Source organism: Euleptes europaea, chromosome 6 (genome assembly GCF_029931775.1).
Source record: "Euleptes europaea isolate rEulEur1 chromosome 6, rEulEur1.hap1, whole genome shotgun sequence".
NCBI classification, from domain to species: domain Eukaryota; kingdom Metazoa; phylum Chordata; class Lepidosauria; order Squamata; family Sphaerodactylidae; genus Euleptes; species Euleptes europaea.
The window spans coordinates 5,924,154-5,995,546 of NC_079317.1; the positions used below are offsets into that span (position 1 = coordinate 5,924,154).

At 48.9% G+C, this 71,393-nt stretch overlaps 2 protein-coding genes across 2 annotated transcripts in view; both read right to left on the reverse strand.

Annotated features, from left to right (window-relative positions):
• Window positions 1–10,981, reverse strand: part of LOC130478902 (zinc finger protein ZFP2-like) — a 21,158-nt gene extending 10,177 nt beyond the window's left edge. The window contains exon 1 of the mRNA XM_056851146.1: window positions 10,975–10,981. Within this exon, the coding sequence (XP_056707124.1) occupies window positions 10,975–10,981 (7 nt within the window). The remainder of the gene's footprint in view (window positions 1–10,974) is intronic.
• An 8,108-nt stretch (window positions 10,982–19,089) lies between these two features.
• Window positions 19,090–52,781, reverse strand: FRMD6 (FERM domain containing 6). The gene is made up of 13 exons (XM_056851251.1): window positions 52,620–52,781; window positions 49,712–49,802; window positions 48,334–48,413; window positions 37,791–37,867; window positions 35,997–36,183; window positions 29,449–29,604; window positions 24,750–24,815; window positions 23,787–23,855; window positions 22,920–23,094; window positions 21,434–21,769; window positions 20,284–20,418; window positions 20,061–20,152; window positions 19,090–19,374 (listed from the first exon to the last, which is right to left on the reverse strand). Exons 1-13 carry the CDS (start codon window positions 52,716–52,718, stop codon window positions 19,090–19,092), a joined length of 1,848 nt encoding a protein of 615 aa, XP_056707229.1. The 5' UTR covers window positions 52,719–52,781.
• Window positions 52,782–71,393: the final 18,612 nt, after the last annotated feature.

Genomic DNA, 71,393 nt, shown 5'->3' on the forward strand with positions numbered 1-71,393 from the left:
AAGCTCTGCATCTCGCACCCTCCCTCCGTCCTGACGCATGCCAGCCAGGTGAGTTGCTGTAGAGGGCTCCAGGAGGGCTGTGGAAGCACGTGCCCGCCTTGGACTCGGCCGGCGCGGCACAAATGTATCTTCGCAAATCAGGAGCCCGGAAACGAAAAGATAAAGAACGAGAGGAACATGACAAAAGGGGGCAAAGAAAGCTCTTTCAAGTTGGGTTAAGGGGGTTAATTCGAAAAAATTCTCATTCAACCCACCTACAGAATTGGAACAAGGAAAAAAAAACCTCTTGAAAACCTCATCCCCAAACAAGGAGCAGTTGATTTGGGTAATAATGTACAGGATTTTGATAAAGGAGCACATGCCGAAAATGACAAAAATGAATGGAAAGAAACAAATATAGGCTCAGGTGGAAGTGAGTTTGGAAAATGAGACGAATACTGTAGGCCTTGACATTGGTTGCATCACAACTGAGTTTCCTTCTCAAAATGAAATAGAAAAGTATGTTACCAATGGTCACATCTCAGTGCCTAAAGCATTCCCAAAAGACACTGGCAATCAAAATTTTCCACAAAGCATATTGAAATTTCGAAGTGCCAATGCAGAACAGCCATGTAAGAGACTGGCTTGTCTGGAGCTAACAGAAACAAGCATTATGCCGTTTTCCACGTCGATTATTTTGGCCTAACGCTAGCAGCTCTGCGTGTAAATCTGCACTGGCATCAGCTGAAGGCTGGATGACTAGTGGGAAGCGGCGGAAACTATGCGACAGGATCCCAGAATGTGAAAAAAGCAATCACCACAGAGAAGGTGACCTATCTTGGCGAGAACCAGAAAGGCACCTGTTGCCTGGGACAGGAGTTACCACCATCTTAGAAGCGTCAATCCAAACAGCAGCTGTGAAGCGGTACAATATTTTAAAGCACATCATCAATGTTGTACTCTTCTTGGGAGAACGTGGTCTGGCTTTTAATGGTTTGTCCCATCGCATTGGTGATTCAAAGAATGGAAACTTTTTTAGGTCTCATGGAACTACTCTACAGGTGGGACCCTATCCTTCAGAAGAAGGAGAAGAGTCGGGTTTTATATGCTGACTTTCTCTACCACTTAAGGGAGAATCAAACCGGCTCACAATCCCCTTCCCTTCCCCTCCCCACAACAGACACCCTGCGAGGTAGGTGGGGCTGAGAGAGCTGTGACTGGCCCAAGATCACCCAGCTGGCTTCATGTGCAGGAGCGGGGAAACCAACCCGGTTCACCAGATTAGCCTCCGCTGCTCACGTGGAGGAGCGGGGAATCAAACCCGGTTCTCCAGATCAGACTCCACAGCTCTAAACCACCACTCTTAACCACTACACCGTGCTGGCTTCAGGAGCATGTGCCAAGTGTAGAAGGGTCACCGAAGCGGGGTGAGCGACTTCAAGTTCATTTTCTGACTTCTGACTCACAAAATAAATGTATTGCAGAATGCTTTAATCCTGTGAAACAACATATTTTGCTTGAGAGGCAGTCTGCAAAGAACTTGGCAGTAATAGTAGACGCCGCACCAGATTCCTCACATAGAGACCAAACAACATTTCTTTTGCGATTCATAATTTTAACAGAAACACAATATGCAGATTGTACCAACAAAAAGAGGGGACGATAGTTGCTCAGCTGATAACTGATACTTCACAAGAACATGCTATTCCTCTCAGTGGTTGTAGAGTGCAAATATGGCTGGAAGATAACAACGGCGCACAAGCAAAAAAATACAAGAACTGTGCTGAACAGCAATTTTTTCACCTTGCGGTTGTCACACACTTATGTGGAAATGCTGCTGCTGAATGCACACCTGAAGCAATAACCTTTTTTGGAACAATTCAAACTATCTACCACTTGTTTAGTTCCAGTCCCAAGCTGGAAACCCTTGAAAACCGCATAGTCTGTTCTCTTCATGGTATGTCTGAAATAAGATGGTCAGATTGTGTTGAAAGTGTAAAGCCTTTTGCATCTCACCTGCCTGGAATTAAATTAGCACTGCAAGCCCTCCTAGAAGTAAATTTGACATCTAAAACAAGAAATGAAGTCCAGGGAGTTTTATTCTGCGCCACATCTTTTGTCTGTGTTAATGTCAGCTGCGCGGTACAAAATATTAGCTCGCATAGATAATTGCAATAAAGTACTGTAATCCAAGCCAGAAATGCCACATTGGATGTCGAAGCAGAAAACACTGAAACGCTCCTCACGGATCTTACAAAACTTCGAAACAACTGGAAATGCATGTAGAATGAAGCCAAAATTGTTGCATCGACCCTTAAGATAGAAATAAAATTATCTCGTGGTTGCGATGGAGTTACGCACACGAGGACAAGGCTGCGTGATAACAGACCTGATGCGAACTTTCTGGAAATGAATGACACAGATGATTAACTGGAAGAAGCCTACTTCAGGAAATCTGTGTTTTGTGTTTTGGTAGACAGTGTTATAGCATGATTAACTGTAGAATACAATGCTGTGAATCAGGTGGCTGAAAAGCTCGATTTTTGTGTGGAAATATCTCACCATGTCTGAAAGTGGTTTGAAAGGAAAAGCTGTATTTTTTTTATCAAAGCAATATCCTGATTACCTTAATGATGAGGTTGTTGTGTTTTTTTTACAGAAATGCAGCATTTACCTTCACCATATAAGGCAAATTTTGGAATCGCACAGTTAAAACCACTGGATCTGTTGAACATATTAAAAGACTACAGACGTGGTGACCTGTTTCCAAATATTTGTGTCAGCTCGCGAATTCTTCTGACAATTCCAGCAACAGTAGTTTCTGCCGAGAGATCATTTAGCAACCTCAAGCTGATTTAAGAATTTTTTAAGGCCTATAATGTCTCAAGAACATCTCGTAGATTTGGCCAGACCTGAGTATTGAATCAAGCATTACCAGGACAATTAATTTTGATGCTATCATTAGAAAATTTTCACGAAAAACCCAGGAAAGCTTGTTTTTAAGGAATTTCAAAGCCTTTTTTAAACTTTTGATTTATAATTCTTTCATCTTATACACAGTACAGAATTGTACTATAAATAAAAGGATAGAATCATAGAGTTGGAAGGGACCACCAGGGTCATCTAGTCCAATCCCTTGCACAATGCAGGAAACTCACAACTACCTCCCCAGTGACCCCCCCCACTCCAGAAGATGGCCAAGATGCCCTCCCTCTCATCATCTGCTTAAGGTTATAGAATCAGCATTGCTGACATGTTCAAATGTAAAAAAAATCCTCCTGATCTGCACTGTAGCATATAACTGTTGGGATAGATGAACTTTGCGGTGTCACTTAACATCAGATCCAAAAGAGGTCTGACCAGAGAGTTAGATGGGTAGGGAGTACAGGGGGGCGGAAGGCCCATCTGATGTCTATCTCTCCCTCTTTCCTGTGCTTTGATGTTGTAGACTGATATTCTCAGGGAAACTTTCACTTTCCTCTCTCCTTTGCCTTCTTCCAAGCTAGACGCTAGAAGCCGTGCGCTCCTGCGCACAAGCTATCTCTCCCCCCCGCCCGCACAATGGGAAGGAAGGATGCTACCCTTTTATATCTGCAAAGTTAGTAAGTTAGAATAGCTCAGTGGACTTGTTCGTCCTTTCCTATCTGTGATGTATTTCACCAATAAATTAGTTATTAGTTTGATTAGAACGAAAGCCTGATTTTTCTTTTGTTGCTGATAGCACACGCACGTGTGATCATAGAATCATAGAATTGGAAGGGACCACCAGGGTCATCTAGTCCAACCCCCTGCACAATGCAGGAAATTAACAACTACCTCCCCCACACATCCCCAGTGACCTCAACCCTCCCCCCGCCATGCAGGATCCCACAATCAAAGCACTCCTGACAGATGGCCATCCAGCCTCTGCTTAAAGACTTCCAAAGACGGGGACTCCACCACCCCTCACCATCAGAAAGTTCTTCCTAATGTTTAGGTGGAATCGCTTTTCTATTAGTTTAAATCCATTACTCTGTGTCCTAGTCTCTGGAGCAACAGAGAACAAGCTAGTTCCCTCATTGACATGACATCCCTTCAAATATTTAAACATGGCTATCATGTCTCCCCTCAGCCTTCTCTTCTCCAAACTAAACAAACCCAACTCCCTAAGTGTCTCCTCATAGGGCATGGATTCCAGACCTTTGACCATTCTGGTCGCCCTCCTCCGGATACGCTCCAACTTGTCAACATCTTTCTTAAATTGTGGAGCCCAAAACTGGACACAGTATTCCAAGTGAGGTCTGACCAATGCAGAATACAATGGTAGTATTACTTCCCTTGATCTAGACACAATATCCCTATTGATGCAGCCCAGAATTGCGTTGGCCTTCTTAGCCGCCATATCACACTGTTGATTCATGTTCAGTTTGTGGTCCACTAAGACTCCCAGATCTCTTTCACATGTACTGTTGTCAATCCAACTATCTCCCATCCTGTACCTGTGCGTTATGTTGTTTCTGCCTAGGTGAAGTACCTTACACTTCTCCCTATTGAAATCCATTTTATTACTTATGGCCCAGCTCTCCAGTCTATCAAGGTCAATATGAACTCTGACCCTATCCTCCAGGGTATTAACTACCCTCCTAACTTGGTGTCATCTGCAAATTTGATTAGCATGCTCTCTATTCCATCATCCAAGTCATTTATAAAAATATTAAATAGTACCGGTCCCAGGACAGACCCCTGTGGTACTCCACTGGTCACTCCTCTCCAGGATGAAGTTGTGCCATTAATGAGCATCCTTTGGGTTGGTCAATCAATTACCAATCCACCGAACAGTAGCAGTGTCCAGCCCACATTTTACTAGCTTTGTTTCAAGAAGATCATAGGGGACTTTATCAAAGGCTTTACTGAAATCAAGGTACCCTATATCTACAGCATTCCCTTCATCTACCATACATGTCACTCTTTCAAAAAAAGACAATTCACAGTGGGTAGCCGTGGTAGTCTGTCTGCAGTAGTAGAAAAGAGCAAGAGTCCAGTAGCACCTTAAAGACTAACAAAAATATTTTCTGCAGGGTATGAGCTTTCGTGTATCTGAAGAAGTGAGCTGTGGCTCACGAAAGCTCATATCCTGCCAGAAAATATTTTTGTTAGTCTTTAAGGTGCTACTGGACTCTTGCTCTTTTCTATTTCAAAAAAAGATATGAGATTAGTTTGGCATGACCTGTTTTTGAGAAACCCATGTTGACTGTCAGTGATCACAGCATTTCTTTCTAAGTGCTTACAGACCGTCTGTTTAATTATCTGCTCTAGTATTTTACCTGGTATTGATGTCAGGCTGACTGGGCGATAATTGTTTGGGATTTCTCCCCCCCCCCTTTTAAAGATGGGGACCACATTTGCCCTCACTTCTCCTGTTCTCCATGAATTCTCAAAGATTGCCAGTGGTTCTGAAATCACTTCAGCCAGTTCTTTTAACACCCTTGGATGCAGTTCGTCCGGCCCCAGAGACTTGAATTCATTAAGAGTAGCCAGGTATTCCTGTACTATCTCAGTGCCTATACTATGCTGTAATTCCCCTATTGCATCCTCTGCTCCATTATTCCCAGGTTGAGCACTATTCCCCTTTTGGGAGAAGACTGATACAAAAAAGGAGTTATGTAATTCTGCCTTTTCTGCCTCCCCTGTTAATAACTCACCATCCTCTCCACGCAATGACCAGATTGTTACCTTGATCTTCCTTTTGTTATGGACATAACCAAAAAACCCTTTTTTGTTGTTTTTAACTTCCCAGGCTAGCCGGAGCTAATTTTGCACTTTAGCCTTCCTGACTTTCTCCCTACATGTGCTGGCTACTTGTTTGAATTCCTCTTTGTTGACTTCTCCCTTTTTCCATTTCTTGTACATGCCCTTCTTAAATCCTATCTCAACCAAAAGTTCTTTAGACATCCACCCTGGTTTCTTCAAACCTCTACCTTTTTTTCTCCTCGTGGGAATTGATTGAAATTGCACCTTCAATATCTCCCTTTTTAGAATTTCCCATTCTTCATGTACTCCCTTCTCATTCAATATTCTCACCCACGGGATCACACCCAGTAGTTCCCTAAATTTATTGAAATCAGCTATAAGTCTATAATACAAGTTTTATAGCTATAAGTCTATAATACATGTTTTATAGCTATAAGTCTATAATACATGTTTTACTATTTCTTGCTTCTCCTTTCTGCTGTATAACAAACTCCAGGAGAACATGGTCACTCCCACCCAAAGATCCCACTCCTTCTACCCCATAAACCGAGTCATCAGTATTGGTTAAGATCAGATCCAAAATGGCTGTTCCCCTTGTCGCTTCTTCCACTTTTTGAACTATGAAGTTGTCTGCAACGGAAGTGAGGAATTTGTCGGACCTAGTTGTTTTGGCAACAGATGTCAGGATAATTGAAATCTCCCATTACTACTACATCTTTCTTTTTTGAATGTTTGGACATCTGTTCCAGGAAAGCATCATCCAACTCTTCAGTCTGGCTTGGGGATCTATAATATACCCCCACAATGACATCACTATTTTTCTCTCCCTTAATTTTAATTGGAACCAGATGGTTTCAAGCTGGGTTCCAGTGTTTAAGTCCTGGATCTCCTCGCAGGTGTAATCATCCCTCCCCCTCCCCCCTTCCGAATTGGTCTATTTCTCTGAAAGAGGTTATACCCTTCAGTTAATACATTCCAACCATGAGACTCGTCCCACCAGGTTTCCGTAATGCCTATTATGTCATATTTGCTTTTTGCTATTAAAAGTTCTAGTTCATCTTGCTTATTTCCCATGCTCTGTGCATTAGTGTAGAGACACCTTAGACCACAGGTCCATGATAAAGGAGTAATTCTGCTGCGCACATTTGCCATTGCGCACTCTGCTACTTAACAGGAATATCAGCATCAAGATATTCCAACAATAACGACGTTCAAATGTGCATTCTTCTCTCTGACCCCTCTTTTTACTTTATCTTGTAGGAGGGAGTATAGAAGCATAAGGCCTCAAATGCAGAAAATCAATGAAGCACCCCATTCCACTCAACTTTTCTATTCCTTTTTTGACCTTATGCTTAAAACAATTGTGGAGTGGGGAAAAGATGGCTAATGGAGCAGGAAAGGAGCCCTGAAAATTTTTGTTGTACCGCCACATAAAATTCCTGGCACAGGTCTCCCCAATCTTAGACCAGCACTCTAACAACTACACTACTATGAATCTCCAAATGCATCTTGGAATTCACAGTAAATACTGGCTTCTCAGATACCCTGATCTGAAAATAGGGGAGTGTTTGTTTGGTTGAAGTAGGGACCAGGACAGCAGAATCATTTTCCATATTTGGGGAATCAGCTTTATCTTCCTTCCCCATGTACAAATGCGCAGAGCAGGTTTATTCCAAGCTTTTAATCCTAGTGCACAGGAAGCCAGCGCTAACACAAAGGTCACAATGCTGGGAGCACTTCCTAAATTTGTGGTATCTGGAAAAAAAATAATGTGAAAGAGGGAAGGGAAATAAAAATGATTAGGGAAATTAAGAGCAGAAGACTGACAGGAAGGAGTAGGGGAGAGGAAAAGGAGAAACAGAAAATATCTTTCTGATATAAATGATTGTTGAGATCAAAGACTCCCTTGTCCAACTGATCAGGCACTCCCCTCCCCGCCCCCCACCCCCGAGACAGGAATGCCAATTGACTTGCATGGGCTCCATTGAAATATATCACAGCACAAACACAGTTGCAAGAAAATGCGGAATGGATTTTCCATTAAGGTCTCTTGGCCCAGACAGACTACTCTGGGACTGGAATGACAGCCCCCAGAGTGGAATGACGGTCTGTCATGGGTCAGCCTGCTGGGGCTTCCTCAGATGACGAAGACCTTGAAGCTGAAGGCTACGACAGAGAGGAGCAGCAGCAGGCTGAGCAGCCACAAGCAGAGGAGCCTCAGGCAGACAGGTCCTCCCTGTGTCTGCAGCCACCCAGCACAGAAGACTCACCTGTGGCAGAGGTCCAGCCACAGGCTGTGCCACCAGAGACCCCCAAAGCTACTGGAGCAGAGTCGCGGGAGACTCAGGGCAAAGCTACAAGAGTGAAGGAGTGCTAGACTGCAGGCCCAGAGAGGAGCACTCACTGCTGACAGTGATAAGATTAATGAGCTTCACCAGGCAGGGAATGCTGAGACGGGATAACAAGCGATAGCTGGTTCCCCTAAACCTTAAGCCATCATGTAGGCTTGGCTGTTGTGCAAGCAATATGGCACCAACCTCCCTGTGTATCAGCCTTGGCTCTGTGCTTTACTTTGGATTCCTGGTATTCTGACTTCTCGGAGTGCCCTTGTCTGTATTGGTATCTTGGATTCTGTTGGAATCGTGATTGACCTTGGACTGCTTTCCTGATTACACTTCGAGCCTCTGGCCCTCACTCTCTGCGGGCAGCATAACACAGTCACTAGGAATAGAATCAATGCTTTGGCGCTGGAATGACAGTGCCGAGTGGAATGATAACACCATGAGTGGAATGACTATCTCTGAGAGTAGGAAAAGTGTTCTGCAACTGGAATGACAACCCCCAGACAGCAATAATTCATGCCATCGTATTCCCTATTACTATGTATGGGTGTGAGAGCTGGACAATGAAGGAAGCTGATAGGAAGAAAGTAAATTCCTTTGAAATGTGGTGTTGGAGGAGAGGGTTACGGATACCCTGGACCGCCAAAAAAACAAATTAGTGGGTTTTAGATCAAATCAAGCCTGAACTGACCCTAGAAGCTGAAATGACTAAACTGAGGCTGTCGTACTTTAGACATATTATGAGAAGACAAGAGTCACTGGAAAAGACAATCATGCTAGGAAAAGTTGAAGGCAGCAGGAAAAGAGGAAGACCCAAACAAGAGATGGATTCATCGGTTCTTGTAGGTTATCCGGGTTGTTAAGAGATGGATTGACTATAAAGGAAGCCACGGCCCTCAATTTTCAAGATCTGAGCAAGGCTGTTAAGGATAGGACACGTTGGAGGACATTGATTCATAGGGTCACCATGAGTCGGAAACGACTTGACGGCACTTAACACACACACATTCCAATCCCAGAAAATTTTTGCTACTCCTAAGGGCTGTCATTTTACTCTTGGGGCTGTCATTCCAGTCCCAGAAACCTTCTGTTACATCCTGGGGCTGTCATTTCACTCTGGGTGCTGTTATTCCAGTCCCAGAACACTTCTGCTACTCCTTGGGGCTTTCATTTCATTCTGGGAAGTATCATTCCAATCCCAGAGCACAGATTCTAATGCTAAATACTGTCATTCCACTCTGGGGGCTGTCATTCCAGTCCCAGAACAGTTCTGCTACTCCCAGGGGCTGTCATTCCACTCTGGGGGCTGTCATTCCAGTCCCAGAAAACCTCTGCTACTCCCAGGGGCTGTCATTCCACTCCAGGGGATTTCATTCCAATCCCAGAACACAGATTCTATTGCTAGGGACCGCCATCCCACTCTGGGGGCTGTCATTTCAGTCCCAGGGCACCTGCTACTCCCTGGGACTGACATTCCACTCTGGGGGCTGACATTCCAGTCCCTGAATTGTCTATCTGGGCCAAGAGACCTGAACGGAAAATCCATTCCGCAATTTCTTTGCAACTGTTTTTGTGCTGTAATGTATTTTAATGGAGCCCATGCAAGTAAATTGGCATTCCTGTCTCCCATCATCTTCAACAGGTTCTTCCTGCCTCTCCAGTTGTTTCCAATGGGCAATCCTTTCATTTCGTTTAGTACATCCCCCTTGGAGAGTCCTTCTCCAACCTTCAGGACACTCTGGGTGCGGCTGGGAGAGCAGATCTAACCTTAAAAACAAAAATATCTCATTTTCTAATCAGACAGGAGAAAACATTTGGGAATTAGTCTACCCGAACTGGTAAAGGTAAAGGTAGTCCCCTGTGCAAGCACCGGGTCATTCCTGATCCATGGGGTGACATTTACTAGGCAGACAATGGCCATTTTTGCATGGTAATTAGCATCACATTCCAGGCTGAATTTTGCACACTAAACCATCATTCCAGAAGTGACTGCGAAGCCGGCGCAGACCTGCTTCACATTACCAAAGAGCCCATTTAACCCGACCTTTGGTGTTTGCCGCAAAGAATCCCCCTCAAGGATCAATGCAAAACAACAGAGGAGTGTTAGCTATGCATATGTTAATGACTATGCAAAGAGGAACAAAGGAGCAGGCGAGTGGGGGGAGTGGAATTTCTCCTCTTGTGTCAGGAGACCGTGAAAAGGCATTTTTTAAGTTGCATTTTAAAAAAGAGCTTTGAGTAGGCTGACCATATTTCCTTGAGACAAAAACGGGGCATTGGGATGGCATCACTGGAACACAGGTTATGTAATATTAGTGTAACCCGACTGGAGCACTTTTTCTATGAGAATTTACCCAGCCATGCCTGCATGCAGCGTAAGAAATGTCAGAGCTGAAGGAAACAAACGCTGGAAGTGTAATGAGGTGCAAAGCGGGACAAAAGAGACATTTTAATTAAAAAGACCAGGAAAAATGATAAAAAATGGGACTGTCCTGTTTAAAATAGTACATATGGTCAGCCTAGCTTTGAGCGAGCATCAAAATTGACCATGCAAAAACGGCTACGTTTAGGGGGTGGTTTGCCAATGCCTTCCCCAGCCGTCGTCCCTTTACCCCCAAGCAAGCTGGGTCCTCATTTCATGGACCTCGGAAGGATGGACGGCGGAGTCAACCTTGAGCCGGCTACCTGAAACCGACTTCCGTCGGGATCGAACTCAGGTCGTGAGCAGAGCTTTGGACTGCAGGACCGCAGCATCACCACTCTGAGCCACGGGGCTCTTAACCCGAACTGCGGGCAGGGGGGAGCCTTTTAGAAATCCAGCTCCTTTGCAGAACCGGAGGAGACGGAAGCAGAAGGCCATTCGACCCGCGTCTTATCGGCAATGCTCAAAATGCACAAACATTTGCACGACTCCGCCACTCACCGTCCATCGCGTCTCCGGTATTCCCAGTTTGCAAGTCCTGGCAATGGGCTGGGAGAGCGGTCGAAGCCCCGTCCGGGGAGTGGACAGTCCGGGAGGAGGCAGAACAAAAAACGGATACTTGGCCTACGGAGGATCCTGGGTATTGTAGTTCAAGATGCGATTGGCGGCTTTGCTAGGTTGATACCTGCACACATAGTATATGAGAGGCTTAGACTAACCAGTATTACAACAAGAACCTATTATACCAGATGTTTGAGTAATTGGGAATAGAATTTGCAACATCTGCACATGCCCGGTCGGGTTTGAACTGTTTGTATTTGTATTCATTAAGGTATTTCTGTAAATGTGTGCAGGCTTAAGAAAAGGGTTTTAATTAACCACTGATGCAGGCCCCCAGAGGCCGAAACGCGTTTGGTATGTGGTTACAGTTACCAGCCTCAGGAAATGCCATTGTGCTATTTTAATGCTTTTAAATAGTTTTTAACTTTTACATAGCGCTTCCAATAAATTATACTTTCAGTATTTATGTGTGTGTGAAGTGCCGTCAAGTCGCTTCCGACTCATGGCGACCCTATGAATGAAAGTCCTCCAAAATGTCTTATCTTTGACAGCCTTGCTCAGATCAGTATTTATACATAGGCTTATATATATTTTCTTTTCAGCAAACCTTGGGTGCCCAGCTTCTGTTTTCAGGTTGGGTTTTATTCCCCTCCTTTTTTACTTCCACTATTGTAGTTCCACTATTGTAGTACGCAAGAGAGACCTGCGCAGCCCAGGCTGTCCTTCCTTTCAATGCACTTTGAAGGTGGATTTTACTGTGTGAACTGGCAAAACACACTTGCAAACGAATGTTAAGGTGCACTGAAAGTGCATTATTTGGCCTGTGTGAAAGTGCTAAGAGTTGGAAGTGGAGTACCAAGCGCCAGGGTTGCCAACCTCCAAGTGGTGACTGGAGATCTCCTGCTATTACAACTGATCTCCCGCCGATAGAGATCAGTTCCCCTGGAGAAAATTGCAGCTTTGGCCATTGGACTCTATGGCATTGAAGTCCCTCCCCTCTCCAAACCCCGCCCTTCTTCGCAGGTGGCGAAGAGGGACCTGCCAACCCTTCCAGGCGCCCACACAAACAGCGGGGAAGACTGTAGGGCTGTTCTCAATTGAGGGGTTTGCTGAGACTTTTTCCTCTTTTTAAAAATCTTTTTGAAATTTTTTTAATATATTTCCCCAACTAATTAGAATACAGGATTAACCGATAAGAAGGAGTATCGCAGCATTTAGTTAAAATTCCAGCCCAGGGCCTCTTTTGACTCAGACAGAGCCTCATTTGGTCTCTTGAAAGGGGATCTCTTCCCGCTTCGTCATCAACAGTTAGGGTTGCCAACCTCCAGGTGTTAGCTGGAGATCTGCTATTACGACTGATCTCCAGCCGATAGAGATCAGTTCACCTGGAGAAAATGGCCACTTTGGCTATTGGACTCTATGGCATTGAAGCTCCTCCCCTCCCCAAACCCTGCCCCCCTCAGGCTGTGCCCCAAAAACCTCTTGCTGGTGGCGAAGAGCTGGTGGTAACCCTATCAACAGTGAAAAAGAGATGGTGAATCAAGTATTTCCGTAGCAAAGGGTGGGCTTCTTTGCCCTGGGATGGAGGTAGTTTAGGGTTTCCAGGTCCCTCTTGTCTACCGGCGGGAGGTTTTTGGGGGCGGAGCCTGAGGAGGGTGGGGATTGGGGAGGGGAGGGACTTCAATGCCGTAGAGTCCAATTGCCAAAGTGGCCGTTTTCTCCAGGGCTCACCAGGTTTAGGGGGGATTAAATCCCCTCTGTTGCAGCCAGTGCGGGTTCTGTTTTTAGCACGATCTGTGGATCTCTTCTGGAAGCATCAGTAGATTTGGAGCATAGTTGTGCACTGGAAGCAAAGCACAGGGTCAAAGCCCCCCAGTGCACATCTGGCCTGCATGAGCCCAAAAACACTACAGTTAGCACTCCGAATTCCCAGGGTTGCCAGGTCCCTCTTCGCCACCGGCGGGAGGTTTTGGGGGTGGAGACTGAGGAGGGCGGGGTTTGGGGAGGGGCTTCAATGCCATAGAATCCAATTGCCAAAACGGCCATTTTCTCCAGGGGAACTGATCTCGATCGGCAGGAGATCAGTTGTAATAGCGGGAGATCTCCAGCTAGTACCTGGAGGTTGGCAACCCTACTTGTTTGCCAGGGGCTTGCTGAGCTTCTTCCATTTTTCCTTCCCAGTATTCCCAGGGAAAAGAAGTGGGGACTCACACGAAAATGGGTATGAAAGCCGGGGTTCAACCTCCAGAAACACTAGTCGCTCAGCACATTTGTGGGGTTGGGACTCATGCCTACGACCAAGGCTTGGCACTGACAAATAGCTGGCTTGCACAGATGCTGCTGTCATTTCCCCCCTTTTAATGTAGGCTAACAGGGCCTAGTGTAGGGTGAGGGGATGGCTGGCCCTGAAAACAGACCTCGAGGCTCAGCGCGAGAGCAAGGCTAAGGCCTCTCTGCTCCTCACAAACAGAAGGCTGGTCCTTTTTCTCTTCCCCCACTATTTCAACTAGAGACCCACTCCATGGCTAGTTACATCCTTGCTCAGCCTGCACATTTCCATTTATAACTCTGCAATGAAAAGAGCCAGAGACTTTTATAAACATAAACTGAAACCTGGGAATGAATCGATGGTGGCATCAGACTATTACAATATTGTGTTGAGGTTGACTGTCAATTACTGATTTAAAAAAACTCAAAAATGAGCTCCAGTGGCTTGGGGGGGGGCAAGTAAAGTATAGGGGAAACTGCCATGTAGGTAGAGCCAGCGTGGCATAGTGGTTAAGAGCGGTGGTTTGGAGTGGTGGACTCTGAACTGGAGAACCAGGTTTGATCCCCCACTCCTCCACATGTGCGGCGGAGGCTGATTTGGTGAACCAGGTTGGTTTCCCCACTCCTCCACATGAAGCCAGCTGGGTGACCTTGGGCTAGTCACACACTCTCAGCCCCACATACCTTGCAGCGTGTCTGTTGTGGGAGGGGAAGGGAAGGTGATTGTACGAGGGGCTGAAGTGGTAGAGAAAGTCGGCATATAAAAACCAACTCTTCTTCTTCTTCTTAATTGGTTGTCTATTTTATTCACAGCTCAGGACAGCAAATTGATTTCTCCTTGCAACCACCATCTTGAAGCCGGCTAGGCTGAGTGAGGCTCCTCCCAGCGTGGTGGGAGCCAGCGTGGTGGTTAAGAGCGGTGGTTTGGAGCGGTGGACTCTAATCTAGTGGACTGGGTTGGTCCCCACTCCACATGAAGCCAGCTGGGTGACCTTGGGCTAGTCACAGCTCTCTTAGAGCTCTCTCAGTCCCGCCTACCTCACAGGGTGTCTGTTGTGGGGAGGGGAAGGGTGATTGTAAGCCGGTTTGATTCTCCCTTAAGTGGTAGAGAAAGTCGGCATACAAAAACCAACTCTTCTTCTACTCTCTGGCTAATGGGAATATCTCTGCGTTTGCAGCATCAACAAAAGCTGCGGGGAAAATTGTCACCGTGGGGAAGGGGTCCAGAAAGACTTCTCTTTGCCAGCTCTTTTCTCCTGCATAAATGGGGAGGGGTCGTGGCTCAGAGGGAGAATCCTCTGCTCTACAGGTTATCCCTTGGGACCATAAGTGTTGTGTATTTTGGATGTCTGTATTTTGAAATATTTGCACATACATAATGAAATATCTTGCGGACGGGAACCAAGTCTAAACAGGAAATTCATTTATGTTTTATATACCCTTTATACACACAGCCTGAATGTAGTTTTAAACAATATTTTTTAATAATTTTGTGTACATTGAACCACCAGAAAGGAGAGGTGAGAGAGGATCGGCATGCTGCTGAGGGCCTGTGAGTAATGTCTGGTCAGCTCAAAACTTCCAGTTTTCGGGTCATTCTGGTTTTTGGATGTCCGGTTAAGGGATACTCAGCCTGTCGTAGGTTAGCATATTAGCCTGTGTCCTGGACAGGGAGGGCTGAGAGACTGTGGTTTGCTGGTAGCTCATGGGAAATTTGAACCAGGGATTTCCTCAAGCTCCTCACTGTGGTGTATGAGTGTCAGAAAGCGTACAGACCCTGAAAGGCTAGCGCTCCAGACAGTTGGCCTCAGTTACCTGCTAGCCACCCAGGCTTACCTGGACCACGGCTTCTGCCTCCACGGCTGCTCCGTCCCGCTTCCCAGCGTGGTGCAGCAGTTAAGAGCGGTGGTTTGGAGCGGTGGACTCTTATCTGGAGAACTGGTTATGTTTCCCCACTCATCCACATGAAGCCAGCTGGGTGAGCTTGGGCTAGTCACAGTTCTCTTAGAGCTCTCTCAGCCCCACCTACCCCACAGGGTGTCTGTTCTGGGGAGGGGAAGGTGATTATAAGCCAGTTTGATTCTTCCTTAAGTGGTAGAGAAAGTCGGCATATAAGCATATTTTTCTTGTTCTTCCTGCAGCCTGACATATTGGTGTAATTTGTGCCTGTTTTTTGAGTTTGCTGACTGCCAGAAACAAGCTTTTGAGGGGTGGGGAGGAAAATAAAAAAGAAAAATCCACATGGGCCACGGTGATGTAAACTGTGACTTTTATTGTAATTTTCTTTGAACTGTACCACGAAAGGCACACCACAAACTTTCTGGGTAACGACGCAAAATCGGTCCCTTATGGCACTCGCTTGATCTCTCTCGCGCAACAAACACCGTCCTGACGGGGAAGAGCCTTTCACAGAAAGGATTTAAAAGTTAGCACGTGCCGCGGCAACGCTCGTTGGTGGGAGATGGGCTGGCACCCCAAGCGAAAGCCCGAGGCACCCCAGACCTACTCGCGAGTTCCAAGAAATTAAAAAAAGGAAAGAAGGAGAATACTCCAAAAAAAGCAAAAGGCTTAATTATCACACTGCCCCCCTGGTAGAAGATTGATAATACAAAGGGCATGCTTCTTGGCCGTCTTTGTAACATAACATGCACCTGGCACTGATTACCTGTGGGTGACCAATGCAGGGTGCGGCTGATGGAACCCGCGAGTACCCACAGCGGTTACGGACAGTGTGGCAAATGTGCCTTACAAACAGGAAGCAGCTTTTTCACACATATACAACCCCTTGTGTGACAAAGAATTTCAATGGTGCGCGACAGATGTGCACCATTCATAAAAGGATGCCAAATGCCAAAGGGCTGCCGGGGCACTTCATGGGGGTGCGCCCACACAGGGGAAACACAATGCCCTCTTCTATCTGAATCAAGCCGCAGGGTGTCCTTGCAGGTTTTAAAATGACGACTCTCCTTCTTGGCTTTTCGAGACACTAATCCTTGGCCCTGCAGTAACACTGATATGACCCATTTCGATACCGAAAGGGGGAACAAAAGGAAGCATGAAAAAGCTCAGGCCTCTTTATAAAAATACCCTTATGCTTTCATCTTTATAAAATAATATATATTTTAAGAAAGTCTCCAGTTAGAAAAGCGGGCGTTATCAAAATATGGCATCGTTATGGCTGTAAATACAAAACCCCTCAAAAATATTTTCCTGTTTTTTTAAAGGCATTGTGCTGTGAATCTTGGGGTCTCACCCCCACGTAAATGCTTTCCAATCCAGAGAATGGTTGTCATACCACCACAGCGCTTCCTTCCAGCAGACAATCCCGACCCTTCTAAACCAAACGCAGCTGCTATCCTCCGAGTGGGAAACTCGAGAGTCGCCTCCCTGAAGACGGTGCAACGGTTGTAGGGGAAAGGATAAACCCACAACAGCTCTTCCTGTGCAATCTAGTATTTGGCACAGGAAGTCAGACATCGGGGGATACCGGCTGAAGGTGCCAGGTGGCCGGTTGCTCTAAACAATACTACAGTAGCCAAACGGTTGTTCTCTTATATCCACAAAGTAGAAAGCAGCAGCCTGCGATAGCGTTCTGCAGCACGTACCTGGATCAGACCCAATTGAGGGGCAGATGCTAGCAAAGCAAGCAAGCAAACAAACAAACCCCTGTCCCTAGTTGGGATTTGCACTCATGGAAACCGTGCCAGATAGCAGCCCAAGTTTCAACGAAGCGCCACGCAAATGTCCAAAGGGACACGTGTCTGTGTGTTTTTGCTTTGCCAGTCTGCACCCCAAAAACCAGACTTGGCACTTTTATTTACAGAGGGCCATAAATAAATACCTTTTGCGATACAAGCAGGTCAGAAGCATACCATTGCTGCATGCACACGTTACAATAAGGCTATGTCAAATATTCTGCGTGCATCTGTTTTTTTTTTAAAAAAAAAAATATTAGGAGCAAAGATGCCCTAAAGCTCAGCTTGTGGGGAGGGGAGAGTCAGTGACCACGGCCCTTTGGTGCACCCGGTACCCTGAGACTGAAAGCCCCAAACTGGCATGCCGTTTGTCCTGGAAATGAAGCGGGCAACGGGAGGAAACGATTCTAGCCATACAATGCCTGGCAGTTTCCCCCTCTTGAAGCCAGCTACGAGGAAGCAAACCTAACAAGCTTCTTTTCTCCGCTAAGTGGGACCCTAAACGCCCACGGGGCTCTGGCGCGCTGGTTGTCTCCCACTGCTCAGGAACGACGTCATGTGGACGAACCTTGTGAGACCACTGCTGCCCCCTATGACAGATTGCTTGGGGTGGGGGCTTTTACAGATTCCTACTCTCCCCCCTGCAACTCTAAGAGCTCTCAGGTGAGGGGTGGGGGGCGGCATGCACAGCCCCCCCCCCAAAAAAGATCCCCAACCAGGAAAAGCTCTTAAAACTGTCTGAGGACGGCAGCTAAACAGAACTTTGCCAGGTTACAACCGAAAAACAGGATCGCAGCCGCGGTTTGGGAAAACCAAACTGCTTCAACGTTTCCGCCGGCTGACAGGAGAACTTCACAAAAGAAACAGATCAAGATCTGAGGAAGCCTCAGTTTAGAAAGAAAGAAAACATGATATAAGATTGAAAAACAGATGGGCAAACTTACGACTTAAAGAGCGCCCCCCCCCAATGGCAAAAGAGACTTTCTTTCATCTTGCATAAGGTTAGTGCTTATACGATTGTCTGTACACGTATCATGAAAGAAAGAAGGCAGAATTAACTCTTTTTTTAAAAAAAGCATTAAAAACAGAAAAGTCAAAATTAAACATAAAGGGGGCGGTCTATACATTCCAACCATACATAAAACATATACTTCTCTCTATAGACTTATATATGTATTTTCTTTTTAATATAATCTCTGTCTCTCGTTCTCTGTAACTTAAGGTACTTTGGTCAGCAAATCTTATTGCTACATCTTTAAAGATCATTTGTTCTTCGGTTTCTTTTTATAAAAAGCTTCCTGAAGCTTTGCAAATCCCACTCTCTCTCTCTCTTTTATCTTTTGAAACACAGATTTTCCTGTAAACGTTACACAAAATAATCTGACGAAGGGTCTACTTGGATCAAAGTCCAAGTACCATTTGTTTTTTGTTTTTTTGGCAGAATGGAAAAGGTGAGATGGACTGATGGGAGCGCAACCTTTGGCTGTCCCCAATCGCCACAGAGCATCCTTTCGTTCCGTTATCGCTCCCTCCTTCGTTATGATATCATCCATTTGGGACGCCAGCAGTTTCTTTGGCTTGACAAAACACAGAAGAGGAACCTCCCCCAAATAATTTGGACATGGTTATTTTTACCGTCTGCGCCCCGATGGCAGAAATCAAAGCACAACAATAAAAAAAAATTGCATGATGACGCTGGATGTGAGAACATCTGAAGTGCAGGAAACCTCGAGGGCTTCCATGAGGCGTAAAGAGAAAACATAAAACATTAACCACGCTGTGCACTTTTTTCATCGAAAAACGAGGGAATGGCGAACGTTCTGTGTGAGCCACGTTCAAAGGAAGAGACCCTTCCTTCTAAATCCAACCCACTTAAACCCGGGTCAAATTCTGTCAGGCGGCACGAAGAGCGGAACAGGCTCCATCCCCTGCGAAGGGGGTCCATAACAGTGCCCCTATGGACAAGAACTTGACATTTATCCAAGAAAAAAGACATGGGAGGGGGGAAATCCCTCTATGGCACCAAACAAAAAGAGCTCGAGGAAACCACGACGTGCCCCTCAGGTTGTCTTTTGAGAGCTCCGAAGTGGCATCAGACGACAAACTCCGGCACTTCTTCGTGAGCGAGATCCAGAGAGAAGTATTTGCTGGTTCTTTTGACCGGGAAGGCATCCTGGATGTTGATGCACTGCCGAGCCAGGCAGCCGTTACAATAAAGGCCTTCTTCCGCCAGTCCGTGGCCGCATCCGAACGTGTAGCTCTGAGCCGTCTCCTGGCAGAGAGACGCCAGACGCAGGAAGTCTTTTTGGTACAGCCGGATGTCGTCCAGGCTCAAGCTGTGCCGGTCGGTGGAGGTCTTTGGCTTTCGGCAGACCGTCTGTGGGAAGAGAAGGGGGTTCAGCAAATACTTCAGAGATACAACTAAAGCGACCACAGCTGGGACGTCATCATGCTGTAAAAACAGCATTGACGTTAAAGGTGTGAGCAGGGGCGTCATTTTCGAGACTTTGAGCTGTTCTAACCAATTCTCACCCAGAAGGTGCTACTGTGTAGGAAATAATGAGAAAATGGCTTAGAATCATAGAGTTGGAAGGGACAACCTGGGTCATCTAGTCCAACTCCCTGCACAATGCAGGAAATTCACAACTATCTCCCCCTAAACACACCCAGTTACCCCTACCCCATGCCCAGAAGATGGCCAAGGTGCCCTCCTTATCATCTGCCTAAGATCACAGAATCAGCATTGCTGACAGATGGTCATCTAGCCTCTGCTTAAAAACCTCCAGGGAAGGAGAGCTTACCACCTCCCGAGGAAGCCTGTTACACTGAGGAACCGCTCTGACTGTTAGAAAATTCTTCCTAATGTCTAGATGGAAACTCTTTTGATTTAAGAGGCTTGTTTGATTTAAGAGGCTTGTTGATTATTGGCCTAGCATTTGCTGAGGCTCTAAGCCTCTGCCTTGGGCTGGACTGCCACAGACTGCCACACTTCAGACTTAAGAACATAAGTGTTGGCACTTATGTATGTATTGCGAATAAATTAGCACACCCCAGCTCACACACCTGTGGCAACGAATCGATGCTTTGGCCACGAAGCTTCACAACCGTCTCTGAAGAACTGGAAGTCGACGAACTGACTTCTTTGACAACCAAACCTGAATTAGATGACACAGAAGAAAAGCAGAGAGAGATGAGGTCCATCATTATATGCCAACACTGCATTTATTACCGGCATCGTTATTGTACAAGTAAGGCATCCAAATTTTGTGCCTCCCCTGGGTGTTACCTGAATGCCCATTAAACTTCCTGGCCATCAGCATGTCCTCCGTAATATAAATGCAGACGTCGGGGCTAACGTCGTCCAGAGACGTTTCGCTTGTCGGCTCGAGGTCCCGGGGGTCATCAACCAACATTTCTATTTCTGAAAGAAGAGTTGGTTTTTATGTGCTGATTTTCTCTATCTCCTAAGTTGAATCAAACCGACTTACAATCTCCTTCCCTTCACCACAACGGACACCTTGTGAGGTAGGTGGGGCTGAGAGAGTTTGGAGAGAACTGTGTCCAGATGATGCAGAGTGATGGTATCGCTTTACTCTGCTCTGGTTAGACCTCAACTAGAGTACTGTGTTCAGTTTTGTGCACCACAATTTAAGAAAGATATAGACAAGCTGGAACGTGTCCAAAGGAGGACAACAAAGAAGGTGAGGGGTCTGGAGACCCAGTCCTAGGAGGAAAGGTTGAAGGAGCTGGGTATGTTTAGCCTGGAGAGGAGAAGGCTGAGAGGGGATACGATAACCATCTTCAAGGACTTGAAGGGCTGTCACATAGAGGATGGTGCCGAGTTGTTTTCTGTTGCCCCAGAAGGTCGGACCGGAACCAACGGGTTGAAATTAAATCAAAAGAGTTTCCGTCTAGACATTAGGGAGAACTTTCTAACAGTCGGAGCAGTTCCTCAGTGGAACAGGCTTCCTCGGGAGGTGGTAAGCTCTCCTTCCCTGGAGGTTTTGAAGCAGAGGCTAGATGGCCATCTGTCAGCAATGTTGATTCTGTGACCTTAGGGAGATGATGAGAGGGAGGGCACCTTGGCCATCTTCTGGGCATGGAGTAGGTTTCACTGGGGGGTGGGGGGGGAGGTAGTTGTGAATTTCCTGCATTGTGCAGGGGGTTGGACTAGATGACCCTGGTGGTCCCTTCCAACACTATGATTCTATGTGACTGGCCCAAGGTCACCCAGCATGTTTCATGTGGAGGAGCGGGGAATCGAACCCAGTTCTCCAGCTTAGAGTCCGCCGCTCTTAACCACCAGGAAGAGCTGTTACTGAGGTAAAAAAGAGCACTTTGGCGCCATGTTGGGGATCCTTGTTCTATCCTCCCGATCCTTGTTCTATCCTGCCTGAGGCAAACGGCAGCCGCGTGTTCTGCCGTCAGGGGATTACCGTCATCTTGGGAGTCCTCCTCCAGCCGCTCCTTTTCCCCACTCTCCACGCCGGAGGTGTGTGAGCTGCCGTGGCTGGTCATTGAGCTGCAGGCCCTCAGTTTGCGGTGAATGGCGGCCGGCAGGAAGTCGTCCTCCGCCCCGCGGTCCCGGGGCTTGGGGTCGGCCTCGATCCCGGATGTGTGGGAGCTGCTGTGGCTGGCGGTGGAGTGGCGGGAGAGGCGCTTGTGCTTCACACTGCCAGAGCTGCTGCCGCTGGCGCGGGACCGCTTCTCCAGCTGGTCCATGTCAAGGTCCAGGGCGTCGCTGATGTAGGACTCCCGGTACTGCTTCTTCTCTAAAAGGGGAGGCAGAGAAACATAGAGCTGGAAGGGACCAACAGGGTCATCTAGACCAACCCCCTGCACAAGGCAGGAAATTCACAACTACCTCCCCCCAACACCCCCAGTGACCCCTGAATCATAGAATCATAGTTGGAAGGGACCACCAGGGTCATCTAGTCCAACCCACTGCACAAAGCAGGAAATTCGCAACTACCTCCCCCCCCCCACACCCCCAGTGACCCCCTACCCCATGCCCGGAAGATGGCCAAGATACCCTCCCTCTCTTGATCTCCCTAAGGTCATAGATTCAGCATTGCTGACAGATGGCCATCTAGTCTCTGCTTAAAAACCTCCAGGGAAGGAGTGCTTACCACCTCCCCTGCTCCATGGCCAGAAGATGGCAAAGGGATGAGGCAAGCAGGTGATGTGAAAGACCCCTGCCTGAAACCCTGGAGAGCCGCTGCTGGTCAGAGGAGACGATACTGACTTTGATGGACCGAGGGTCTGATTCAGTAGAAGGCAGCTTCACGTGTTCAATCCCACTTCCCTTAACAGGCATCCATTGTAACCAGTTAGAATTATTCATTTACTTAAATTATTTATATTTCTCCTTTCTCCCGAGCAGCTGAAAAGAGTGATAGACACCGCATTTAACTATAGTTTTTTTGTATTTCTTATTCTCACTTCCTCCCCTTTGGGGCCACCATAAATGATTTTTTTCATTTATGTGTTTTTCTCTCTCTGCCACATGTGCAGCCAGTCAGGCTAGACTAGGGCTGCCAAGTCCACCGGTAGGGCTGGGGGATCCCCTGCTCCCAAGTCCCATTGCCTGCCAATGCTTACAGTGGCAGAAAATTTTTAAAAAATGCAGCCTTGTGTACTTACTGGAAGTGACAACGGGTAGCTCTAGGAATCTCCAAGAACTCTATTGTTTACCACAGAGTTTCCGGCGAATCCTAGAGCTACCTTTTGCCCCTTCCGGTAAGAACCCAAGGCTGCTTTTAAAAAACCCTCCTATGACACTGCCCACTATCTTGTGAACTGGTAACTTATTTTTGTGAACTGGTAGCTTATTTGTGAAGACTTATTTGCAGAGGAATCAGAAGATGTTGGAAGCAGGCTCCTGGAAAAAAGGAGCTGGGAGGAAGGGTGGGCGGCCGCTACCTTCATTCTCCTCTAGCTTCCGGATCTGTCTCAGGACTGGCTGCAGGTTCATGTAGAGGCGGTGGCTGTTGCTCAGCAGCTGCAGGAGGTGCCGGGAGCGCATCGGGCAGCCCGTGTAATAGGTGAGCTTGCGGGCCGAGGGCAAGCCGTCGGGAAGGATCTCGAACCTCTTTCCCTGTGCGGGCAAGCAAGGTGAAATTGACTTGTGGAACTCACTGCCACTAGCTGGTTTCGGCAGCTTTAATAGGGGATCAGACAGACTTGGGGGCGATGGGTCCTCGAACGGCTGTTGGCTGTGATGGCTTCATAGTGCCCCCCTGTTCAGAGGCAGTCTATTTATGAATACTAGTGCTGGGGGGAAAAACAGTCCTCAACTCGCTCACAAAAAAGAGACTGTTTGGAACAGGGCCCACGGCATCATGTCCATAGGTGCTACAACCATATAGACATAAGAATGTTTCTTCCCATCAGCTCCTGTGTGTACCTTAAGATCTGTAGGAAGGGGCCTATTGTGGCAGCCCTGTCTTCTAAGGCATTTTGGGAGGTCAACCAGCCAGAAGGCCTCTTTGGAGTATAAAACTGACAACTCACACAGACTCTCTGAGGAACTTCAGGATGAGTGCATACAACTGGCCATAAGTCACCCAGCAAGCCTTTCATGGCACATGGGAGCATTTGAACCCAGGTCCCCCCAGATCGTAGTCCAACACCCTAGCCACCACGCCATACTGGCTAAGTAGGAGTCCGTGGCTATATTAACATTAAACAGCTATTGCCATTTGCTACAAGGCAAACACCGTGGAATTCAGAGGCAGGACGCGCAGTTCCTCGGACAGAGAGGCTGGATCGGGCTGGCTCCATACTCACCACAAAGACAAGCTTGCCAACGTTCGTCCAAGGGAAGTCGAAAAGCAGCTGCTTTTCACTGTTGACGTTCTGAGAGAGGGGGGAAAAGAAAGAAAATCTGTTTGACTGTGGGCCAAGGGGAACGGTAAAGGCGGCTTCTTTCATCTGAAAGCCCTGCAAAACCCACCAAACAGAACAAACGGTCACCGCAGAACCAGCTGAAGGATTCTGGGCTGCAGGCCGACAGACCCTCACCTCCAGGAGGCGCTGGTATAGCCCGTTTACAGTAGGAATTGGTAGTGCGCAGCACTGACTGGCTGGTGTCCATGCAGTGGTAGGGTTGGATCCTGCGCAAAATCTCCACTGATAGAAGGGATTTCCAGCATCGGGCTGGAACTTCCCTGCCTCCTCCCACCACAGCCTGAAATATTCCCTGAACTGCATAAGAACATAAGAAAACCCATGCTGGATCAGACCGAGACCCATTAAGTCCAGCAGTCTGTTCACACAGTGGCCAACCAGGTAGGAAGCCACAAACAAGTCGGCTGCAGCACCTGTCTATGCTCCACAGCACCTAATATATTCGGCATGCCCCTCTGATCCCGGAGAGAAGAGGTATGCATCATGACTAGTATCCATGGATAGCCCTCTCCTCCATGAACATGTCCAAGTTGGCAGCCATCACCACATCCTGGGACAGGGAGTTCCACAACTGCACATGTGTGTGTCTCTCTGGGTGTGCCCAGTTTTGATCAAGGCCAGGAAAGGAAGGGTTAAACTTCCACATGCTGTTTTTTTCAACACAAAACTACATATTTACCTTACATCGCAAAACAACAGGGGGTTATTTTTGGAAGGGGCAGGCTAACCAAAATGAAGAAATGGCTACTTTTTTCCTGATTTTTTCCCCCATTTACAGACTTTCTGCCATCTATGTAGTCTGGCCCCAAGTCGGGCCTTTGCACAAATCTTTAGGGCACCTACCTGGAATATCTGTATCCCACGCGTGGTGAGCCCAAGGGTCAAAGAGGCCTCGATTTCTTTTTTGTCCTGCAAAAAAGGGGTAATATCGTGAACTCACTTTCCTTAGAAATGTAGCCGTTGGCGCTAGCAGTTTTAACAGCCGTCGACACTGGATGGCTGAGGACGGAAGCATTTGTTTCTTCCTTGCATAAGAACAAGGCCGCAGGGATAGAAAAGGAAATTTGCAGGCTGAAGCCTACGGCCACACTGGATTTCAGCACATGGATCTGAGATCTTGTGGCTGGCGGTCACAAATGTAGAGGAGGGTGCCGAGTTGTTTTCTGTTGCCCCAGAAGGTCGGACCAGAACCAGTAGGTTGAAATTAAATCACAAGAGTTTCCGTCTAGACATTAGGAAGAAATTTTCTAACAGTTAGAGCGGTTCCTCAGTGTAAGGGGCTTCCTCGGGAGGTGGTGAGCTCTCCTTCCCTGGAGGTTTTTAAGCAGAGGCTCAATGGCCATCTGTCAGCAATGCTGATTCTATGACCTTAGGCAGTTCATGAGAGGGAGGGCATCTTGGCCATCTTCTGGGCATGGAGTATGGGTCACACATGAACACATGAAGCTGCCTTATACTGACTGAATCAGACCCTGGGTCCATCAAAGTCAGTATCGTCTACTCAGACTGGCAGCGGCTCTCCAGGGTCTCAGGCTGAGGTCTTTCCCATCACCTACTGCCTAGTCCCTTTAACTGGAGATGCCAGGGATTGAACCTGGGACTTTCTGCATGCCAAGCAGTTGCTCTAACACTGAGCCACAGCCCCTTCCCTGACCATCATGAACACATGAAGCTGCCTTATACTGAATCAGACCCTTGGTCCATCAAAGTCAGTATCGTCTACTCAGACTGGCAGCGGCTCTCCAGGGTCTCAGGCAGGGGTCTTTCACATCACCTGCTTGCCTAGTCCCTTTAACTGGAGATGCCGGGGATTGAACCTGGGACCTTCTGCATGCCAAGCAGAGGCTCTACCACTGAGCTACGGCCCCTGCCACAGTGGGGGTGAGGGGGGGGGAGGTAGTTGTGAATTTCCTGCATTGTGCAGGGGGGGTTGGACTAGATGACCCTGGTGGCCCCTTCCAACTCTATGATTCTATGATCCTGTGATTCTACCAGGGGAGGGGGTAATATACAGAAAAGCTCCTCCCCAGAGACCGGAGGTGATTTGAAACAGGAATGGCTGGTTGGGGTGATATTTTAAATCAAGAGTCCCCAACCTTTTTTAAGCCTGCGGGCACCACTGGAATTCTGACTCAGTATGGTGGGCGCAAGCCTCAAAACGGCTCCCGCAGGCGGTGGAGCCAGTTGCAAAATGGCTGCCTTGGCTGACCATCACTCACAATGTGAAGATCGTGGTGGCAGCATGCTCCCAAAGCAATGTTTTTCAACAATCAGATCTCTAATGGCCAGGCAGAAGCCTTGCTGGGAAAAAGCCCCACCTGGCCACACCCCACTTTCTCAAAACACTTGGTAGGTTTTGTCTGGTACCGTGGCACCCACGGGCCATTTGCCCTAACACACTGTTTGATATATACACATTCTTAGAAGCCTGGCATGAAACACTAGGTGGGACATGGGAGCCATATTCTAGTATACGAGGAATAAATAACTTTACAAGAAGCTTCATTATACTAGAAGGGCTTTTATGTATTTTCTACCATGGATTATGATACTATTATATTATTAGGATGTGCACTAGACTACAATTCTATGTCTGACCACTGAGGAATGCCTTTTTTAGGCCAAAAAGGGTTTGGTCCTTATTGGGTCCTACTTTGGTCACTGTAAGATTTTACATCAAATGTGTATGAGTTTTCATGTATTTATTGACTATTAAAGACTTGCCTGTGTTCTACGCCTTGTGTTTTTAACTTTACTGTGCACAATATTAAAATCTATATATTTGTAATTTTAGCATTTTCTAGCTCAGCCTCTTTGGTTTGAATTCGCCATGTCGGGGACCCCTTTTTTAAATAGTTAATGCTTCGGCATGCTGATTCATCTGGTCAGAATCAGTCACCTTAGTGCCCGAGGATTAACTATTTTTTTAAAATTGCTGGGAGCTCCCAACAGAGGACTCCTAACACACATCCAATTAGACCAGGGGTGTCATGCAGGCTGGATCTGGCCCCCTGACAGCTCTTATCTGGCTTGTGAGCCAGCCACACACACACCTGCTCCCAAACTGGGCTAGCGAGGCATGGCCTGGCCTTACCAAGTGACGTTTTATGTCATATCCGGCCCTCATAACAAATGAGTTTGACACCCTTGAGTTAGACCCTGACCCCTTCCGCATTTGCTGGAGCCCTGAGAAAGGCAGCCTACAGCCCTATCCGACAAAAAACTTCCCTGGGAAGGAGCCTTATTGAATAATATGGGGCTTGCTTCCAAGTAGAGGCCAGAATAAGCCTATGCTACCCTCATCAAGCGCACAGCAGCCTAGCCCTGTCCAAATGCCACCGTGGCTGAACCGCAGTGCGTCAACTCCCTGAAGGAGCCATCCCTCCGCCTCGGTTTGGAACAGCACTTCCAAGAAACCTGCCCATAAAGAAAGCATTTAAGCCTCCAATGGAAGCAGCAGGAGGGTGAATAACAGCTCCCCAAATGTAAGCTGACACGCAGCATGTAGCTCCCAGCATTAGCGTTTGCTTGCAACTCATTTTTATGTTTGTTTCTGTGGGGGGGAAACACACACACAATTTATCTAACAAGCCGCTACACCCGCCTGCAAAGCAGACAGGGATAACAACTCAGTTGCTTCTTACAGTCATAGAATCATAGAGTTGGAAGGGACCCCGGGGTCATCTAGTCCAACTCCCTGTACACGTCTTCCCCGAAGGAGGGAGTAAAATGTTCAGCGGCTGTTGTTTGAAGAGGCGTCTGCCTTTCCCACCCCAAGGTAGTTAATAACTTGGAGAAGAGAAATAGTTTGCAGCTGAACTTGGATAGGATTGAGGATTGGCCCCATGCAAATAAAATGAAATTTAATAGGGACAAGCTGGTGGGGTTTTTTGAGACCATGTCATAGAATCATAGAGTTGGAAGGGGCCATACAGGCCATCTAGTCCAACCCCCTACTTAATGAAGGAACAGCCTAGACTAAGCAGTGATAGCGAACCTTTTAGAGACCGAGTGCCCAAACTGCTACCCAAAACTCACTTATTTATCGCAAAGTGCCAGCACAGCAATTTAACCTGAATACTGAGGTTTCCTCCCAGCTGGGCGGCAGGGAGTCCAGGGAAGGTGGGGTGGGTTACTCCCAGCTGGGCATCGGGGAGTCCAGGGAAGGCAGACACCATGGCTGCTCAACTTACCCACACGTGCCCACAGAGAGGGCTCGGCATGCCAAGTCCGGCACGCGTGCCATAGGTTCGCCAACACGGGCCTAGAGCATCCCTGACAAGTGTTTGTCTAGCTGCTGCTTGAAGACTGCCAGTGAGGAGGAACTAACCACCTCCCTGGGTAGCCAATCCCAATACTGAACTACTCTTACTGTAAAAAAAAACTTTCTTTAATATCCAGCCGGTACCTTTCTGCCCGCAATTTAAGCCCAATATTGGGAATCCTATCCTCTGCTGCCAACAAGAACAGCTCCCTGCCCTCCTCTAAGTGACAGCCCTTCAAATACTTCCAGAGAGCAATCCTGTCCTCCCTTCAACCTCCTCTTCTCCAGACTAAACATTCCCAGCTCCCTCAGCCCTTCCTCGCAGGGCTCGATCTCCAGGCCCCTGACCATCCCAGTTGCTCTCCCAGCACCCGCTCGATTCTGTCCAGAGCTCTGCTTCCAGAGCTTTTTGGATGATGTCCTAGACTAATGGATATATGCTAGTGAAGGAGGTTCTGTCTAAATCTGAGGAAGAACTTTCTGAAGGTGAGGTGTATTCAGCACTGTAACTGTCTTCTTCATGAGAGGGGTGAATTCTTTGTCATTGGAGGTTTTGAAGTATCGACTGGTTACCTTCTTATAGAAGCCCAAAGCTGGAAGGACCCCAAGGGTCATCTAGTCCAACCCCCTGCACACCACAGGAAATTCACAACTACCTGCCCCCTCCCACTCCTCCAGTGACCCCTGTTCTATGCCCATGTGTGCCGTCAAGTTGCTTCTGACTCATGGCGACCCTATGAATCAATGTCCTCTAAAATGCCCTTTCTTTAACAGCCTTGCTCAGGTCTTGCAAATTGAGGGCCGTGGCTTCCTTGATTGAGTCAGTCCATCTCTTGTTGGGTCTTCCTCTTTTCCTAGCATGGTTGTCTTCTCATAATGTGACCAAAGTACGACAGCCTCAGTTTATTCATTTTAGCTTCTAGGGTCAGTTCATGCTTGGTTTGATCAATAACCCACTGATTTGTTTTTTTTAGCAGTCTGTAAGCCCATAGGAAGGCAAAAAACTTCAAGGATCCCTGGCCAATCTGGCCTGCAGGAAAATTCCTTCCTGATCCCAAAGTGGCGATCGGCATTACCCTGGGCATGTGAGAAAGGGCCACGAGAGCCAAGCACTGACGCAGCCCTTCCTGCCCTCCCTCTCGCAATGAGTCACGGAATCAGACTTGCTGTCATCTAGCTTTATGTCGGGGATATTATAGTTCTCGTTACTGTGTTGGCAAGGGGTTGGACTAGATGATCCTGGTGGTTCCCTTCTGACTCTTGAGATTAAAGAAATACCTTATACAGCCTATAGTAATGCACGGCCACGTCGTCCAGCCGCACAGCCTCCTTGATGTACTTCAGGTGGGCTTCGGAGGCGCTCAGTGCGCACTGGTCCTTGTGCATGATGGGGATGTGCTTCAGGATATACTCCTTCCCTCGCTTCGCAACCACCTGTCCGGAGACAGAAGACCCATAATGTGTTAGCGTGCAGAGCCGATGCGCCCATTACTCAGATTGTCAACTGATCCCTTATTCATTCATGAGTAGGTAGGGGGGAAAAAGGTGACCATCATTGGGCTGATATGTAACTGCAGGCTTCATTGGCTCTAAAGTAAATGACGCCTAGTCAGGAGCAGTTTCCCCTAGCTTCACCCTGTACTCTCCGATCAAGACCTTGGGATTGTCATGCACACATTGGCAACCTCCCAGTTAGACTACTGCAACATGTTTTACTTGGGGGCAGTTTGAAAATTTCAGCAGAGGCCCCTGAATGCTGTGACCTGCTTTTTGGCAAGTATCAATTGGTTACCTTCTTATAGAAACACAGAGCTGGAAGGGACCCCGAGGGTCATCTAGTACTCTCTGATGAAGACCTTGGGATTGTCACCCACGCACTGGCAACCTTCCAGTTAGACTACTGCGACAAGTTTTACTCGGGGCATGCCCTTGGAGGCAGTTTGAACATTTCCGCAGGTGCTGAACGCTATGACTTGCTTTTTTGGTGAGAAGGAGGCCAAGTAGAACACACCAGTTGTGTGGTAGAGGACCATTCGCTTCTGGGCCCGGTTCAAAGAGCTGGGTCTACCAAGACCCTACCCGGCACGGGCTCTGCGAGACTGGGGTGAGGGTGCTTCCTGCCTGTCCCAGAATCCAGCTGCTAACCGCTTGGATAGATCTGCCTTTACTGAAGCCAAAACTCAAGAGGAAACAGAGCGAGGCTTTTTTCGGGGCTTGCAGTGCTGAGAAGTGCACCCGGCTCCATCCCTGAACACTTTTTGCTGCCTAATCAAAGACTTTTTATTCAGGAAAGCTCCCCCCCACCTTCTCTTAGACAGAGGACCGCTAGGGGAGCTAAGCTGTATTTTATACATCCAGTTTATTGCTTCTGGCATTCAACGCACTTTTGGTTTTAAATGCTAGTTTAAAACAAATATGCTGTTTCAACTCGGTTTTATTGGACATTGCTCTGGGTATTTTTTTTTTAAGAGAAGCATTGCGTAATCTTTATAAGGATTAAATATTTGCAGTTCTCTGCATCTCTAACAAGTTGCACAAGGTAAGTTGGTAGAATGGGCCCTGGTCCCCCAAGTGCACTTCCTACACGCAGGACTTGGATCTTTACCTTATCGTTTATTCGCTTACTTACTTTATTTATACCCCACCTTTCTCCCCAATGGGAACCTCAAAGCAGCTTTCAGCATTCTCCTCTCCTCTGTTTTATCCTTGCAACTACCCTTTGAGGTAGGCTAGGCTGAGAGTGTGTGACTGGCCCATGGTCACCCAGCAAGCTTCCAAGGCATAGTAGGGATTTGAACCTGGGTCTCCCAGATCCTAGTCCAATTTAACCACTACACCACGCTGGCTCTACCATTAGGAAGGAACATCATATGCAGCCTTTTCTATTTTCTTCTGTAGCATACCATACAGGCCACTGTTAAGAGATTATTCAGCCTAACCCTGGTTTATTTAATTTAATTTGAGTAGCTTTATGCTGCCATTTCCCAAGGTGGTGAACATGAAAACATTTGAACAACTGACAGCCAGCGTGGTGTAGTGGTTAAGAGCGGTGGTTTGGAGTGGTGGACTCTGTTCTGGAGAACTGGGTTCGATTCCCCACTCCTCCACATGAGCTGCGGAGGCTAATCTGGTGAACTGGATTTGTTTCCCCGCTCCTCCACACGAAGCCAGCTGGGTGACCGTGGGCTAGTCACAGCTTTCTCAGCCCCACCTACCTCACAGGGCATCTGTTGTGGGGAGGGGAAGGGGATTGTAAGCCAGTTTGAGTCTCCCTTAAGTGATAGAGGAAGTCGGCATATAAAAACCAACTCTTCTTCTTCTTCAGTTAAAAACAACATTTAAAATGATAAAAATAATTCAATAAAAACACACCAACAACACAACACTAGAACCCGAGAGGAGAACCAGTAACCGTATGCCAAACGAAACTAAAACATCTTCACCCGCTGGTGGAAGACACCGATAGAGGAAGACAGACGGATATCCTTAGGGAGGGAGTTGCAAAGTTTTGGTGCCACAACCAAGAAGGCCTTTTCTCGGGTTGCCACCCATCCAGCCTCCGATGGAGGGGGCAGCCAAAGCAGGGCCTCTGAAGACGATTGGCATGAATGGGTAGGTTCATATGGGAGAAAGTGGTCCTTAAGGTACGTTGGTCCCAGGCAGTACAGGCTGCAGGGAGCGTTGCAAGTGTGCACATATCTAAAGAGGGGGTCACATTGCAACAGCAGAGCCTCTGCTTCCAGACTCGATCCCCGACATCTCTAGCTAAAAGATTTCAGGTGACGGCAAGGATCTTATTCTTCCCAAATTGTGGAACTCCCTGCCCCAGGATGTAGTGATGGCTGCCAACTTGGAAGGCTTTAAGAGGGGAATGGACGTGTTTATGGAGGAGAGGGCTATCCACGGCTACTAGTCAAAATGGATACTAGTCATGATGCACACCTGTTCTCTCCAGGATCAGAGGAGTATGCCTATTCTATGAGGTGCTGTGGGACACAGGCAGGATGGTGCTGCTGCAGTCGACTTGTTTGTGGGCTTCCCTGAGGCACCTGGTTGGCCACTGTGTGAACAGACTGCTGGACTTGATGGACCTTGGTCTGATCCAGCAGGGCCTTTCTTATGTTCTTATGCCAGTCAGAGTTGTCAATCCGGAACTGGCTAGACCACAGGTCCGACTCAGCATTTTGCTTCATGTGCCACAAAGCACCCTCTCTCTCCTGCTCCTTTGAGGCAATAAGGACGGGGCAGATGTTTGCCACTGCACATTCTGCGCTCTGTGATGCTACCAGCTTTCCAAAGGTCCTTGTCACCCCAGTGCTTGCGTACGCTGCCAGAAACCTAAAAATAAATTGTTCTACACTCCAGGGAGGGGCTTAAAATGGAAATGACTCAACCTGCTAAAAAGACAGAAGACACCTACTTTAGCGAGTTTGCAGCGAAGGTTATCAGGGGAGTCAGCTGAACTCACAGAAGAAACTGGAAAGAGGTCACTCGGATCTGCCAGCCAAACCCGAGGCAGCCACTCCTTCCTTTCTAGCAACACCTGAAGGATGGCCTCAAAAACACACTCCCGCGAGGAGCCCCATCGAGATTAACTGTGCGACTTGCGGCTGTAAAAGCAGTAGTAGAAACGAGCAAGAGTCCAGTAGCACCTTAAAGACTAACAAAAATATTTTCTGGCAGGGTATCAGCTGTGGCTCACGAAAGCTCATACCCTGCCAGAAAATATTTTTGTTAGTCTTTAAGGTGCTACTGGACTCTTGCTCTTTTCTACGGCTGTAAAAGCGTTTGTTTGGTTTCAAGTCTGGGTTTGTGACTTTCCAAGGGCACAAAGGAATGCTCCGAATGTGATTTCCTGCACAGAATTGAGTGTTTCAGGAGGGAAGCCATGTTGGTCAGCAGCCGTTGCGCTAGATTTGAGTCCAGGACCAACTTAAGAGACCGAAAAGAGCTTCAAAGTTCCCTTTGTCAGAGACGTTGGGCAGGCGGAAGGAAATAGTTCTTTGCTCAGAGGGACTTGGCTTGTGCAATGCCATGGGATGCCACAAGGGTACGCTATTTGGCTTCTAAAGGGGATTAGACCAGAGGCACGGAGGAAGAGAAGTTCATTAATGGCCAATTAATAAATGGCACCTCCATGTTCAGAGGCAGTGTACCCCTGTGGGGGGGGGGCAGCAACAGGGCAATGCTTGGCCTTTGTGCCTTCTTTGTAGGGCTTCTGGGAGCATCAGGTTAGCCACTGTGTGAAACACATGAAGCTGCCTTATACTGAATCAGACTCTTGGTCCATCAAAGTCAGCATTGTCTACTCAGACCGGCAGCGCCAGGGTCTCAGGCAGAGGTCTTTCACATCACCTATTCACCTAGTCCCTTTAACTGGAGATGCCGGGGATTGAACCTGAGACCTTCTGCATGCCAGGCAGATCCTCTGCCACTGAGCCACACCCCTCCCCATATTATGAACATATGAAGCTGTCTTATTCTGAATCAGACCCTTGGTCCATCAAAGTCAGTATTGTCTACTCAGACCGGCAGCGGCTCTCCAGGGTCTCAGGCAGAGGTCTTTCACGTCACCTACTTGCCTAGTCCCTTGAACTGGAGATGCCAGGGATTGAACCTGGGTCCTTCTGCATGCCAAGCAGATGCTCTACCACTGAGCCACGGCCCCTCCGCAGGATGCCTTGATCCAGCACGGCAGCTCTTATGTTGTGGGAAGGGTTGTGGGCTTGTGGTAGAGTCTCTGCTTGGCATGCAGAGAAAGATCTTTCTCTGCCTGAGACCCTGGAGAGCTGCTGCCAGTCTTAGACAATACTGACCTTGATGGACCAAGGGTCTGACTCAAGATAAGGCAGCTTCCAGTGCTCAAGACTGTCAGGGAAGGTGCCACAGTTAAGTGTAAGAGCATCTGCTTGGCATGCAGAAGGTCCCGGGTTCAATCTCTGGCATTAAAGGGACCAGGCAAGTAGGTGATGTGAAAGACCTCTGCCTGAGATCCTGGAGAGCCTTTGGCAATCTTTGGAAACCTTGATGGACCAAGGGTCAGATTTAGCATGTCACAGCTTCATGAGCCCATGTTCACATCTCCTGTTCTGTGACTGCAAAGAAGCCACAGTGAAGAATATCTGTGCACGAACCTGAATGTTAGAGGGCCAAAGCACTGCTCATGAGCGCTCACGGGATGTGCGATTGTGTCCGATGGAGAGGGCACAGGTGCGGCCCAGCAGCCAACTTTCTCAAAAATTTGTTTCTGCCTTCCTGCCTTGGAAGAGTTAACCGCCCTCTCCACCCTCCACCCCTGACAATGTTTCCAAGATCCAAGGCCCGAGGCATGAATGCCTCAGTTATGCGCTCTCCCTGACATCACCCTCTGTTTATAACAGTTCTATTCTGGGGGATGCCCACAGCTGCTACGGCGTATTAGTAATCGGTGACTGAAGCGCCGACAGCCACAAATGCAATTGCACAACTCGCGCACGCACAACCAGTGTGGAAGAGTCCGCCCCTGCCGGAGCCTCCAACAAGCAAGCCTTCTTGGGGGCCCAAAACCCTGTGGGGACAAAAGGAAGCATTCTCAGGGGACAAAAATTCTTGGGGGAAAAAAAACCCTGTGGAGTCCTGGAGGTCAATACGCATAATCCCCTCCCCCTCATGCACAAAGCTCTTCAACTTTACCTTACAACTTTTATCCTTCCCCCAAGGGGCCAGGGCTCAGTGGTAGAGCCTCTGCTTGGCATGCAGAAGGTCCCAGGTTCAATCCTAGGCATCTCCAGTTAAAGGGACTAGGCAGGTAGGCGATGTGAAAGACCTCTGCCTGAGACCCTGGAGAGCTGCTGCCGGCCTGAGCAGGCAATACTGACTTTGATGGACCAAGGGTCTGTGTTGGTATAAGGCAGCTTCATGTGTTCATGAGACCACATACGACATCTGTGCCTCCCTCACAACAACCCTGAGTGTTAGGTTAGAAGACGAAGAAAGAAGAAGAGTTGGTTTTTAGATGCCGACATTCTCTACCACTTAAAGAAGAATCAAACCAGGTTACAAACACCTTCCCTTCCCCTCCCCACAACAGACACCCTGTGAGGTAGGTGGGGCTGAGAGAGTTCGGAGAGAGCTGTGACTAGCCCAAGGTCACCCAGCTGGCTTCATGTGAAGGAGTGGGGAAACCAACCCGGTTCACCAGATTAGCCTCTCACTCGCTTCCCTCCAGGATGCAGATAAGAAGGGAGTGACCTGTGCTCAGAGCAAGCCCCCTGAGAAGAATTTCCCACAAGACACTGCAACGTGCCAGCATCCCACGCCAAGGGATGGGGGGAAGGACCAAAGCCATGCAGAGCGGCCCCCTGATGCTGGAAAAACAGCAAAGCCGGCTTTCAAGCGAGGATGCCAAGCTCCAGCTCGGACTCCCTGGCGCTTCCGCCTGGCCGCTGCGGGGTTTGACTTCGTCTCGCCGCCAGGCAGCCAGCTGGACGCCTTTCTCGTTTGAAGCATGGCAGCCTCCCCGCAAGTCTTCAGAAGGGTTCCCTGCATCCTGGAAGCCCATGCGGATGCAAGGTAAACACGCAAATTGACGCACCCTCACAACCCTACCCCATCAGAGCAGGCCGAAGACCCTCTGCAGTCAACCCTTGGAAGAAAAATGACCCACTTCAGGGCAAAATTGGAAAGCCCTGTCATCTTTTTGTTACGGGGGACAGAAAAGATGCGCCCACGCCGGTGCAGATGCCAGGCCCAAACCTTCCAGCTGTGGAAACACAGACCGGCAACGTGGATCGAAGCATTTTTTTAAAAAAGGACCCCTGAACAAGTCAGCGGGTGGTGGCTCCTACCCAGGCAGGGAAGTACGACTCAGGCTCGAAGTATTTCCCGAAGTGCTTGTTCCTTTTGAAGTTGCCCAGATCGGCCTGCAGTGCGAAAGCCGCCAGCAGGAAATAGGCCTCCTCGCGCAGCATGCATTGGGAACGCAGGACTTGCTTCCGCAGGTGCCAGTAATAATAATAACGGGCGGTTCTGTCGCTGGAAGGAGGAGAAGAAGGGAAACAGACAAACAGAAAAGACATGGTCAGGGCAAAAAAAGGCAAAGCAGCCAGGAAATCGGAAGCCTCAGGGAGAACACTCTTGCCTGCCGTGGACATTGCTCTCACCTGTCAGCTTTCTTACAGAGAAGCTGACATTCATCCACCTGGACCCCACAGTCAGCAGCATTCTTGGGAACTGGGGTGCAAAAGAGTCGATGTTGGGAAGGTCCCTGCTTCAAACCTCACCTCTCCTACAAACTCACTAGGAGGTCTTAGGCAAAGCCATAGATTCTGAGCCACCACCACCCCATTTGCAACATGGGGATAACAGTTCTGGTCTACTCTGCAAGGCTGCTGTAAGGATTCACAACCAAACAGCGCGTCAGAAGCACCCTGAACACTGAAAGCACCACATATTTATGCGAGTGGGTGGAGGAGGGCAATCAAAAGCATGCCAAAGTCATTTTAAAATCACCCTGATGCCTCCTTCATGTGCAGAAGCCCCATTGCTTTGTGTGCACAATGTGGAGCAGTTGGCAGAGCATGCTTGTGCCCACCAAGCCACAAATTTTCCACCACTGATGTTTAATTAAGATTATAAGACGGTAAGAAAATCCCTGCTGGATCAGACCAGGGGTCCACCTCGTCCAGCATCCCATCTCATGCAGCAGCCAACCAGTTCCTCTGGAGGTCCAACAACAGGACACAGAGGCCGAAACCATCTCCTGGCATTGAGATTCAAAGGTTGACTGCTTCTGAATGTGGATGTTCCTTTCAGTCGCCATAGCTAGTAGCCACTGATAGAGCTCTTCTCCAAGAATCTGTCTACTACTATATTCTGTAGGGAAGTTCACTTGGCTGGTCATAAGGAATATAAGTAGAGCCCTGCTAGATCAGATCAGTTAGGGTCCATCTAGTCCAGCATCCTGCCTCACACAGTGGCCAACCTGTTCCCCTGGAGGTCCAACCACAGGGCAGAGAGGCCGAGGCCTTCATGAGAACATCAGAAGGGCCCTGCTGGATCAGACCAGTGGTCCATCTAGTCCAGCATCCCATCTCACACAGTGGCTGACCAGTTCATCTCGAGGTCCAACAACGGGGCAGAGAGGCTGAGGCCTTCCCTTGATGTTGCCTCCTGGCACTGGGATTCAGAGGTTGACTGCCTCTGACTGGGGAGTAGCTGCTGGTCGACTTGTCCCCCATGAACCAGGGTGGGATTCCCGCTAGTAGAGGTCACTGTATGGAAACTGACATCATGCAGAGTGGTTTTAAGCATGGCTGAAGCAAGTGTCTACTGGCTCCTTCCAAGCTAAACAGCGACCTTGGATAGGTCCCTGCTCCCCTTCTCTACAGATCTGGGATTTTCCAGCTCTCGTAGCCTCACGCATCGGCTCCAGCCTGCTGACCAATGCAGGGTGGGTGATGGCAGAGTTCAGAGTACAGCCCACATTTATGGGTGACCTGGCTTTAATTCAATTAACTGGATTAAAACTCATGGGGGACTGTTGGACCTGTTGCTTGCTACAGACTCTTTCAGGGGGTGGGGAACTAAACTGAGCCTGCCCCCAATACTTGTGCCAAACCTCCCCCCTCCTCCCCGCTTACCTGATCAGCCTGCCGTTTTCCACATAATATTGCACGCGGAAGTGGATGATCATTGGGGGGCCGAACTGGTCGATACCCTGTGAGCCAAAGACCCAAGAAAAGGTTCAGCTTCAATGTGGGAGACATGGACCGTTCAGAAGGTGGCACTGGGAGAGGCTTTCCCCCTTCTCTTAACACGCTGCTGTGAGAGATCCCCCTCTCTGAGTTTGCTTCTCCAAATCAGTTGCTCAGACGTTGATACAGAAACAATCAATTTATTGAAGCCTTCAGGAGATGAGACAGGCACAGGTAGAAAGTTGCAAGTGAGGGGCTATACGGGTTTACAGAATATATTGACTCCAGGGCACTGGGGCACTGGGGTTCACACTTATTGTTATGGGAAGTTACAAGCTTGGCATAATACAAAACATCAGACGGATCCCAGGAAGTCTGGTGCGGCTATCACACTTCCAAGGCCGCATCAGCCTGAGGGAGTACTGGCAGGAAGAACAGCGGGGGGGGGAAGATACATGGGCCATCAGGCCTGGCGCCTGAGACCAGAAGGTGTGAACTGCTTTTACGAGTTCACTGATAACACAGCAGGTGATGGAAAGCAGAGACACAAAGACAGAGACCCTCACATTCTGCCCCCCTTAAGGCCCCCCCCCGGGGTCCCCGAGAGGACGAGGCTTATCGGGATAAGCGAGGTGGAATTCCCGGACTAAGCGAGGAGCCGCCATGTGGGGTGCGGCCACCCATTCGTCATGAGCGGAGCCAAGGTTTTTCCAGCGAACAAAGTAAAACAGTTTCCCTTTCTTCCATTTGGAGTCTAAAACCTTGGAGTCCCCTCCTACTACGGTAGGAATCTCGTGTGCGGGAGGGGGGTGGAACTGGGGGGCTGCCACATAGGGTTTGAGGAGGCTTATATGAAAGACTGGATGGACTCCTTTCAGAGTTTTCGGGAGGTCCAGTTCCACAGTAACCTCGTTGATTACTCTGGTAATGGGGAAAGGTCCCACATAACGGTCGCTCAGTTTTTTGCAGGGGCGAAGAGAGCGGAGGTTTTTGGTGGACAGATAGACTTGCTCCCCCACCTTGAGTTCCCATCCCGGAGACCGGTGTTTGTCTGCTTGTTCCTTGTACTTGCTTTTTGCCCTTTCCAGATTTTTGAGCAACCATGGCCAGGTGGATTTAACCACCTGCATCCACTCCTGAAGGTCAGGGGTAGACTGGAGCTCTGGCGAGACGGGGGCAGAACCGAAAGGGCCGAAATCCGTCCCGTATATAACTTGGAAGGGACTAAAGCCGGTAGAGGAATGAGGCGCATTGTTATACGCATATTCGGCAAATGGCAGCAGGTCGACCCAGTCGTCCTGGTGGAAATTTACATAGCAACGCAAATAACATTCTACCACCGCATTTACTCGTTCCGTTTGACCATCCGTTTGGGGGTGATAGGCGGAAGAAAGGCCCTGCTCTTCCACTCCCATTAACTTTAGGAAGGCCCGCCAGAATTTGGCAACAAACTGGACCCCCCGGTCGGAGAGGACCTTCCTCGGGATCGAGTGTAGCCTGAGGACGTGTGTGATGAACAGTTTAGCTAAGCCCTGGGCTGAAGGAAGGCCTGCACATGGAACGAAGTGAACCTGTTTGGAAAAGAGGTCTGTGATAACCCAAAGAACCGTTTTTCCCCGACTCGGAGGTAGGTCGGTGATAAAATCCATGGCGATGACTTCCCAGGGACGGGAGGGGCTCTCAAGCGGTTTGAGAAGCCCTGGGGGTTTTCCCATCCGTTTCTTGGCTGTGGCGCAGGTGGGGCAGCTGCGCACATACAACTCTACATCAGATCTCATACCGGGCCACCAGAATTGTCTTCGAACCAGGTGAAGCGTTTTTATGAAACCAAAATGACCCGCTAGCCTGGCACCATGTACAAGTCCCAATACTTCCTTGCGAAGAGAGGAGGGGACGTACAGTTTCCCCCCTTGCACCCACCAAGTGTTGGTACGTTCCAGGCCAGTGGGGAGGAGATGATGCTCCTCCTCCTGCAAGGAGGCGTCCCGGAGTCGCTGTTGGAAGGCTTCCGGAATGCCTTTGAGTGTAGGGGGGGTCTCCGGTGGTCGGGCTTGGGACCGGGTGGTGACGGCTAAGCTAGGAACTTCCCCTCGCTGCTCGGGAGTGAACAGGGAGTCGACTGGGCGATCGAAATCGTTGCGATACTGGGGAAGTCGTGACAAAGCGTCGGCTAGGGCATTTTCCTTGCCAGGGACATGTCTGAGAGTGAACCGGAACTTAGCGAAAAATTGGGCCCACCGAACCTGTTTGGCATTGAGTTTTCTAGCCCCCTTGAGGGCCTCAAGATTCTTGTGATCGGTACACACTTCGAATGGCAGTTCGGCCCCTTCCAAGAAGTGTCGCCATATGGTAAGGGCATGTTTGACCGCTGCTGCCTCCTTCTCCCAAATAGCCCAGTTGATTTCCGACTGGGAAAACTTCTTGGAGAAGTAGGCGCATGGTCTCAACCGTCCCCCCTCATCCCTCTGCAATAGGGCCCCGCCCATGGCTACATCCGAGGCATCCACTTGCACCACAAAAGGCTTGGTGCAATCTGGGTGAGCCAAAACGGGTTCGGATGAAAAAAGTAGCTTCAAACGTTCAAAAGCTCGCTGGCACTGGGGGGACCATTGCAAACGGGCTGAGGGAAGCGCGGCGCTAGCCCCCTTGTCCTTGGTACGCAACAGGGCAGTGAGGGGAAGCGCAACTTGGGCAAAGTTAGGAATGAAGTTCCGGTAAAAATTGGCAAACCCCAAAAACTGCTGAAGTTGGCGGCGGGTAGTGGGGGGTTCCCAGTCCTGCACTGCCTGGACCTTGGCGGGGTCCATTTCCAACCCCTGGTGGGAGATCACATACCCCAGAAATGTAATGGAGGGTTGGTGGAATTCACATTTGGACACCTTAGCATACAGTTTGTGCTCCCGCAGCCGCTGGAGCACCTCTCGCACTAAGCGCACATGGTCTTCCATGGTTTCAGAATAAATGAGGATGTCATCGAGAAATACCACCACCCCCCGAAACAGCAAATCATGCAAAACCTCATTAATTAATTGCATAAAGACACTCGGAGCCCCCGAAAGTCCGAACGGCATGACCAGGTACTCAAACATCCCAAAACAACTGGAAAAGGCCGTTTTGGGTTCGTCTCCTTCTTTGATGCGAATGCGGTGGTAGGCTTCTACCAAGTCCAGTTTGGTGAAGATTCGGCCCTCCTTTAATTGTGCTAGAAGGTCAGGAATAAGAGGGAGGGGGTAAGCATTAGACTGGGTGACTGCGTTCAGTCTGCGAAAGTCAATACACAGTCTTAAATCTCCCGTCTTCTTCTTTACAAAGAAAGCTGGGGCTGAATAAGGAGCCTTGGAGGGGCGTATGAAGCCCCTCGCCAGATTGACATCCAGATAGTCTCGCAACACTGTCTTTTCACTAGGGCTCATGGGGTAAACCTTTCCCTTAGACAGTTTGCCTTCCCCTACAATCTCGATGGCACAGTCCGTTTCTCTGTGGGGAGGCAGTTCGTCGCACTCTCTAACATCAAAAACATCAGTAAATTGCGAGTACTCAGAGGGTAATTGAGGAGAGATTGGGGCGGGGGACCCTACCAGTGCGGCGGCTGGAGTTCCGAGTACCCGTTCCTTGTCATGCAACCCACAGGGGTTTTCGGGGAAGGAAAGCACCCGTTTAACCCAATCAATGGAGGGATTGTGCCCCCTTAACCAGTTCATCCCTAACACCACAGGGGTTACAATAGGGGCGATGGTGAAATACAACCGTTCCCAATGTTCCCCCACGGACATAATCACGGCTGCAGTTCTGTGGGTCACAGGGCCCCGTTTAAAGTCACTCCCGTCCATTTGGGAAAAACGGAGGGGTCCCGGAAGCCGCTTGCGCCGAACACCCAACTTCTTGGCAGTTTCCTCATTTATCATGGTGCGGGCACACCCCGAGTCGACCAACGCGGGGACCTCTAATGGGGGACCCCCTTTGGGTAGGGACAGATGAACACGCACAAATACATTGTCCTCTTGGGCGCTTACCATCGGTGGAGCTCCTTGCACAACGATGGGGACGGTCTGCTGCGGAGCCCCCTCTACAGCAGACCGACGGCGTTTTTTGCCGGCTGTTCCCACTCTTCCTCCTCGCTGGAAGAGGGGGACGGGGTGGTGGCTTCCGGGGAGCCGTCCGAATCAAAGACGGTATTTGTAATCCGGGACCCCGATGGGACCGTAGAGTCGGATGCCCCATCCTGGGGGCGCGCGTGGAGAGCGGAGGGTGCGCCGGAGCGCCGGCCCAGTGGTCCACTTCTGCGGCGAGGCTGGCTGTCGGCGGCCGGTTTCGTCGGCTCGGCCTGGGTTTGGCGGGGAGGGGTCGGACGGCCTGAGCGAGAGGGGCATTGCGATGCAAAGTGACCCTTTCCCCCGCAGATCAGGCAGACGCCGGCTTCGAACCGCTTGCGGCGTTCCGCGGCCGAGAGGACCCCGCCACCCCCTTGCCGGAGTTCCCGGCCACGGTCACCCCGGGGCCTGGGGTCTCGCCCAATCCGTTGCTTGGACAAGTTCAGGAGTTGTTTGCGATTCTCGATGTCCGCAGCATGGCGAACCCAACCTTCCACATCCGGGGGGTTCCCTTGCATGAAGGCCCAATGTTGGAGATCTGGGTTGAGACCCTCCCTGAAACATTGTACCAAGGTAGCCTCACTCCAGTCCAGAATTCGGCTAGCCAGTGACTGGAACTCACTTGCATACTGCGCCACCGACTTAGTCCCTTGGCGCAGTTGCATCAGGGAGGCTTTAGCCCGCTCACCTAGAGTCGGGTCCTCAAAACGGTTTCGGAGTGCTACCATGAACTCGTCCAGGGTTCGCAGCACCGGCGAGCGGAGTTCATACTGCAACACCATCCAGGCAGCCGCCTCCCCTTGCAGTAAGGAAGCCACGTACTGCACCCGGGACTCCTCAGAAACGAAGGTTCGGCCTTGTTCCCGCATAAAAATGTCTACTTGGACCATAAAAAAGGTCAACTGGTCTCCCGACCCGTCATACGTGACTTTCAGGTCCCGACGGGCCGGGGGGGCAGGGGTTGCGGGCGGAACTACCGGGGCCCCGTCTGGGGGAGCACCGGCTGGAGGTTGCAATTTCAGCGCGTCTAGGGTCGTGGCCATCTCACCCATTACGCGTTGCATGATCTCCATCTGCTCCTGCATAGCCCGGCGGTCTTCCTGCCATTGCTTTCGTTCTTCCTCCATGAGGGCCTCTTTGCGGGCCGGGTCTCCTTCGAGTCCCGTGCTGGGGAAGGCCAACCGGCGATCCTTCGCCGCGGTCCGCGAGAGCGACCAGCCCTTGGGAGAGTCCAGCCAATAAGTAAGCCCCCGGGGACGTCCGTCCCGATCTTGGTCGGGGGCGCGACCCTTCGGTTTCTTTGGCTTGGCTCCCTCCTCTTTAGGGTCCGGCTTCTCCGGCTCGTCCGGTTCCTTGGGGGCATCGGGGTTAGGGGTGGTGTCCTCGTCGGCTGACATTCTGTCCAAAGCGGTACAGCTGCAGTCCGGGAGGCAAGGACTTGCAACTTAATGTGAGAGATCCCCCTCTCTGAGTTTGCTTCTCCAAATCAGTTGCTCAGACGTTGATACAGAAACAATCAATTTATTGAAGCCTTCAGGAGATGAGACAGGCACAGGTAGAAAGTTGCAAGTGAGGGGCTATACGGGTTTACAGAATATATTGACTCCAGGGCACTGGGGCACTGGGGTTCACACTTATTGTTATGGGAAGTTACAAGCTTGGCATAATACAAAACATCAGACGGATCCCAGGAAGTCTGGTGCGGCTATCACACTTCCAAGGCCGCATCAGCCTGAGGGAGTACTGGCAGGAAGAACAGCGGGGGGGGGAAGATACATGGGCCATCAGGCCTGGCGCCTGAGACCAGAAGGTGTGAACTGCTTTTACGAGTTCACTGATAACACAGCAGGTGATGGAAAGCAGAGACACAAAGACAGAGACCCTCACAGCTGCTTTCCTGCTTTCGGAAGCGGTAAAAAACAGAGACGCAGAAAAAGCATTTTGGTTGGGTAGGAAACGCCATTCAGGGCAGCAAAAGGGAGCCATTTCAGACATAAGAAAAACTTATTCAGACATAAGAAAAACTACTGGAGACTCATGTTGGAGTGGATCAGCACAACGTTCACTGGGATGATGGGGATGGATACCCTTTGGGGTAGAGGGAGCGCCTTAACTATCCTAATAACTTACATACACGATGATGCTTTCCTTCATCAAGTTTGCTTAGTATAGTAAGAAACCAAATCATTTGCGTCTCTTGCACACCTTACATAAGATCATCAGAAGAGCCCTGCTGGATCAGACCAGTGGTCCATCCGGTCCAGCATCCCACCTCCCACAGTGGCCAAGCAGTTCCCCTGGAGGTTCAACAACAGGGCATAGAAGCCGAGGCCTTCCCCTGATGTTGCTCCTGGCAATGGAATTTGGAGGCTGATTGCCTCTGAATGTGGAGGTTTCCTTTCGGCACCATGGCTAGCAGCCACTGAGAGACCTCTCCTCCATGATGCTGTCTAATCTCCCTTCCTTCCAAATGGGTCAAATGAACCAAAATTCTTCAGAAGGGGGAAAGTTTTCAACGATTTCGTCATCAGAGCTAAAAGGAGCCTCCCTATTCAGAGGCAGTATACTTTTGATGGCCAGGTACAGCTTGGACACTGAGCTTGTGAGTTTCTCCCCAAAGTGTCTGGATGGCTGCAGTGGGAAATGGGGATGCCGGGCAAGACGGACCTCGGGTCCAATCCAGCAGGGCTGCTTCTTCTAACGCAGAACTGGAAGAGAGGAGCTCAGTTTACAAAATAGGGAAGAAGGAGGAGGGGGAGGAGGAGGAGGAGGAGAAGAGTTGGTTTTTATATGCCAACTTTCTCTACCACTTAAGGAAGACTCAAACCGGCTTACAGTCTCACCTTCCCTTCCCCTTCCCACAACAGACACCCTGTGAGAGAGGTGAGGCTGAGAGAGTGTGACTAGCCCAAGGTTACTCAGCTGGCTTCATGTGGAAGAGTGGGGAAGCAAAACCAGTTCACCAGATTAGAGTCCACCACTCCAAACCACCGCTCTTAACCACTACACCATGCTGGAGGCTTGGGGGGGGGGGTGAACCTGTGCGCCGAAGGGCAAGCGGGCTTGTCAAAACTGCTTGCTGCACACCCTCGCTTTCGTTTCACTTCTGATTCCCTCCTGGATCAATGCTCTTCTTGTCAGGAGACAGACCGTGCCTGACCTTTCACTATTCCCGCAAGCGACCCATCTGCGGCAGGAGGCAGAACCTACTCCAGAGACACCGAGGCCGGCTGCTCCTGAGGTTCTCGAAGGGAGTTTTCTAAGACGTCCCCCCTCACGCCTGCCATTTATCTCAGGGACGGCTCCGTGGAGGCTCACGATGCCGTATATTTCCGAAACCTCTGGCATTAAATCACTCAGCTATTCAGAGCTTCAGATCCTCTCAGAGAGGGTCGAAAAGGAGCTCGCTTAAAAATATAAAACGGAGAGAGCCAAGTAACTGTCTACAGATGATTTCACTTCTAATTATGTCCCTTCTGCTTCGAGGCGGCTTTCAGACCCGCGAGAGCTTTCAAAGAAATCTCAAGACTCGCACCGTTTAATTCTGGTCAGGGAGATAAAACGTTCTCCAAGCCCTGCTTTTGAAAGACACCAAAAGCCAGTTCCTACAGAAGCCTCAAAGATTTGGACAGGGAGTGGTGGCCCTGTGGGGCTTCTCCGGTATGGTTGCCCTCGCGCGGGAACTTTTCCTGGACCACCACAGGCCAACTGCACCGGCCACATGAACAAGTCTGAACATGGACGGTGCTCGCATGCGACACAGTGTGTGGTCTGCCGCCAAGCTATAGCTCCTCCTTCCCTGAATTCTCAAACAGTGCTCTTTTTGAGCCTGCGGGCACCATTAGAATCACGAAACAGGGTACAATGGAGCCACAAAATGGCCGCTGCAAGAGGTGGATCCAGCTACAAAATGGCTGCCAGTGCTCACCTTCAGTCACACAGCAAAGATCCTTGTGCTGTGGTGGCAGCTGCCACCAAAACAACGTTTAAAAAAAAAAAATATCTCCAGCGGACAACCAGAAGCCTTGCTGGCCAAAAGCCCCACCCAATTTCTAAAAACACTTGGCGGGCCTCAGACCACTGGTTCCCAACCAGGGGTCCATGGACCCCCAGGGGTCCGCGAGAACTAAATTAAGGTCCGCGAAACAAAGTTATAAACCCATAATAAATTAATATTTTCAATTAAAAATTCTCTATTATAAAAATATATATTCAAATATTATTCTAAGCTTAAAGTTTAACTAACAGTTATGATTAAAGTTTATTTTCAAATTCTCGGAATTTTTATTTTGAACCTTGGGGTCCCTGCACCGAACAAAAAAGTCCTAGTGGTCCCTGGTCAAAAAAAGGTTGGGAACCACTGCCTCAGACAAAGCGTTGGCGGGCAAAACTGGCATGTTTGGTAAAAAGGAGCTCGACAGATGATTTCAAGCTGAGATGGCAACCTTTGTATGAAAGATATTCATCTCATCCTAACTTTTTGGCTTTTTAGAAGATATAGGGACACAGAGATATGTTGAAAAATTGAAATGTAGAATACGTAGAAATAAACGTAGCTTGTAGTTACAATGAATGAGCCCCGTGGCGCAGAGTGGTAAGCTGCAGTACTGCAGTCCAATTGATAGACGGCTATCAATTACAATTACAATATGATTGTACTTTATATAGTATATAAAGTACAATCATATTGTAATTGTAATTGATAGCCGTCTAGAAAATATTTAACATGTTCAACCTTTCGGTATATGCATAATCTTCAGATATAAAAATACGTTTAATAACCTGGATGAGATAAGGACTGATGAAGGATGCTTGTATATAACGCTTTAATGTCATTTGGACACAGATACGGAGTTTTTACTGTTATTTCCTCTTCCTTTCCCTTTTTTTCTGTACCCCACTTATAAAAATAATTTTTTAAAATAAAACCAAAAGTGTTGGCGGGCACCACGACACTCATGGGCGCAATGTTGGGGACCCCTGCTCTAGACTCACGGGACGCCCATCAGTAGTGCCACTTCAACAGCTTGGATCCCACCAGCACGTCCATTGCTCACCCATGACCAAGCCTCCTCTACCCAGCATGAGGTGGGTAGCCTAGTTATTTCATTTATTATAGTCTTCAGCCTATTTATTTCATTTTAAAAAATTATTATTTCAATTTACTATCCCGCTCTCCCCGGCCGAGGCAAGGCTCAGAGCGGCTTACAGAGGAAACGTCCTGTTCCATAAATAAAACCCTAAAACAACAATTTAAAAGCCCTATAAAACTATCACATCGATAATATCTTAATTTATCTAAAGGCACCTCTGAAATATTAACATAAAACTGCATCTAGGCGAGCAGATGGAAACAACCCGATTGAATAGGGAGAGAGTAGGAGCAGTGGAGGTTGCATAGGCCAGCATTTATATATAAGGGGACCGTAAACATAAATAAATAAGGGGGAGGGGCTGTGGCTCAGTGGTAGAGCATCTGCTTGGCATGCAGAAGGTCCCAGGTTCAATCCCCGATATCTCTAGTTAAAGGGACTCAGCAGGTAGGAGATGTGAAAGACCCCTGACTGAGACCCTGGAGAGCCGCTGCCAGTCTGAGTAGGCCATACTGACTTTGATGAGCCAAGGGTCTGGTTCAGTATAAGGCAGCTTCATGTGTTCACGTAGCTGGCCTCAACCATAGGCCTGGCGGAATAGCTTTGTTTTACAGGCCCTGCGAAACTCTGTGAGATCCCGCAGGGCCCTGGTCTCACAAGAGAGGATATTCCACCAGGCAGGGGCCAGGGCCAAGAAAGCCCAGGCCCTGGTCGAGGCCAGCTGGGCACTCCTCGGGCAGGGGACCACTAAAAGGTTGGTATTTGTTGAGCGAAGGGTCCTCCGGGGAACACAGAATTGGAAGGGACCACCAGGGTCATCTAGTCCAACCCCCTGCACAATGCAGGAAATTCCAAACTACCTCCCTCCACACACACCCAGTGACCCCTACATGCCCAGAAGATGGCTAAGATGCCCTTCCTCTCATCATCTGCCTAAGGTCATACTAGGAGAGATGGAGCACTTTCACACATGCCAAATAATGCACTTTCAATCCACTTTCAATGCACTTTAACGATTGTTTGCAAGTGGATTTTGCCATTTCACACAGTAAAATCCAGTTTCAAAGTACATTGAAAGTGGATCGAAAGTGAATTATTCAGCATGTGTGAAAATGCCCGTGGTCTGGGCTATTCGGTAGGCTATAGAGTCTACCTGCTGGGTTCTAAGGCCCTGCTCTTTCCAGAGGGCCCTCCTGCTCGCATGCTTGCATAGGCAGCATCGGTGCCATGGTTCCTGCCTCTCTTCCCACCCTCTATGAACCAGAGAGGAGAGGCTCGAGCCCCACCCCAGCGGGCCCCTCTTACCTTGCTCGCTTCCTTCTTCCACTCTTTTGGACAGTATTTGTAGAGCTTCTGGGACAATTCCATGTAGACGTGCTCATTATCTGCAGGCCAGACAAAAAGGAGGAGTCGATTAGGCAGTAGACAGGGCTGCCGGCGTTTTCGAATCCAGTAAACAATGACGTGCTCCAGGCACCATTCCATTTCAAAACTGCATTTGTGAAATCTCAGGCTCCTGCTCAGGGCGGCTTACGGTTAAATTTACAGAGCAAGATGCGAATCCAGTAGAACACAAGAACATCAGAGCATAAGAAAGGTCCATCAAGTCCAGCAGTCTGTTCACACAGTGGCCAACCAGGTGCCTCTAGGAAGCCCACAAACAAGACAAGATGACTGCAGCAGCATTATCCTGCCTGTGTTCCAAAGCACCTAATATATTCGGCATGCTCCTCTGATCCTGGAGAGAATAGGTATGCATCATGACTAGTATCCATTTTGACCAGTAGCCATGAATACCCTTCTCCTCATGAACATGTCCGCTCCCCTCTTCAAGCCTTCCAAGTTGGCAGCCACCACCACATCCTGGGGCAGGGATTTAACTATGCATTGTGTGAAGAAATACTTCCTTTTATCTGTTTTGAATCTCTCACACTCCTGCTTCAGCAGATGACCCCACGTTCTAGTATTATGAGAGAGGGAGAAAAGCTTTCCCCTGTCCACTCTCTCCATACCATGCATCATTTTATAGACCTCTATCATGTCTCCCCTTAACCGCCTTCTTGCCAAGCTAAACAGCTCTAAGAGTTTTAACCACTTCTCATAGGGCAGTTGCTTTGGCCCCCTGATCATTTTGGTAGCACCTTAAAGATCAACAAGATCTCCATGGTATAAGTTTTTGACAGCCAAAGCTTCGATACCTGACAAAGGCAGCTTTGACTCTCGAAATTTTATTCCTATGAAAATCTTGTGGGTCTCTGAGGTGCTACAGGACTCGAATCTAGATCCTCTACTGAGGTCCAACATGGATACCCACCTAGGATTATAAAAGCAACAAGCCATTAAGGGCTTCAGAGGTAAGAACCAGCACTTTGAATTGCGTCTGGAAACAGATGGGTAGCCGTCCCTCTCCCTCATCTTCACCTACCTCACAGGGTTGTTGTGAGAATAAAACGGAAGGAGGAGAGAACTATGCGCACCTCCTTGAATTGCTTGGAGGAAGAGCGAGATTTAACCCCCCCAAAAAGTACCAAATAAAATAATCAATCCTCTGACAGGAATTTAAATGCCAAGCTACTGTTGGATAAATGAGGTACACCCAGCCATGGTTCCCACAGACGGGTGGAAATAAGGATGGGGCAGGGAGAAAACTGAAATGGAAATTGCTCAAAAGAAACTATCTTACTCTGTATGACGCTGAGTCCGAAAAGGTGACAGTCTTTCAGTCGGAGCAGGTCGCACACCTGAACTAGCAGTTCATGGCACAGAATTTTAACCTGTGGAGGAGTGAGAAAAAGAGAAATGAGCAGTGTTTCCCCAGGACTACGTTAGGAGGCCCTGACCTGGATGGTCCCGGCTAGCCCAATCTCATCAGATCTCGGAAACTAAGCAGGGTCAGCCCTGGTTAGGACTTGGACGGGGGACCACCAAGGAAGTCCAGGGTTGCTACGCAGAGGCAGGCAAGGCCAAACCACTTCTGCCCATCTCTTGCCCGGACCTGGATGGCCCAGGCTAGCCTGACCTCATCAAAACTCAGAAATTAAGCAAGTTTTGTCCTGGCTAATATTTGGATGGGAGACCACCAAGGAAGTTCAGGGTCGCTACGAAGAGGCAGGCAACAGCAAACCACCTCTGTTCATCTCTTCCCTTGAAAACCCTACGGGGGTTGCCATATCTTGATGGCACTTCCCACTACCAATTTAGGATATTTAGAATACTTCTGCAGTGACTGTACTGAAAGACACTCAGCCCTGTTCCACCACAGTTTGTCCAAGGCATCTTCAACAGTTGAGGGCTGGTAAAGATCAACTGGCCTGACCAGAACTTTTATTTTACAACTGTTATTCATTACCTCCCTGCTGAGCAAAATCAGCCCTGGAGCCGGCAAACATCATCAATCAAATAAAAATACAATAAAATCACCCACAAAAACACAACAGCAAGAAAAATAAACCAAGAGTGGATCCATCCCTTCATTAGCAGTTAGAAAGTAGGAAGGTAGGTGGCAAATTGTATCCCTTCTGCCCTTTGGAAAGCTCTTTTCTCTCAGGTGTTGGGGATGGAATTTGCTTTTGGAAACAGCAGCCGTTAAATATAATGGATTGGCGGTGGAGTGCCGCAATCCAGCGCTTTCCTCTCTTCCCTCTGGCAGGTCAGTAACCCATTAAGCAACTCCCGGTGACAATATTTTTTGAGCGCCTCCTTCCCATTGTCACTTTGGTGGTGCCATTTATCGTCTCCCCCTCTTCGCGGCGGGATTTGCTTAACAGTTGCTTATGCAGCGGTTTTCTTTCTCTTAAGTCTGGCAAGACACTTCTCGACACCGAGAGCCACCCCTGGATATTAGACTGTCGCAGTGGATTTGCATATCTTCTTTGCATGTCATTAGCATAATTTGTCCAGAATCAGCAGGAGAGGGGGGGGCCTTGCAGTGGGGAGAAAATGCCATCACTCTGTCCCCTCCCCACTTCAGATGCCCCAATTATCAACAGATGTATCAACAGAAGTATAGTGTCCAGATCACACGAAGTGATGGTATCGCTTTACTCTGCTCTGGTTAGACCTCAACTAGAGTACTGTGTTCAATTTTGGGCACTGCAATTTAAGAAGGATGTAGACAAGCTGGAATGTGTCCAGAGGAGGGCAACAAAGATGGTGAGGGGTCTGGAGACCAAGTCCTATGAGGAAAGGCTGAAGGAGCTGGGTATGTTTAGCCTGAAGAGGAGAAGACTGAGAGGGGACATGATAACCATCTTCAAGTACTTGAAGAGCTGTCATATAGAGGAGGGTGCCAAGTTGTTTTCTGTTGCCCCAGAAGGTCAGACCAGAACCAACAGGTTGCAATTAAATCAAAAGAGTTTCTATCTAGACATTAGGAAGAATTTTCTAATAGTTAGAGTGGTTCCTTAGTGGAACAGGCTTCCTCGGGAGGTGGTCAGCTCTCCTTCCCTGGAGGCTTTTAAGCAGAGGATAGATGGCCATCTGTCAGCAATGCTGATTCTATGACCTTAGGCAGATGATGAGAGGGAGGGCATCTTGGCCATGGAGTAGGGGTCACTGGAGGTGTGGGGGAAGGTAGTTGTGAATTTTCTGCATTGTGCAGGGGGTTGGACTAGATGACCCTGGTAGTCCCTTCCAACTCTGATTCTATGAATTAGACGAGGTAAACATCCCCAGGTTTGCCTCAGGGATACCCTGCCATTTTAAAACGCGAGTTACCAGAACAGGGGCATTATTTGCCTGCATGCCCCCCCCTCCCCATGTGCCACTCAGGGGAGGAAAAACAGTGCAGGAGGGAGGCAGGATCACTGCCTCTCCCCCATTCCATGGTGATCCTGACCAGAATCAGGACCCCGTGGAACAGTTTAAAGGAGTTCCCAGGTGGGAACTTGCTTTTTAAAATGGCGGTACAAAGATGGGGCTGCTGGTCACGATTAATTGGGCCCTTAATCCTGCGTGGTCCAAAGTCCTGAACTGAGTTCTTTCAATCATACAGCGAAGGCACAACTTTTAAAAAATCTGCATAGCCAGTCGAGTCTCCAATGGCCCATCAGAAATCCTGCTGGGCAAAAGCCCCACCTGGCTTTGCCCACTTTCTAAAAACACTTGGCAGGCACCAGGAAAAGAAGAAAAAGAGTTGGTTTCTATATGCTGACTTTTTCTGCCACTTAAGAAAGACTCAAACTGGCTTACAATCATCTTCCCTTCCCCTCCCCACAAGACACCCTGTGAGGTAGGTGGAGCTGAGAAAGTGTGACTAGCCCAAGGTCACCCAGCTGGCTTCATGTGTAGGGGTGGGGAAACATATCCAGTTCACCAGAATAGCGTCCGCCGCTCATGTGGAGGAGTGGGGATTCAAACCCAATTCTCCAGATTAGAGTCCACTGCTCCAAACCACCGCTCTTAACCACTATACCACGCTGGCTCTCCCACGGCCACCACGTTGGGGAACCCTGCCTTACTCAGTTGCGCCTTCTTCACAGAACTGGACCCTCAGCGGGTTCATTTATCCAGGCTTCCAAAGGGAAAATCAGCGGAGGGTAGTCCCAAAGGAAAAAGGGGGAAGGGGACACAATCGGGGCCAGCCCACTCACGTTGATGATGATATTGAGGGAGTCGTCGTTGGGGAGGAAAATGCAGATGCTGCGGCGGTCTTGCATGACTCTGTTATTGTGGAAGTTCAGTTTGTTCATCGTGTTCCGGGCCTTCCCCCGTGAGTCGTTCAGAGAGCCGCTGCGAGACCGCGTGGGAACCTCCGGATCACAGCACTCGGTGGCCGGCAGGTTCTCTTCATCACCTGTGCGTCACAGGACGCGGGGCATCTCGGTGTCTCCCCCCACGGGCGCCATCACTGGGGAAAGACAAGAAGCAAAGGGGAACGTTAAGACGACGCATAATCAAGAACGCTGCCACGCTGCGCCAAAGCCATGCAAGAAGAAGAGAAGGTGAAGAAGAGTTGGTTTTTATATGCCGACTTTACCACTTAAGGAAGAATCAAACCGGCTTACCATCACCTTCCCTTCCCCTCCCTACAACAGACGCTGGAGCTGAGACAGTGTGACTAACCCAAGGTCACCCAGCTGGCTTCGTGTGGAGGAGTGGGGAATCAAACCCGGTTCTCCGGATCAGAGTCCACCGCTCCAAACCACCGCTCTTAACCACTACACCACTCTGGCTCTCTGCGACCCCCATGGACACCCCCAGGTCGGGGGGCTGTGCTCTCTGCCCCATTCTGCAACCCAAATGAATCATGTCCCTATCCATTCGCTGGCTTATTCTTGCTTTTGCACAGAGCTTGCTACCTCCTGCATTTTAAGTCTCAAGTCATGTGGCAAGTTGGGTATAAATGTTTAAATTTAAAAAAATCTAGTTGGGGAATTCAGACCCCTTTACCCGCTCCCTACTTTTACCCTGAGGTTTTGGGTCAAGCTACAGGAACAGCTCTCTCCATGTGGCTCTGCTTTCCTCAGGGCTCTCACGGGAGAAAGAATATTGAAGGAGACGGATCCGTGGCCTCATCCAGCACTTGAGCCAGCGGTGTCAAACATCCGACCCGCGGGCAGGATTCGGCCCCTTGAGAGCTTTTATCTGGCCCGCGAGCCAGCCACCCATCCCCTTCTCCTCTCGATCTGGGCTAGTGAGGCATGGCCCGGCCTGACCAGGTGACATTTATGTCATATCCAGCCCCCGTAACAAATGAGTCTGACACCCCTGACTTAAGTGTTCTTATAGTGTTCCCTTCCTCACTGGGCTGTCTGCCCATGAATGGCCTTGCCCTAAACCAGGATGGAATTAAGGGAGGATCTAGCCTATCTAGTTATCATCATCTTGGGATCTCATTTAATCTTTTATTTATATTAGGCTAACTAAAAGCAACAGAAGCTCTTAGTAAATTAACTTTCAATTATTTTTCCATTTTAATCAAACAATGCTTATTTGGTGCTGGGGGGCGGGCTTTATACTAGCCAGGATTCATCAAAATTGACAGCCAGGTCTTCTGTCGCCTGCGGGGCCAATTTTCTTTTGGAGTTAGATGCCACCCCTCAGTCCAACGTACACTCCCTAGAAGTCGCCGGCAGAAAGAAGGTGCCCCACAGGTGGGACCCACAAGGAAGAAAAGCCACATATTGCACAGACGCGGCTTGGCTTCCTTATGTGAGTTGCCTAAGTAAGCTCCTTCTACATGAACACCAGAAGAAGGCAAGCTCACTCATGGTTTCTGCCTGTCCAAAACATGAACTCCAAGCCAGTGCGCAACTCCACAGACACCACTGCATGCACTGCTGGATAGGATAATACCTTTCTCTCTTTTATATATTTTATAATATAATAAGAATAACTGATACAAAGAGGCACAGAAAAAGCACAAAAAACATAGCTACAAAAATAACAGAAAGAAAACAGAAAATAAAGAACAGCCAGATATGATAAATAACACTCAGATTATTTCTACCTATAGAGTTTATCTCACATGCGTAAACCAAGATATTTGGCAACTACCATCTTTAGCATCATTAATAAACCCAAATTACTACCCCTTAGTTTCTTAATAAACTATAACCATAATACAAATGTGTTATTAGTTTACATCTATTATATAATCTTGAACTACCAGGATAATTCCTTTCTCAAACACCAACCGGGAACAGCTAAGATATCACACGTGTGTGTTAACACAGCCTTCACATTAATTAATTTATTTACTAACATATTTTTATCCCCCCCACCTTTCCTCGCGGTTCAAGGCAGTTTGCAACAATGGTTAAAAATATTTTCAGTGAAAACCAAAAATAAAACAGCAAGCAACCCAAATCCCTTCCCCTCTTAACAGACGACCCCCTTCAAAGTCCTGGGAAACAGGCAAGCCATGCAGCGCCTCCTGAAGGAAGGGGCGCCCCTCCTCTTCAGGGAGCCTGTTCCACAGAACCGGGGCCATGACGGAAAAGGCCCTGGCGCTGGTCAATGCTGGACGGGCCACCCTAAGGGGTGGGATTGCCAACAGACGGCTGCCTGATCGTAGCTGGCACCCAGGGACATATGGAAGGAGATGGTCCTGCAAGTATGTGGGTCCGATACCTTTTCAGGGCACACCCGCTGCCACTGACATTTCCTTGGTTTGATTTGTGTTATGACCCCTTTGAATTATTCACAAAAAAGGTCTACCTTTGCAACAAGAGACAGCGATCAACACTCCCCAAAAAATACAACCAAGGACTTCAATACTAACAGAAAAGGAGAGAGATGAAGAAGACACAACGAGAGAGTCTTGCAGCCCCTCTGAACGCCAATGCACTGACAGCAGTGCGCGGTTTCACAGGCCCCCACCCCATAAGGTCAGGCCCATCTCCGACACTTGCGCCCCAACGCATCTTGTGAGATGGGATGCTGGACTAGATGGACCACTGGTCTGATCCAGCAGGGCTCTTCTTTCGTATTGCCATAAACCTCCTGCCTCCAGCCCAACCCCACTACCAGCCTGCCCAGTGCGGGTACCCTTTTAGAAAGACGTACACCTGAATGACACAAGGCCAGCAGCTAAGGTGCCTTTGTAGCTTTAAAGGCAACGCCGTAACGGCCTCCCCCAGGGTGTCGTCACTGGTTTATTCTGGGCTGGCTCAGGCCAGCCGATGCCCTTTTCTTCCAAAACAAAACCGAGCGGCCCGTCCGGCGTAAATTCCAGGGGCTTTGCAGAAGCCATCATTAAACTGAGGGCTCTTTGTGTTCAGAAACCTCGGACACAGCGGAGCGCCTGTAGCAAAGCAAGGCAACGGGCAAGGAGAGGCCCACATGCAGAGAGATGGCAACGATCGCTTCAGGCTGCGGGTGGATCGTGGTGGTTTTCAGTGCTCACCTACATTAAAACTCCTTGCAAGCACAGGACAAAAGACTTAATCGAGTTAAACATCAGCAAGACAATAAATATGGAAGATATTGTAAATAGTGGCAGTGAATGCTAGATATCAGCGTAATGATATACATATAGTTTTATTTTTCACTCTACTTTTTTCTCTCTCTCACCTTATAAGGTGGTAGTATTATATATACCAAAACTGTACAATATCTGTGTATTTATCCACTTTTATTTTTCTCTACCCTTTTTTCCTTCTGTACCCACTTTATAAGTTAAAATTAATAAAAATATTTATAAAAAAACTCCTTGCAAGCAGAAACCTAGCAGATTTTTATCCTACCCTTCCTTCTGAGGAGCTCAGAGAAATACACACAGCACTCCCCTTCCTTGTTTTATCCTCACAACTAACCTGTGCCATTGGTTAGGCTGAAAGCGACCGGCCCAAGGTAACTGCCCTGAGCGTTTATTTATTCATCTCTTTCATTTTTTTACGTCCCTTTCTCCCCAATTGGGACCCAACGTGTCTTACACAACTCTCCTCTCCTCCATTTTATCCTTACAACAACAACCCTGCGAGGTAGATTAGGCTGAGAGTGTGTGACTGGCCCAAGGTCACCCAGCAAGCTTCCATGCATGGCACGAGTGGGGATTAAAACCCGTTTCTTCCGGATTCGAACCTGGTTCTCCTCCTTCTCTGGAAGGGCGGCATATTCGTTTTCTAAATAAATAAAAATACCCAGTGAGTTTCAGGACATAGCTGGGATTTGAACCCGGCTCTCTCGATACTCAAACTGGTATTCCGCAGTGGTTCTCACATTACGGAGAGAAAGGTTCCAGCCCCTCCCGCTCTTCTCTGTGATAGATTTTTTACCTGCAGGATTTTTAAAAAAGGTGTGATCTGCCCCCTGCCGTTTGAAATGGTACAGTCCACACCGACAGGGCAGGACTCTACCACTTCATTCCACGGCATGTGCGGAGCCGGCCTAAAACGTCAATCGCAGCTTGATGTCAGAACTGCCCGTTTGGTGCCAGGACTGGTTTCCCAAACAGCTGTGAAATAGTCAGTCAGTCAGTTTATTGCAGTGGTTCCCAACCTTTTTTTGACCAGGGACCACTAGGACTTTTTTGTTCGGTGCAGGGACCCCAAGGTTCAAAATAAAAATTCAGAGCATTTGAAAATAAACTTTAAACTTAATGCCTTAAACTTAAGACATTAAACTGAGAATAATATTTGAATATATATTTTTATAATAGAGAACTTTTAATTGAAAATATTAATTTATTATGGGTTTATAACTTTGATTCGCGGACCTTAATTTAGTTCTCGCGGACCCCTGGGGGTCCATGGACCCCCGGTTGGGAACCAGTGGTTTATTGAAACGGTCCAAGACCAGTCAAGCTGTGAAATAGTGTGTATGTGTGCCTGTTGTAGGGGTGTGTGTTTGTGGGGGGCAATTTGCAGTAGTAAAGCCATGAACAGGAGAGGTGGACTTAACGCTTCCCTCACCATACCAGTATTGCCCAGCAAACCTCTGCTCCAGCTGCTGGCCAGAGTTATGGGGGGCATATGAAAGCTGCATGGAGTAGGAGTCGCTGGGGGTGGGGAGGTAGCTGTGAATTTCCTGCATTGTGCAGAGGGCTGGACTAGATGACCCTGGTGGTCCCTTCCAACTCTATGATTCTATGTATCATGGGTGAAACCGGTTCTAGGTTCGGGGGAGGGCTCTCTTCCTCTCCCCACCCCCATGCCCCCTGCTTGTACCCTTCTTCCCTCCTGCCCACCAGCATGCCATCCACCTGCCCATGTGCCCTCCCCTGTCTGCTCACGAGGCTTCCCATTGCCCACAATCGAGGTTCCCTGTGGTGTTTACCCCTGGTGATGCTGGGCTGTGCATGCATCTGGGAGCACGGGTGTGTGTGTGAAGCACTAGCAGCTGAGTGGGGGGTCAGCGGGCCCCACCAGAAGCCCTGGGCCCCGGCAGGCATCCCCCCTCACTGTATTTTGATGGCTGCCCTGGGTAGGACCCTCCCACCCGCACTGATTTTCCAACACTGCCGTTTGTTATGATACCTTACTGACCAAAATTAAACCACTCCCATAATTTTAACCACGTGGAAAAAAAATTCTAAGCCATCGCATTTTATCCCTTGCTTCGCTAGGGATGTCGGCTTCCAGGTGGGATCTGGGGATCTCCCAAGATTACAATTGATCTCCAGACTACAGAGATCAGTTCCTTTAGAGAAAAGGGATGCTTTGGAGGGTGGACTCTATGGCATTGTATCCCACTGAGGTCTCTGTCCTCCCCAGGCTCCATCCTCAAATATCCAACCAAAAGTTGGCAACCTTATGCCCCCCCCCCACCAGTTGCCAGGGGGGAAGCTGGAAACCCCATTGCTTCCTTCTCTTTTCTTAAAGATGACTCGAACTGCAACATCAACTGTGAAACCAGCCATGGGCCCTGGCATTTGCCCCGACTCAGTGAATGTTCCTTCTGTCCCTTACCTCTGTAGATCTCTTTCTCGCACACACACCTTTGTAGTGTTTACCCCAGGCCAATCCCCCAGCCGAATTCAAGGATGGGATTTCATCTCGAGACGCACAAAGGAGAAGAAAGCATCCAGGTGTGAAAGCCAAAAGACCCCTCTTTGCTCTTTCCAGCATTTGCTACCTCATCTCTCTCTTGCCCACATAAGCCCTCGATCTGGCTGAGGTCCCCCTTCCTGAGCTGGCTCGCCATCTCTCTGCCCTTTACGACCCACTGCCTTGACCCCCATGTTGCCCCCCCCCCCAGTTTTAAACCAAATAGTTTCAAGGTACTGATAAAAATATAGAGAGCCCCGCGGCGCAGAGTGGTAAGCTGCAGTACTGCAGTCAAAAAGCTCTGCTCACAACCTGGGTTCGATCCCGACAGAACTTGGTTTCAGGTAGCTGGCGCAAGTTCGACTCAGCCTTCCATCCTTCTGAGGCCGGTGAAATGAGTACCCAGCTTGCTAGAGGGTAAAGTGTAGATGACTGGGGAAGGCAGTGGCAAACCACCCAATAAACACAATCTGCCCAGTAATGTGATGTGACGTCACCCCATGGGTCAGGAATGAACCGGTTGCTTGCACAGGGGACTACCTTTACTGATAAAAACGGACCGCAAAACGTTTTGTTGACCTCCGTTTCGTCAGCTGCTTGCGGTGCAATCCTACGCAGGTCTACTCACAAGAAAGTCCCATGGGGCTCTCTGCTGGATAAACAAGGCCAGGACCGCAACCCTTAGCCACGCTTATGTGTTTTCCTGTGTGATAGATTCCCCCCGGATAAGGATGCAGACGCAAGGATACGTTGGCTGGTAGGCGCACACCGAGCGGGGATCCCCTGGGCCCGTTCTAGCTCAGCTCGTAATACCCGGAGATAACGTAACCAGAAGTCTCAAGGCACCCTCAAGACTAACAGATTTATTGAAGCTTCGGCTTTCGTTGGCTCGAGATCGTAAGGCGTTGATTCATTTGCCTGCGTGTTTCGCAACAGAAAAAAAAAGAAGGGGCGTATTTTGCTACTTTTCCCAGAACGCAAAAACGCTAGACAGACTTGCGGCTGAAAATGCTGGCCGAGGAGTTCATACCACTGCTAACGTCACAGGAAGAGGCACTGTATTTTTTTTGTGGAAAATAAAGAATACGTTGGGAAAGATATTCAGCCCCCCCCGACCCATTTTCAGGATGACGCAGCCAGGAATTCCACCCTCTCCTGAACAAAACCAATATCTGGAAAAGAACTCTGCAGTCTGAAATCTACCTTGGAGGTCCCTCTCTGTCCCCAAAACCCCCACCACTGGAAATCAAAGCAGGATAAAGGAAGAAGCAAATGGCTTTGCTTCCAAGTTTGGGCCAGTCTTGATTTCCTCTGTGCTCCATTCACAGCGCCTTGTGTAACAAAGAGGGATGGTTTTGGGGCGCCCTCTGAAAAAGTAATATTGCATCTCTACCCGCTTCAAGCAGGGAGGCCGCACAGGGACCTTTCCCGTCCTGGCAGCCCATTGACGGAATGCCCCCTTCAAACAGATTCCTCAAGGCACCCCTGTTAATTTCACATAGTCAAGACTTTCTATTCTATTCATCAACCAAAAGGGAGACTGCATACACCATCAGAAATTTTGTTAGTCTTTAAGGTGCTACTGGACCCTTGCATTTTTCTACTGCTACACACAGACTAACACGGCTACCCATCGTGAGCAAGTCTGTTAACGACAGGTTGTTTTGGAGGACATTTGATTCACAGGGTCACCATGACTTGGAAGAAACTTGATGTCACTTAACACACATACACACAGGCTGATGTAATCACAAAGAAAAATGAAAAAAAAATCTTTGCAGTCATAAGGACTAGAAGATTTGCTTTTCAAGAATTGAAAAGTGGAGACTACCACATGTGCCAAATTGCAGGACACAGACCCAGCTTGGGTTGCCAACGTGGTGTAATTGTTAGGGGTGGTGGACTCTAATCTGGAGAACAGGGTTTGATTCCCTACTCCTCCACACGAGCAGCGGACTCTAATCTAATGAACCAGGTTTGATTCCCCACTCCTCCACATGACGCCTGATGGGTGACCTTGGGCCAGTCACAATTCTCTCCAAATTCTCTCAGCTCCACCTACCTCACAAGGTGCCTGTTGTGGGGAGAGGAAGGGAAGGCTATTGTAAGCCTGTTGGAGACTCCTCAAAAGGTAGAGAAAATTGGGGTATAAAAACCAACTCTATTTCTTAATCTTCTTCTTCTTGGGGCCTGGAGTTCTCCCAGAATACAGAGATCAGTTCCCCTGGAGCAGTGGTTCCCAACCATTTTTTGACCAGGGACCACTAGGACTTTTTTGTTCGGTGCAAGGACCCCAAGGTTCAAAATAAAAATTCAGAGAATTTGAAAATAAACTTTAATCATAACTGTTAGTTAAACATTAAACTTAGAATAATATTTGAATATATTTTTATAATAGAGAACTTTTAATTGTAAATCAATGTGATTTTTGAGCTTGCATCCTTTTTACAAGCTGGGCAATTCTGGGGCTAATACTGTTGCTCAGAGTTACACGAATATCATCACTTGCTTCCAATCGATTTCTGGTCTTGTTCTTAATTATAAGCAAAGTAGAAAACCCTTGTTCGCATAAATAAGTTGTGGAGAAGAGCATAAGATATCGCAAGGCGAATCCCCGAACTGTAGGATATGAAATTACTTTTTTACACCAGAACTCTTCAAGAGAAACTGATTCAAATGCATCCTTTAGTGCCTATCATTTTGGAATTCAGTGAGCTCTTCCTGGATTTCTTCTGCAACCTCTTCAACAGCAATACCAAAAGGATTGCGAATCAGCTTTTGGGTATCTTTTGATTCTGTCTGGTTATATTCCGGGAAGTAACGGTGGAATTCATCGACCAGCATTTGCAGATGACTTCTGATGTTGTCTTGTATATTTGCGGTGATCATGTCATCTTTACTGTCATCGACCAGTGCTTTTAATGTCACAAACGCAGAATAATTGTTTTCGCCTACCCATAATTGAAGTTTGCAAATAAAGGCACACAGTTTGTCTTCAAACATAAAAATGTTTCCCACACCTGCTAAATTTATGTTTCCAGAACCTTGCAACTGTCAGTTTAGTTTATTCAAATGTGAGAAAACATCCACAAGATAAGCCAAATGCATCTGACTTTTTGAATCAGAAAACAGCTCTAGTAAATCTTTAATTTTCTTCTCAGCTAGAAACAGCTCGACCTCTTTTCTTAGTTCAAATAACCTTCCCAGCATTTTGCCTTTCGATAGCCAACGAACTTCGGTGTGGAAAAGAAGAGTCTCATGATTGGAGTCCATTTCAGTGCACAGTTTTTTAAAAAGGTGTGTATTTAAGGCGCTGCTTTTAATAACATTGACCACTTTTATGGCCATTTCCATGGTATTAACAAGGCTTTTAGGAAGAGTCTTGGAAGCTAATGCCTGACGATGTATGATACAATGAGTTGTTATTGCTGAAGGATTCTTCTGTTTTATTAATGTTGCTAGACCGGAGCGTGATCCTAACATAGCCGGAGCGCCATCTGTACAAAAGCCGGCGAGCTTTTCCCGCATAATGCTATGTTTCTCAAAATACTCAGCTATTATATTCATGACGTCAATACCTTTTGACGTTGTTTCCAGTTTCTGCAAAATCAGTAATTCCTCTTTAATAGTGTTGTTGTCGTCTAAAAAGCGGACAAATACGAGCAACTGACTGCAATTAGAAACGTCTGTCGATTCATCACACTGCAAAGCGAAACATGGCAAATTTTTTATTTTCGAAACAAGCTGCTCCTCGATGTCATTTGACATAATTTCAGTTCGAGCTTTTACCGTGTTGTTCGATAGAGGTATTTCTTGCATTTTCTTTTTGGCTTCCATCCCTAAAACCTCTTCGACAGCTATCATCAAACAAGGTTTGACGAGTGTTTCTCCTATTGTGTGTGGTTGTGTGAGGCTCGCTTGCACCCTCCCCCGGCCTCCCCGCCCTCACATGTTCTTTACTTGTCGTGCGCCGCTCCCGCGAGTCACCACCGCATGCCGCCGCGCTCTGCGCCCGCCACCATGCCACCCACATAAATATTAATTTATTATGGGTTTATAACTTTGTTTCGTGGACCCCTGGTTTAGTTCTCATGGACCCCTGGTGGTCCACGGACCCCTGGTTGGGAACTAGTGCCCTGGAGGAAAGGACTGCTTTGGAGGGTGGACACTATGGGAGGCTATAGATTTTAGCTGAAATCCCACCCCAAGTTCTCCCTTCCACATGCTCCACCCCCAGATCTCCAGGAATTTTCCAGGCCAGGGTTGGCAACCCTAGCTGAAGCCCCGGCTGCTAAGCAGGTTGGAGCTCCCTCCCTCCGCGTGGAATGCAAGCATGTGAAAATTCCTGCATTGGCTTTCGGCTCCGTGCCCAGAAGATCGTTGACAGAGAGGGCTCCCTTTACCCCCTCCCGAACTTTCCGCCGCAGAGTGTTCCCGATAAAAGCGTTACAGCCCTCCTCAGAGACCAGAGCGGAGAACACACGATTGCATTTCACGGGCAAACACGGTTTTGACAAGGATGCCTTCGCGATGTGCATCCAGCACGCTCCGCAGGCCGAGGCAAAGGAGCTTTTGATCAATTCCACTTGAAGGAGATACCGTGAGAACAGAAGGCGATTCATCTCTGGCAAATGGCCCTGAAGCCAAAAGAATCCTTCTGCTTGGCACAGCACTAGCAAACAATCAAGAACAAGCCTCATAATTTGACGTTTGGATAATGTAGTTCTTGAAAGTGACGGTGGCATTCACATATTGTTTATTGTGTGTGTAGGGAGTACTGGTCACACATGTCTTTGTTAGATTTGAGTCCAGTAGCATCTTAGAGACCAAGATTTTCATAGAATCCTAGAGATGGAAGGGACCACCAGGGTCATCTAGTCCAACTCCCTGAACAATACAGGAAATTCACAACTACATCCCTCTTACACCCTGTGCCTCCTATTTCAGGCCCAGAAGGTGGCCAAAACAAAACAACAACCTCCTGGACACTGGCCAATCTGGCCTGAACAAAAATTGCTTCCTGACCCCAAAGTGGCGATCAGCATTACCGTGGGCATGCAAGAAAAGGCCACGAGAGCCAAACACTGGCGCAACCCTTCCTGCCCTCCCTCTCATGATCTGCATAAGTTCAGAGAGAACTGTGACTATCCCAAAGTCACCCAGCTGGCTTCATATGGAAGAGCTGGGAATCGAACCCAGTTCACCAGATTAGCCTCCGCCGCTCATGTGGAGGAGTGGGGATTCAAGCCCGGATCTCCAGATTAGAGTCCACTGCTCCAAACCACTGCTTTTAACCACTACACCACGCTGGCTAACACCACCCCCCACATGCCCACTGCTTGCCACTCCCTCCTTCTACCGTATGCATGAATCAGCCTTACACGGAGCCAGGTCGTTGGTCCGTCTAGCTCAGTATCACCCACTCTGATTTGCAGCTCTGCCCAGGCAGAGAAAGTCCTCCCCCCAACAGCCGTTACTCAAGACCCTGTAACTTGAATGCCAAGGCCTGAATTAAAACCCAGGAAGTCTGTGCGCAAAGGTTCAGGCAGATCCCGGAGAATGTGGGAAATAAACCTTTTCAATAAACCAAGTGTGGGTTCTCTCACTGGGCCACAGCCCTACCACATGCGTCCTCAAGTCCAGTCCTCTTTCACACACCATCCTAGCTTGGAAGTCCTCTGCTGCCATCTCCCCTACGACGTGCTGCTGATCTCCCACCCAGGGTGATTCACCTCTGAATACCAACTCATCTATGGCATTATGCCCAAGTTGGGTGGTAATACTCTCGAGCCTCCAGCTAGGGAGCTTAGCACAGCAGCTTCCTCTTGGCAAAACTGTGTATCGAAGTATACCCAGAAAGTCCAGGATGGCTTGCATGTAGGGTTGCCAACGGCCAGGGTGCAATCCTATGCCCCCCTGCTGTCATTGTTTGCCTCAATAGGGCTTCGATTTTGAATCGACGGCTTTGCTGTGCACTGGAACTGCGCAATGTCAACACTGTGCACCAGGCATGCAGACTCTGTGTGGGGCTTTGAAAGGCGAGGGCTGGCAGGGGTCGGATCCACACCTCAGACCTGACTGAAGTTGCATCACGGAGTGGGGGAAGCGCCGCGAAGCAGCCGTGTGCAAGTTTCGAGGCTCGTTGCGAAGGAGAGGAGAAAGCGGGCGGAGGAAAAGAGCTGTCAGCGAGGCCTGCCGAATACCTGCTGCTGTAGCACCTCCAGGCTGCGTTCCTGTCGCGTCTGATCAGCTTAAGCCGGCCTTCAATTTGGGCAAATTAAAAATAGAGGCAGCCGCGGGAGATGCAGGTGAGAGACAGCAGGCAGGTTTGCGGAGCGGAGAGGAAAAGCCCGAGCTGAACCAGATTAGCAGAATGAGTTAAGGCTCTGGGTGAACACGAACAAAGCATCAAAAAGCAATGCAGGACTGGTTCTGGGGGTGGTAGCAGTGGTAGGTGGTGGTGGTGGAGGAGGAGGAGGAGAAGAAGAGTTGGTTTTTATATGCCAACTTTCCCTACCACTTAAGGAAGAATCAAAATGTCTTACAATCACCTTCCCTTCCCCTCCCCACAACAGACACCCTGTGAGGTCGGTGGGGCTGAGAGAGTGTGACTAGCCCAAGGTCACCCAGCGGGCTTCATGTGGAGGAGTGGGGAAACCAGATCAGCGTCCGCCGCTCATGTGGAGGAGAGGGGAATCAAAACCGGTTCTCCAGACCACTCCAAACCACTGCTCTTAACCACTACACCACGTTGGCTCTTAACTGACCAGGAAAGGTCCCCGTGGGCAGGAACAAGCCAAACTGAACCCATGGCTGCTGGCAATGCACAAGGGTCACTATCCATGGCCTGGGCAAAAACTGGTATCTCTTCCTGCATCAACAGCCTGCTCTGCCCCAGGCCGGTTCAGACCGCGGGAGGTGGATTAGAAGAAAGCTAATGCTCCTCGCTGTCGTCACTAGAACCTGGATCCAAGGTAAGCAGCCCTTTGGGGGCTGATAGCTCTGCCGGGGGCCACGCGGCTCTGCTTATCCCTGGGCCATTTTAGCGTCTCAATAAGCTACTGACCCCTTCAAGCCTTTGGGAACCAGCTGTACTGTTCCGTGGTGGCTGGACATCTATTTCAACACAAAACACACAATCTCTTTCTATCTCGTACACTGTCACCCCATCCTTCCTCCGTCGGGGTTCAGGGTAGAATATACCCATTTTATCCTCACAACAACCCTGTGAGGTAGGCCAGGCCGAAAGCATGCGACTGGCCCCAAGTCACCCTGTAAGTTTCAGGGTGGAGGATTGGAACCCAGATCTCCCCAATTTAAGCCCTACGCTGGCGCTGCTACATCACACTGGCTTCTCGTTGCCCTTTTGTCCAGCCGAATTCAAATCTAGACCATCAGCTCCATCAGAAGGCAGCTGCAAACTGGCCAGGAAACAAACATGCATTAAACCTCTTCACACATTACAGGTTCACTGCTACGTGCCTTGGAGGCAGAACGCTAGGACAGAATTGGTTTGAACAGCGTATTGCACACACACACAAACACACACTACAAATATGGGGCTTCTATCCACCAGCCATTTGACGCAATCTTTTGTGCAGGACCAGACAAATGGCATCACATACTTCTGGAGAGGTGCTTCAGGTTTTTTGGGAGGTTGCTGATGCTGTACTGGTTGATGTACACAGTCAAAGGGCTGGTCCACACACATGTGTGTGTACAGTGCCGTCAAGTTGCAGCTGACTTATGACGACCCCGTAGGGTTTTCAAGGCCAGAGACTTACAGAGGTGGTTTGTCATTGCCTTCCTCTGCACAGCAACCCTGGACTTCCTTGGTGGTCTCCCATCCAAATACTAACCAGGGCCGACCCTGCTTAGCTTTTGAGATCTGACGAGATCAGGCTGGCTTGGGCCTGATCCAGGTCAGGGCGGTCCGCACACAACACCGTGCAACACCTCCTAAACTATCGGCCCTAGAAGAACTGCAGTTGTGGAGTCCCAAATGCATCTCTGCTGGGCCAACAGCACGTCTGAACAAAACAGGGGATTTGGGGACCCCTTTTCACACATTACACAGAGCTGCAAGTCCCACCTGGCCGCTGGACTTGCATGCAACAGACCGGCTTTGTTTAAACGACCTGCCTCTCTGTGCTACAATGGGAAGCTAGAAGGAAAGGGCAGAACCAGTCCCTTTACAGTCTGTCTTGGAAACAGCTACATCCTCAAGGCTACTGGGAAGTTTTGCTCCGGTGCCGAAGCTTGTTTGAATTTCAGAACTAAATGTGGGGCCCCCGACTGTTCTTTTAAGCCAACAGTGGTCTCTATGCTCCAACGCTGAGCGCCATCTGCTTTAATTTACAACTGATGAACTCATGGGGTTGTTTGAAATTGTTTTATTTTATCGATCTATGCATAACCTGGTTTTATTGTTTTTATTGTAATAAGTAATGACGATGCTAGCCGTCCTGAGCCTGGCCTTTGGCCGGGGATTGAGGATGGGATAAAAACTGAGAAATAAATAAAAATAAATAAGAATGTGCAGGATTTCCACCAGTCCTGAAATGACTTGATAAGTGGAGGCAAGTCAGTTTAAGCAACCGGACAGAGGCGAAACTCCCCCCTCCCATCGTCTGATGCATTTCTAGTAACGCATACCAAAATTAGGAGGGGGGAGAGGAAGGAAAAAAGTGCTAGAGTCAGGGGAAATTCTTTTCAGCCATCTGCTTCTCATTTCCACAATGAGATCTTTTATTCCTCACACACACACACACACACAGAGCCTTTCCCTCCAGCCTGTGCTAAATGCCAGCAAGTGACTTTGATGCGAAAACTCCTTTGTCAACTGGGCACTAAGAAAAGGAACCTGCAAGTTGAACTCAGGCCTGGCAGGTCACACCGGAGAAGGGAGCCCAGCTTCTTTCAATTGCCCTGAGGACAAGCTGATCTAAGGGACAGCCTGCCAGCAATCCACACGAAGAGACTAGCCTACCAGCAATCCAGAAGAAAAGACAAGCCAACCAGCCATCCAGAAGAAGAGACTAGCCAACCAGCCATCCACAAGAGACAAGCCAACCAGAAGAAGAGACTAGCCAACCAGCCATCCACAAGAAGAGACAAGCCAACCAGCCATCCACAAGAAGAGACAAGCCAACCAGTCATCCATGAGAAGAGACAAGCTAACCAGCCATCCACAAGCCAACCAGCCATCCACAAGAAGAGATTAGCCAACCAGCCATCCACAAGAAGAGATTAGCCAACTAGCAACCCACAAGAAGAGACTAGCCAACTAGCAAGCTGTCCATCTGTAGCAAAGCCACTGTCTACTGTACAAGCACAGAAGAAACCAGAAAAAGACTCTTTCCTGTAACAGACGATCCGGCAGATTCCGATACCCCTTTGCTCTGGCTTTCACTAAGGAACTAGGGGTTGGGCTGCATCATAGGGGGACTCTGCAAAAGCCTCTCTTCAGTGTGGCGTAGTGGTTAGAGTATCGAACTAGGATCTGGGAGACCCAGGTTCGAATTCCCACACTACCATAGAAGCTCTCTGGGTGACCTCAGGCCTGTCATTCTTTCTCTCAGCCTAACCTACTTCACAGGGTCGTTGTGAGGGTAAAATGGAGGAGGGGAAAACTATGTAAGTTGGTTTGGGTCCCCACTGTGGAGAAAAGTGGGGGTATAAACGAAACAAAGAATCATTCCAGGAATGATATATTTTTTAAAAATCTATTGCATTTTTATCCTTCCTTCCCCCCCAAGAAGCTCAAGGTGGGGCACTCAATTCTCCCATCCTCCATTTTATCCTCCCAACAACCCTACGAGATAGGTTAGTCCAAGAAAGAGCAGCTTAGCTTAGCTTTACCCGGGGAGCTTCACAGCCGAGTAGAGATTTGAACCTGCATTTCTCAGATCCTAGCCCAGCCTGCTAACCACTGCACGACGCTGTCCCTGTTGCTTTTCACACTAAGGAAGAGAGGGCGAAAGAGTCCTTTGCCCAGCTCTTGGCTACCAGCAGGGTGTGGTGGTTAAGAGCGGTGGACTCTAGAGAACCAGGTTTGATTCCCCACTTCTACATGTGAACGGCGGACTCTAATCTGGAGAATCGGGTTAGTTTCCCCACTCCTCCACATTAAACCTGCTGGGTGACTTGGGCTAGTCACAGCTCTCTCTGAACTCTCTCAGCCCCACCGGTAGGTATCACTAGGTGTCTGTCGTGGGGAGAGGAAGGGAAGGTGATTGTAAGCAGCTTTGAGACTCCTTAAAGATAGAGAAAACCGGGGTATAAAAGCCAACTCTTCTTCTGGTGCTGTACCTTTGCCCCGTGGCCAAGCCAAAAGGCGGTCTATGAACTCACTCCCTGCCAAGCTGTACAGTTAGCAAATTGTGCGCCTCGGCAGGGGTTGGCGACTCACTGAAAACAAATAAAAACTAATGGGAACTGGCCCTGTGGGAGGGCGCAGCACAGAGAGGCTAAACTTTCCCGGCCTTGACTAGGACATCTAAAGAAGAAAGGAGGGAACTACTGATAAGGCATCGCCCCGATCTCTGAACAGGGTCAGGCCAAAGCCCCCTGGAGAGCCACCAGGGTGGGTGGGGGGATCCCACGGGATACCTACTTGGCGTGGCTGCACCAGAAAGCTGATTCGGCTCTGGCGGCGTGGGGGGGGTGGGGAACGTGTCACCTTGGCCCTTATCGCCGAACAAACTGCAGGTTCACAGAAGCCGCCGGAAGAAAAGGAAGCAAAAAAAATAATAATTAAAAAAAATGAGCATGTTATTTTTAACTCTGGCGGTTTGTCGGCAGTTCAAAATCCAATTGCCCGGATTTCTGGGCAGGTAGGCAGAAACAAAGCAGCCTGCCCTGGAACAGATTCCCAGGGGAGTGAGGGGGGAGAACAGGCTGCTCCCATCCAGAAGTTGGGAGCAGAAGCAAGTTCCTTGCACCAGGTTAGAGCCGGGGGCATTCTGGACAACCCCAGGGTTCCTCAAACACTTATCGAGGGCACAAAGAGAACGGACAGATGAGCTTTGCCTTCCATGTCCAGGCCTCCCTTGTCAAGCGCAGATGGCAGGGAAACAACGGGCACACTCTGAGCGCATTCTTGGACCCTGGAAGGGCAATGCTGAGATGAAGAAGAGTTGGTTTTTATATGCCGACTTTCTCGACCACTTCAGGAAGAATCAAACTGACTTACAATCACCTTCCCCTCACCACAACAGACACCCCACGAGGTAGGTGGGGCTGAGACGGATGCGCCTAGCCCAAGGTCACCCAGCTGGCTTCGTTGTGTGGGAGTGGGGAAACCAACCCGGTTCTCCAGATTAGAGTCCTCCGCTCCAAACCACAGCTCTTAACCCTACACCATGGTAGCTCTCAGAGATCTCAGAGCCCAGGTCGGTGTTGGATACGGGCTCGGTTCAGGGGCAAACTGGCCCTTTTAGCTTGTTGTGAAACTTCTTGGAGGCCTGTGGGCAGCCGGGAGCAAGCTGTGCCAAAGCAAGCCCTGGGGCAGTGCCAGAGGCGAATGGGCAATAGGCTCACGCTTGCCCGTCACCTCCTCCCGCACCACTCTCTGGGTCCCAGCAGCGCCAGAGGGGATGCTCAGCCTGCTTTTGGGATGTGACATCCTCGTCTCCTCCTGGCTAGGCTGCGCATCCCAGAACACGACCCAGAACCCTTTGCCACACAAATGGGCACGGCCACCAAAGTGTAATGCTAAGCTGAAGGTGGAGACGATGCTATGACGAAAGGACGCCTGCGAAGAACAAAATCAGGGCGTTTACAGGCATGAGAACCAAGGACTTGACGTGTAGCCAGAAACTGGCCTAACTCATGTCAAGAGCCTTTACTCCTGCTCAAGGGCAAAGGCCTGACAGTTGGATCTACCGGACTGTCCGCCCGATTGGAAGCTCTCTGCACGTGGAAAGCTAGCTCCTCAATGCTCAGCTAAAACACTCCTTGTCAGTGTGTTGGTTGTAACAGAGTGGTCTCACATTAGGGTTACCAACCTCCAGGTGGAGCCTGGACATCTCCCAAAAATTACAACTTATCTCCAGACTACAGAGACCAGTTCCCCTGTAGAAAATGCCTGCTTTGGAGGGTGGACTCTATGGCATTATCCCCTACTGAGGTCCCTCCCCTCCCCAAACCCCACCACCCCCAGGCGCTACCCCCAAATCTCCAGGAATTTCCCAGCATAGAATTGGCAACCCAATCTCACGTGGAGGAGCATTAAAAAAAAAACGATCCTGCAGCTGCATCTGGATGTGGCACAGACCCAGGAAAGCGCCAACCGTTCAGCACCTTGAAGGCCGGGGAATGAAAGGCAGCAAGAGATTAAGCTACAACCCACAAGGCCTCAAATTACACATTTCCAGCCCTTCATTTCGAGATCAGTGGATCAAAAGCAGGGAGAGAGATGCAGGAGATCCGCTTTAGTACCAAAGGCTTGTAATTAGGTAATTGGGAATTAATGAATCAGAAGAGCTTTGCGTAATACCGAGGGGCAGATCAAGGAAGGAGACGCGGAAGAGCCTTGTTTAGAAATTCGGAGTGCTTTGGAGTTTTGCTACGGCAATCTGTGCAAATATGTGTTGCCGTTTCAAGCCCCCCCCCCCCCCGATCTTGGGCCTAGAAAGCCGGACATTAAGGCATGAATCCTTGGCTCCAATGGCCACCAGAACAAGACAGGAGTGCCTTGTGTGTGTGTTAAGTGCCGTCCAATTGTACCTGCCTTATGATGGCCCCGTAGGGTTTTCAAGGAAAGAAACATTCGGACGTGGTTTGCCATTGCCTGCCTCTGTGGAGCGATCCTAGACTTCCTTGGTGGTCTCCCATCCAAGTCCTAACCAGAGCCCACCCTGCTTAGCTTCTGAGATCTGACGTTATCAGGCTATCTGGGCCCGTCCAGGTCAGGGCAAGCAGAGCAGGTTTGCC

Bases quoted from the DNA above. Each gene is read 5' to 3' on its own strand.
- FRMD6 (XM_056851251.1), bottom strand. From the start codon at position 52,718: ATGAACAAACTGAACTTCCACAATAACAGAGTCATGCAAGACCGCCGC. The intron at 48,414-49,711 runs GTAAGATAGTTT...TCTGGCCTGCAG, and splicing joins CGGACTCAGCGTCATACAGA to ATAATGAGCACGTCTACATG. The intron at 19,375-20,060 runs GTGTGTGAGCTG...CTCTTCCCACAG, and splicing joins GCATCGATTCGTTGCCACAG to ACGGTCTGCCGAAAGCCAAA.